This window comes from Aricia agestis, chromosome 2 (genome assembly GCF_905147365.1).
Source record: "Aricia agestis chromosome 2, ilAriAges1.1, whole genome shotgun sequence".
NCBI classification, from domain to species: domain Eukaryota; kingdom Metazoa; phylum Arthropoda; class Insecta; order Lepidoptera; family Lycaenidae; genus Aricia; species Aricia agestis.
The window spans coordinates 6856943-6929031 of NC_056407.1; the positions used below are offsets into that span (position 1 = coordinate 6856943).

The 72089-nt window shown below is 35.4% G+C and overlaps 1 long non-coding RNA gene across 1 annotated transcript; it reads right to left on the minus strand.

The window, feature by feature from the left end:
• Positions 1-23514: 23514 nt before the first annotated feature.
• LOC121739193 lies at positions 23515-44263 on the minus strand. The gene is made up of 3 exons (XR_006037408.1): positions 44168-44263; positions 39716-39723; positions 23515-23525 (listed from the first exon to the last, which is right to left on the minus strand). It is a non-coding gene; the product is annotated as an uncharacterized LOC121739193 (long non-coding RNA).
• Positions 44264-72089: the final 27826 nt, after the last annotated feature.

Below are 72089 nucleotides of genomic sequence, written 5' to 3' on the forward strand. Positions count from 1 at the left end.
CGTTAGTTTGATATTTTATGAGAATTCCATATTGTACTTGTACCTTTTACTCCTAGAAAGCATTGAAACCATCTTGGAGCTGTATTAATGTGAAATTGAAGTAACAGAATTAGGACACTCTGTTTGGACTAGCTCAATCATTAAATTAAAACACACATCCCTCTCCGTGCAGTAACGAAGGCAAAATTAAGTTCATACAATCAAGATAAGCTATGAGATGGATTTTGAAAGCATTGTTATTACCGACAATATCGAAAATATCTCTGGTAGGTACTGTAATTAGAAGAAATCTAAATATAATAGGGTTTTATAGAATTTGACAACAGGCAGGTACAAGTTTTATAATAAGCTCATGGTAAACATATTTGTATACCTCGTACATAATAGATATTATGTTATCGTCGTAAGCGCAAAAAAAATCGCAGAAGCAGTTAACACGCCTTTTCAGGAAATTCAGTTTTCCAAATATTTTATTTCGGAATAGAATTTTATTCAATAACAATTTAAGTTACAATAGTCCGATGACCTCCGTGGCTATGGTTGGGCGTGCTGGCAACTGGCGGAACAAAAAGTTTTCAATGTTCCTGGGTCATGGATGTGTATTAAATAAGTGTATCATATAAAGTATTACATATATTTCCGTTGTCTGGTACCATAGATATTATTATTATTATTACTGTTTTGACTTAGGGATCGACGGTATTCTGTGGGTTCGAGAACTAACCCAACAAAAAAATTGCGTAAAAAAATCGCATGAAAATGTGGAAAATTTGTCTTTATCAAATAATTGGTTACGAAGGAATTTTCACAGCAATAATTGAGGCATTTTCACTTTTTTTTACTTCCTGGAAAACACATTTTCAATAATATTATGGTCAGTTACAGTTTAAATACTATTAAGATTGTATCAGAGACAACGTGCGTGCGCCTATTTCACTCTGAAGTCGGGAGCTCAGACGCTAGATATGTATGTAGGCAAATTCCCTTGCCCGTTATAATATTATGCAATTAATCCGCCATAGCATAGTTTCACGTCCCTGTAGTTAGACTGCTACGCGGACTATTTTAATCGAATATCCATTATGCTACGGTTTTTACCCATTTAAGATGGCAGACGCACCTGATAGTTACGAAATTGCTTATGGAATTTAAAATTAACGTAGAAGTTAGACTATAGTCTAATATCAATAAGCAGCAACTTTTTACGTTATTTGTAAGTAATTAGAATTTTTTAAAAATTCTAATAACAAAATCTTTTAATGATCATGTGTAGTAAATAATAATTATTTTTAACAAAAAATTAAAACCGACTTCCAAGGTAAAAACAATAATAACATCCATATTATATTATGAACTAAAAAGTATTAAAGTGATTTTTAGCCAAATTCGGAAAAAGGCACTATTAGATAGGAAAAATTATTTAATACTTTTTAGTTCATAATATAATATGGATGTTATTATTGTTTTTACCTTGGAAGTCGGTTTTAATTTTTTGTTAAGAATAATAATTTCACTCTTTTTATGTTACTTACCTAGTAAACCATCGCGTAGGTACTATACTTACGTAGAATAACACACCTGCATATTATTTTACGTATCTTATTAGTTATTACAATTTGTTAACAGTCACACATACAAAATATAATATCAGCTGCAGATAATTTTAAACAATACTTACATTTTAAAAAAATCGAAGTAAACACGTGGTAAAAGAAACAAAAGTAAGCTGTTTCAGTATGCTTTAGGTACGTAGGCTCACTATTATATTTCATAATAATTTAGATTTAGGAGACTTTATATTATATTTTATAATAATTCTGATACAATAAGTACATATTTTTGTTCCTCTAACTAGATATTACATTCCTTATATTATTTTAGCGTTATCTCCATCAGATTGTAACCATATTAATTAGTTACAAAACGACTTCTTGGAATATTCAAAAGAAAGTCTTGGTATTTTCAGCTCCCGCGGTATTCCGTCGTGGGGCCAGCGCGGTGGTGGGCCGTGCTTCCCGGACTTGCCCGGTGGTCACCGTTTTTACCACTACCACCTACCATGACTGTCACTTACACTTTTACATTGCCTGGTTTATTGTTGGCTCATAAGTCGTGTCTCATAAAGCTTTTGAGGACTGTTATAATGTGAGATGGGAGTTTTAAATTTAAAAAAAAAAAAAACTGTTTTAAATTTAGATTAATGTCGAAACAATAGAATAAATAATGATTATTAGCTACATAATGCATAGTAAATACAATAGGCTACAGGCTACAATTTTGTAGTCTATTTACTATTTACGGTTTACCGTGAATCGGAAAATCCGCTCAAAAAGTGCGGATTAGCAGTTTGGTGGGTTTTTTTGCAAATAATCACAATATTTGAATAAATTACGAAAAAAAAGTAATAATATTATAAGTATTATAAGATTGACATTTATTTTCACGATTTTTTTCAATAGAATTTTATGCATCAAACATTGTTTGATGTATCTGTCTATAATTTTTAAGTAGTAAACTTTCACATACCTACGTATCTACTATCTATCAAATAAAAAATGAAAGAAACAGCCAGTCTTCTCTTTTAATGCGCTTTTATAATTTTGGACGTGGCGGTAATATCGTGGAAGTCCGCGGTAAAACGATAATATAGGGAAGTAAAATGTATGGAAATATATTATGGAGACGCTTTTAAATTTCCGACGACGATAACTTTTTAACGTGCACGTTAGAGAACATTACAACGTTTACACTTCTGAACCGTATAAAACGTCCGCGGTGCGTAAGATCAAAAGGGCATTTAACGTACACCCAACGTTTTACCGTGGAAGCCGGCGTCCACGATAACGTGACATTCTTTTATAACTAAAAAAACAACGAGAAGTCAAAATTCAGGACCTAGTTGAGAATCACGGTGCACAGTTGCTTAGGCCAGCTCCTCTTTGTTTTGACTCCGTGATCACAACTCTGTCCGTGTCAGTCCGCGCTTCAAATAAGACGTTTTTATGCTCAACTGAAATCTCGTCAAACTCGCGAGATCTGGCTTTTTTTTCGTCCGAGATCAATCTCGCTAAAAAAGGCCGAGATCTCGCGAGAACGAGATTGCACTCCCTACCTGCAACTCTTCTGATGTTGCGAGTGTCTTTAGGCGACGAAAGTAAGTGGATTTGCCCCCTTATTTTATAAAAAAAAGTTACGTCTGCCTGAACATTATTATTATTCACCAATAATAATAATGTTTTGCTAATTGCCATAAAAAATTCTCCAGTACTTCGTAATTTCTAATATTCCCCCCGTTTTTTCTACATTTTCCGGAGGTTCTTCGGTCGTATTAGTCTTAGTGTGATAATATATTATTATAGCCTATAGTCTTACTCGATAAATGAGCTATCTAAAACTGAAATAAGTTTTTAAATCGGACCTGTAGTTCCTGAGATTAACGCGTTCAAGCAAACATACTCTTCAGGTTTATAATATTAGGTAGGCATAGATTTATTTTAATTATCGCTTGGCAAACTCTAGTCTCGATCTAAAAGACTATCTGCTGACAGGCAGACGGACAGACGGACGGACAGACAGACAAAGAAGTCTTAATAATAGGGTCCCGTTTTTACCCTTCGGGTACGGAACCCTAAAAATGGGCCAAGTGAGAGTCGAACTCGCGCACGAAGGATTTCGTACCGAAGAGCAGAAATAGACTAAAAATTGTGTTTTTATATAAGAACCCCCCTTAATTTTTATTTTATTTTAACAATATGAATAATTATTGAAGTCAACATAATAATTGTTATTAAGGCCTTTGTGAAAATATCAAGTGCCTACCTGTTGCCATTATTGATATCGAGCAAAAAAGGCCAAAAAAAATCACGTTTGCCGTATAGGATATAGTGCCCTTAAATATTTATTTTATTTTGTTTTTTCGTATTTGTGGTTATAGCGGCAACAGATATACACAATCTGTAAAAAATTTAGAAGTATATATATATACTTCTAAAATTCTATAGCGCCCAACCAGCAAAAAGTGGTTTTTATACTATCTCCAGGAGTAAATTCCATAGGACTATAAGAAACTTTTATCCACATAATATAAGTCCGGAAAAGGGTACTTTATAAGTAAAATTTTACTTATATCGTGTTTATAATGGACCGTTTCAACGCCCTTTACGCCTATATTTCTCCTATAATAGAATTACGTGAGTGCAATTAATGCTGCAAAAGCCAATATAAGTAAATTATAGGAAAAAGTGAGATGAATACAAACCTCGCAATGCTTGTACAAGCTCACATTTTGAGAACAGTCGAATTGTGTTCTGTGAGTCTAGGAATTGTCAAAATTTAACTTTTAATTTTATATTATTAAATGTCAACCATTGTAATCAGAAATATAGTAGAAAATCAATAGCTTTTTGTTGTCAATATTATGTTGTATTTTCGAAGGGAAATGTTAATCTTCTGAAAATTATATCATGGTTTTAATTAAAATTTTTAAGCGCCTCGTGTAACTTACTTCTTTACATTTTAATATTTAATATTTTGTTATGAAAATATCATGGACAGTCGCCATTTTCTCGGTGAGCATTGCCAAGTGCGACTTAGGGCCATTATAAGTAATATTGGTTCTATATTGTCCAGTGTTAAAACCGAAGATTCGCCATATTGTTACCAATTAGGGTTCCACATTTCAAAGATAAAAACAAACTCTGTTGATATTTATATATTTGCAAGTTAAGGAATATTCCTTAACTTGCAAATATGTAACCTGGGACGCATAACAAAACCTTATAATATTATAAGGTTTTGTTATGCGTTAAAAATATAATAAAAGCTATAATAATTCCTATAATAGAATTTACAAAACCATATGAAGCGTTTTTTCGCCTATAAGAGTTTTGACCAGGATTGTTTGAGATTACTTAGTCTATAATACTACTATGGAATGCCATTATAAGTGTATCTAAGCTTATAACGGCATGCGATAAATCTATATAGAGAAAACTTTATCCTACTGCGTGCTGGTATAATCTAAGTGATGTTATTATAATGAAGTAAATATATAATATTATAATAAAATAATATAAAATCACTTCTAAAGTAATGTAAAATCATACAAGAAATATAAATGTTTTTCAGTACTTTAACTTTAATTTACTTATAATGGCCATAAAATATTAGCTTATATGAGGCTATAAGTATAAATAGGTACCAAGAGTGATTGCGCCTCAGTGTATATGCTCCTCGAGGAGTCTTAGGATTTAAATGTTCCTAAGATATTATCCTATAGGCGGATATAAGTATGAGTTACTAGATTAATTATGTGTATTTAGGTTTGTTCCTACCTATTATAGGAGTCTTAATCCAGTAGTGGCCACGAAATATGATCCTATATACCGATATAAGCTCAAATTATAGGATGAAACGCACCGAAGTAAAAACGGCATTCATTTATGCTGATAAAAGTGCAGTAGCAAATACCAAAACCATCATCGGAGCTATATAAGTCCAAGTAGCATTATAAAATCGCATTCCAGGATTACTTTGCTGGTTGGGTGGTTTTCGAGAAACGGCCTGGAGACAGACGGACAGACATCGAAGTCTCAGTAATAGGATCCGGTTTTTACTCTTTGGGTACGGAACCTTAAAAAAGCTAAAAGGAGCTGTGTATTGTGTACTAGATCATGGCCGCAATTCCGTTGCGCCTAAGTTCGAATCGTACATTTTCCCGAAACTCATACGTTACCCAGCAGAATCAATTCAGCGTTTTAGGCGTGAAGAAGATACTTATGTACTCATAATATTAGTATATTGTATAATATGTCCACAATGACGACCTATGTGGCTCAGTGGTGAGCGCGTTGGTAGCTCAAGCCGGGGGTCGCGGGTTCGAATCCCGCCGAAGGAACAAAAAAATTTTCAATGTTCCCGGGTCTGGATGTGTATTAAATATGTGTATGATATAATAAAAATCTTAAATATATGTATAGTATAAAAGTATTAAATATATTTCCGTTGTCTGGTACCTGTAACACAAGTCCTTTAGGTACTTAGCACGGGGCCAGACTGACGTGGTGTGAAGCGTCCATAGATATTATTATTATTATTTATGTATGTACCTACTAATAAGGTCTATATCTTATTTAAAGAAATAAGAATTTTAACCGTAATCTCTCAATACATTTTGGACAATGTGCTATACGTGAAAAAAATGTAAATAATTTTAAAATGAAAAGTGACATTCACTGCAGGAACACTAGGAATAAGCACAAGCTAGTTATACCAATAACCAGGCTGAGCAAAGTAAACAAATCTTTCAAAGGTCAATGTATACGCCTATACAATAAAATCCCAGAAAACGTCCAAAATCTTTCAATTAATAAATTTTATAAAGTAGTTAAAGAACGTTTGTGTGCTAAGGCTTATTATAAGGTAACTGATTTTCTCAATGACAGCACACCTTGGGAAAAATAAGCTGACAAACCATAGGCCGCTTCTATAATATAATTAATGGCACTACATTTTTAAAATACTTAGTGTAATTTAGCTTAAGCTATTATTGTTATTTTCCACCTTTTTGGTAAAAGGTGGCCCCGTGCAAGTATCTTAAGCCGCCGGTTCTTCTCGGCGGGGTAGTTCCCGAACCGTTGGTAGGCCTCATGTAGACACGACGTTCTATAAGTGTTAACTTTGTTAACCTACTCAGAAATAAATATTTTTCATTTCATTTCATTTCATATACAGATACTGCTGCATGTAGATTCATCTATCAGGATGTGAGCGAGCACGTATGCAGTTAGCAGTATAACAATTAATCTGGTGGTCTGGCGGGGGCAGCTGGTCCGGGAACCGCCCGCAAAAACCGAACAATGCCGCAAGAACCCGACTCCAACCCGCATATTTGAATTGCGAACTGACCACTCGCCCACTCTCTAACTGCTCAATTTATTCCTATGGTTGACTTGTGAAATAAAAGCTTATTTTATTGAATATAAGTTTTGCTTATAATAAAATCTTAATTGGTATTTACTGGTCTGAAGTTTAAAATAAAAATATTATTTTTTGTCACAGAAGTAGGGCGGTGTTCACAAATTACGTGAGGTGTTTTTTTATTTTTTATTTTAATGAATACATAATACATATACACTCAAAAAATTATTAAAAATATGCTCTATCTGTTGACGCCCAGGAATAATATCATGCATGTATTAATAAAAAAGTGTCGAGGTCAAATATCGTTCTGTCTAGCCTTTACGCCAAACGCGCGATAAGGAACTTCGTTCCAAAAAATTACGTGAGATTTGCCGAGACCCCCTCCTCTCTCCAACGTAAGATTAGATGATATTTTGACCCCCTCCCCGCTTAAACAGCTCACGTAATTTGTGGACTAAGGTACTAAGGTAAGAAAAAAAAATACATTTTCTATGAACAAGTAGAAAAATTTGAAAAAGTTCAGGGTCTACGACCAAACTACATAATATTATTGTTACAGAAGAGACACTAAGTTTTAATTAATATAATAATATAATTTACTTCATAGCTTTTCATTTGTAATATTTTTAATTTAAAACACATTTACTCGCTTTATTAAAGAGTATAATATTTCTCTCTGGTAAACAGCAATTTGTTTTAAGACTACCGCAAAAATTCTTCACAAGTTTGGAGATTAATAAATGCGATTTTTTCGTGGCAGGAAAACTCGTCGGGACGGTAATGACGGCGAACTGGTCAGGAGGTGAATGAGCCATTCATAAATCTGTTCATTGTGAAGTTTTCACCTGGTATACCCAGTGTGGTCAAAATATAGTCTGAACCATAATACATATTATGGTCTGAACTGCGAGGCTTGTCAAAAATAATAATATAATATTATACAAAGCATTATATTTTTAATTTGGAATAAGTTAGGTTAAGTCAAGCCACTAGGTTCACTAATCACTTGTAATAATATAACCTAACTAATGGTGCCTAATTTATTATTACGTCGTACCAATTACTATAAAATATAGATCATTAACTCGAATTCTACACTGAAGGCATAAACATACATATTATATTTACTTCGTCTTTGAAATGCATGCAATAGTTAACAATCCAATTGTCTTAACAATAAAACAATTGAATTTATTACCTTACCTTAGTTAACAATGTTAACTAAGGTAAAGTAAGTATAAAGTAATGTGCCTGTATACAAATCTCAGCATCCCGCGAACGAGGCTGGTTTATTATCATCCACAATATAAGCAAGATACAGTAGACCATCTTATAATATTAAAAATTATGCACACATTAGCTGATTTCAGATAGCCTAAAGTAGAAAATAATGCAATATCGCGGGCAAGTAAAACTTGTCTCTTTTGAGCGAGTTCGATTTTGATGACAGGGTTAAGGTACTCTAAAACTAGGCCTTTACATCCGTTGTTGATGATTTATACAGTATTTTTCAGAGCGAAGTAACCACTCCTCAAATACTGTAGTGCCTGGGACAAGATTTTTAACTAGAGTTAGGTTGGGTAGACCTTCGGTTCGCACTCCTAGTCTACCCAGGACCGAAGGTCTATTAGGCCACGGACGCTCAATTACTCTACTGTACGATTTTAATACTATAACATGGGTTTAATTAGTTATTGCAATCCGGATACTTCGAAATCGGAAAAATCCGGATACTCCGGATTTTTTGGGCCTACGAAAAATCCCGATTTTTAGTTTTGAAAATCCGGATTTTCAGTTTTTTCGAATAGTTGGTGAAATTATGAAAAATAAGCTTTTACGTAGTGTAAAATTAATTTAGATGTATTGTGTAGCATCTGACATACAAATTCACATTTGTTCAAAGGCGCTATCACAAATTTGCGCGCTCAATAGGTACTTATCTCAGTACTTCGTATGTCCAACATTGCATTGTTTAGTTATTTGGTGTGTATTAACATTTTAAATGTTATTTTTAAAAAGAACGTCATTTTTTAATATCTTGTGAGTTATGACCTACCGTTTATTTTACTATACATTTTACTATTTAATAATATGACTGCAATCATGAGAAATATACAATAATTATTCTTTTAGGATGTTGTCAGTATTGAATAAAATGGTTTTCTATAAAATCTTCTGATTTTTAAGTTTGTCTAATGAAATAAAGGAAAAGCGTTTATAAAATATTAAAATGTTTATTTAAAGTTTAAAGAATTATTTGAAGTTATTTTTATTCTGTACAATTAGCCTATTGGGGCAAATTTATGCTGGGCAAAGGTTCCCCTAGGTTATTCCACTTATCTCGCTCCAGCGTCACTGCTGATATGCCTCAAAGGGAAAGTTTGCAACCGTGTGCTAGTCTGAGGTATTTGCAATTATCGGTTGCTCACAAGAAAGCCAGGAGATGATAGTTAAAAATATTATTTTATTATCTTCTCTGACAGTCAAGCTGCACTTAACACTGCAGCAGAAATTTCGTCCAAATTGGTTCTAGATTATGGTGATACGATTTCGATTCGACTAGTATGGGCCCCGGGTTACATTAACGTCTTTGGTAATGAAACCGCTGACGAGCTGGTTAGGCTTAGAGCTGAGAATCTCATATACGGTCCAGAAGCGGTCTGTGAAACATCTCCCATTACTACAAAGCAAGTGCTCGAGGCATGGGGTCGCAAACTAAGAAAAGACCAATGAAATTAGACTCCTGGCCTTGAACATTCTAAAGCACTAATTCCTGGCTTTTACAAAACTGACCATTAAAACTTACTCTGTAACGATAAGAATAAAAATCTTTACGTTTACTAAATAACTAGTATCTAGTAATACTATATATTACGACTTGCAGATTCTAGAAAAAGGGCCGAGACACCTTGCAACTTGTTTTGTATTTACCTCGTTGACTATACTACTTTACTCAGCAGCTGTAGCTGTTTAGAAGAAATTCTAACCACCAATTCCAACCACATCGTTAAATTTATGAGGATAAGGTAGTCACAATAGATCCTCAGGAGTCGTGGTGACTTCAGGGCTACAGTAACCTGCCTTCAGAGGGAAAAAATGCTTCCAGGGCATCGAGCTATATTTTCCTAGGCCTAGGCTAGATACCCACTCTCTCGATATCCAGCCGAGATGCATGTGGATAACACGACGTTATCCACATGCGCCGTCTTGACTCCCACGTCTGAGATTCTGGTTTGGATGGATTTTTGTGTTGTCGAAAAGACTTACTTCCAACTTACTGCGATCCATTGCTCCTTGGCAGGCCCCGAATTGGATTTTTGTAAATTAGTCAATGACCGAGTTTGCGCTCTGTTGGTTAGGACCAGTGACGGATTAAGACTACTTGATGTCCTAAGCAATCCATGCCTGTGGGCCCCCCTATCTGTACGTCAACTAGAATCGGTCTTTAAACCTTTGCCGCCCAAAAACATTAGTTTTTACCTAGAAACTTTTTTTGGTGTGGTTTTTGGTGACGTGAGAGTTGAGATGTGAACGCGCTCTAAGGACGGATTTTTTTGTGCTTCTTCTGGTGCCCCCTCAGACGCGATGCCCTAGGCAATTGCTTAAATTGATTAAGGGTTAATCCGCCACTGGTGGACGAGTGAAATACACCATGTCGACGAATCTGCGGTTCCCTGAGAGGGGTATGTCTTCCTTCATCAGCTTCTTCATGGACTAGTTTCTCTGTATTTCCTTGTCTGTTATCAAAATAAACTAACTGGCCCAAGTACGTCTACCTTGACCTTACATCTCGTGCTGTTGGTCATTGATTGTGCTTAAGGTAATTTTTATTATCTGTATTCGTAGGAGCAAAAAGGGCTTAGTCGTCCATAAAGCGGAAATCGTTTAGAATTTTATTGTTAACTTAAATTCCACTTATTCTCTCTTTAAAAAATCAAGATATTTTTAAGTTGTTAATAATGTCTTAATTATCAGATACTGTTATTTTAATTTCTTACTTCATCACGCCCATGTGAAAATCACTAACTTAAGAAAAAATTTAATTGTTTTAAGACGTCTGATATTGCGCTTATAAAATTAATGTTTAATAAAGAAATAACAAGAAAATAACTCGCATTTAAAGATTTTAATCAAAAATATTAGAAAAATTTCATAAAATCCGGATTATCCGGATAATCCCGATTTGAACTTGTCAAGATCCGAAAATCCTGATTTTTTTTAAATCCGTTTTTTGCAATCCCTAGGTGTAATTATACGCGGGGAGCGGCGAGGGAGCGCGTTCCTGGTGGTCCACTGTATGTTTATGCAGAGATCTCTGATGCACCGTTTCTTACTTATGAGTTATGTTTATTAATTTGAAAAAAAAGAAGTTAGAAAATTGTATGTTAGAAAAATTATTTTTAGGTTTTAACGTTTTAATACTTTTAATAATAAAACGTTAAAATATAAAAATATTAAATATTACATATATATATATATTAAATATTATACGTGGGAGAGCCATGCTTCGGCACGAATGGGCCAGCTCGACCAGAGAAATACCACGTTCTCACAGAAAACCGGCGTGAAACAGCGCTTGCGCTGTGTTTCGCCGAGTGAGTGAGTTTACCGGAGGCCCAATCACCTACCCTATTCCCTTCTCTTCCCTTACCTACCTTCCCCTATTCCCTTCCCTTCCCTACCCTCCCCTATTACCCTATTCCCTCTTAAAAGGCCGGCAACGCACTTGCAGCTCTTCTAATTTCCCCACAGTCCCAAAAGCTTGAGATATTCTGACATTGACTGAACTCACGATAAAATTACTTAGCTGGTACCGACTTCAAAGTAATGAAGACTGTAGTATGTACAGAAATAGTTGAGATTTAGACGAATTCTGAAAAAGGCACTATTATAGAGTAAGAGTTATTTAATACTTTTTAGTTCATATTATTATTGTTTTTACCTTGTCGTTGAAGTCGGTTTTAATTTTTTGTTAAAAATAATCATTTCACTCTTTTTAGTCGTCTACAAGATAAGGCTTTATGCGTAAATAACCACTACAATTAATGTTAACTATTCACATTATGTTACTGTAAAGAAATTGTGGTAAATGCTTGCAGTTATCTAAGCGATGCTGCAATTTAAAAACTTTTATCTTTAAAGGTTCAGGAATTCTGTTCAGTGCCTTTGGACCAAGAGACACCTTCGTATGAACTTTCTCTTATTCGTAACATATGTTTAAGTTACTAGAAACAACATTTTAACCACTATGAGTCTTTTGATAAATTTCAAGGATTTCCCTCGATTGCTCATAGACCCCATCATCAGCTCACCACTTTCGTAATTATTATACAAATTCAAGATTATACCCTATACAACAACACAAGAATTTTGAAAATCGGTCCACAAACAGCGAAATAATCATCAAAAACATCTGCTTCGATGCAAAATATCACGAAAAGCATCAATAATTGGCTTATAATGTGATGACCCATAGCATAATTATAACTTTGATGATGATGATCAAATAAATTGATGTGTTGGCTTATGCTTTCAGTTGTTTAAACAACGTCGAAATCCCCGAACCTGTATCTATAAGGATTCAAAAGTTCTATTGGGTACCTTCGGATCCAGGGTATCACCTGATGCGAAATCCTACTTTTTGGTAGCGTTTACCTCGAATGCTTCAGAAAAAATTGAAATCACTATATGTTTCCATACAAATTTCAAGGAGTCCCCGCGATTCCTCCAGGATCCCATTATCAAATCACCACTTTTGTGAACATGGTACCGAATTCGAGTTAAACCCTATACAACACAAAAATAATTTTGAAAATCGGATCACAAACAGCTGAGTTATCGTTGAACATACAAAAAAAAAAAAGAGAGACACAGCCGAACGTATAACGAGAATTTTTCAAATTGGACCAGTAGTTCCTGAGATTAGTGCGTTCAAGTTATAATTTTCCCTATAAAATAATTAAAGTTATAATTAAAAACATGTATCGTAATTCGTAATATACAGAAATATATTGAGATGTATTTAGATGTATCAAAATGTAAATATATATTTTCATATAGCTCGGTATCTTAAGATACGAAGATGTAAAAATATACATTAGAGCTGCTGTGTGTGGTCTCCTGGCGATTTCTATACAGGCTGTAACAAAAATAAGTGATAATACTTTAGGGTGTGTACGTGTTCCTTGTAGAGAGTTCACTGTGAAAGTAGCAGCGCTGAATGACCAAAATTTTTTTTCACTTTTGTATGGGGAAACTCGTGACGCTCGGGCCCTTGCCCATACAAAAGTGAAAAATATTTTTCGTCTTTCAGCGCTGCTACTTTCACAATGAACTCTCTACAAGGAACACGTACCCACCCTAAAGTATTATCACTTATTTTTGTTACACCCTGTAGAAAGATGTATTGAGATGTATCGAGATGTATCGTGCTATAATATACATCTTTACATTACCTGCTCTGTGTGTGACAAGCTTTACTCTATGTTTGTAGAGACATAACTAATACATTAACAATCTAGATAGGATAGGTACCTAGCAAAAATATATCTTTGCAGACAATGTATGTGAAATGAGGAATTTGAACGATTAACTAAACGTTTTTGCAGTATACAATGAGTTTAGTAGAAAAAATGTAGAGCAAAAATCGTTAGATCCCAACAACTAACTTCCACAGACAAAACGCTAAACGACGTTTGATTTCCCGGTAAGTACAATTAGAATGCTTAACCATTATCCAATAAATAAAACAGCAGGACTATTCGAATTAATTTCAATTCGTTTGATCACTTAATTGTATGTTAAGTGACCAATTCCTATTGTCACCCCTATCCTATTGTTTATTGATGTTTAATTCAACCAATAAACATGATTAGGCTATTGTAAATGATCAATTAGTCGATAGAGGTCGTCACGGTCGGGTGAACCTCGGTATCAGGTATACGGGACCCATTCGTTTCAATTGAAGACACATCTGGTGGACAGGATCATTGGTGATCGTTGAATAGGCTTGATGACTATTTTTTTTTCTTATTGGTAATTGAACGACCCTTAAAAAATAGAAACATCACTGAAAGAATGACTCTGATAGCTTAAAAGTTCACCAAGATATGACAATTCAAACATCTCATAAATAGACCTGCCCGAAACGCTCCATACAAAGTGCTACGAAAGACTGACGTCACTCTTTCGTAGTTTGTACGCATCGGGAGAGAACTTTGTTCGACAGGTATATTAAATATTGCGTTTATGAAAGTGGTTTCATAACAAAAGTTGCTTTTAATTGCATAAGTTATCGAATGGTATACAAATATTAAGAAATATAATTGAAAAAAAAATCGACTTGATTATCCAACTTTGAAGGCGCATAACAAAAAAAATACAAATGCTATCGAGCTGAAATTTTGGGAACACTTATGTTTTACCGTGATTTCTTTATTTTATTAACAAAATTTGCTAATCTTTGACCTTGTCATCATCCCTATTGATGGTGACAACTGACAAGATATGTTTTATGTCCTAAGCTTTGCCTACGAATAAATGTATCTGTCGATAGTGATTATTATCATAATAAGGGCCTGCTTCACCACTTCCTGATAAGTGCCGAATAAGCTATTCACCACTTAACTTGACAGATCAAGTATGGAGATTTTGTCAAAAAAGTTGTGAATAGCCTATTCGGCACTTTATCAGAAAGTGGTGAAAAAGGCCCTAAGACTAGAACATTAGGTAGGAAGTATAATAATCTAAAGGCATATTATTATCATATCACACAATTTAGATCCACATAATAAATGAATAATGTAGCAGGGAGCTAGCTTCACAAAGTTATACTAAACAACTCATTTTAGTATAACTTTGTGAAGCTAGCTGTCAATTAATCAGTTGTAATAATAATAGAACAGCTCAACTTTGTTTCGCAATATCAGACTGTAATTGCTAAACCGACTAGTAATTAATAACGCAAATGCGATATTATAATTACAGTTGAATAATAAACAGTGAAAATTGCGCAGAAGTGACCTATACACGAAGGTAACGTTAAGTAACCTCCGATTTGCATTCAATGATTGCGAATGTTGGAAACGCTGCGCGCGCGCCGCCTAGACGAGACGCTCGGCCAATGGGAGCTCGCCGTTTGAAATAGGAAAATCGTTCGGCAAATGCGCGAGTGTACAGGCCACGCCCACCGGCCCGCGCCCGCACCCCGCACCCCTTGCATATCTAATCAGACTAGTTTTGAAACCTTATGACAAGAACGATCCCAGCGGCTCCGACCAGTCCCATATCTTAATCTCGAGTAAGTAACGTCAGCCTGTCCATTAGCTATTCGTGCCTGTATTTAGCGCAAAATGAGAAAGCTCCGTCTAGCCACGACTCGCTAGTTCCATATAAGAAAACTTAAAATATACGAACATTCGATATCATGTTCGGAAAACTTTTAACACGGCGACGCTATAAGAACTTTACTAAAGTGCATTTAGTGGTGTGCGCTCCTTTAATTTATAACCTACTTTTTGATATTTATTTAAACGAATCTAATCGAAAGTCTAATCAATTATGTAAGTAGTTAATGTTTTTAGTCGAAATCAAGGATGAAGCAATCATCTTATTAACAGGAGTTCGACAGATGGAAAATTTTGATGAAGATGGGAATGATAAAGATTATAATTAATAAGTTGGCAGGGTGTCAGTAAATACGAAATGAGCTAATCGACCATTTGTGCGATAAGACCGTCAATCAACCCGCCGGCGCCCGTGCAGGTCATTTGCACACCTGCCCAGCGTTAGTGTAGGGCTGCCAACTAAGTTGTAGGTAAATGCGAAAACTTTGACCTACATAGTTATAATTTTTTTTAATAAATACTGGGTAGTCTACACCGTCACTAAGACAAAAACTATGTGGTTATTGTAAGTTAAGTAATAGCTTTAATTGTAAGCTGAAAGTTAGCAGTCGCCAGTCAGAAACAATTAACAGACTTAAAAATTACGTAAACTAGCCTTAAAATTGAACTTAAATAATATTATTAAAGAAAAAACTTTAAATAGTACCCACTCAATATTACTTTTTTTTGAGTAAGTATAATTAAATAAAAGTCTAGTACGTTTATTTAATTAAAAATATAGTAAAATGTTAATTGGTACAATATACCAATAACAAACCTTTTGATTATAAGTAGTAAATGCAGTGGACAAAAGAAAAATCAAAACTATTTGCGGACATTCGGTTCTATGTAAATTCTTCGGTTCCATGTAAAAATTTTTCAAAAATCTATCTACATATTTTAACGTGTAACATAATTTATATCTATCTAGTGACAGCCCTAGGTACAAATGTATTATGCAAATGCGGTCGATTTGATCGGAGCATTTAGCGCGCGCCGCCGTACGCGTGATACAAGATATCGCTAACTTATGGCACGTTTATTAACGAGGGTAGGTAATATTATAATCGTTAAGGTCAATTCATATTGTAATTTTAAATTTAAACTGCGATTTATTTATATATAGCGGCGGCATTTTTAAATGAGCTGGGTATTCAAATTTGGAACCATACGCCAGCAAGCAACAGCTGCAAAAATTGCAACCTAAATTGACCCAATGTTTTAGATTAGTATTTTAAAGTTTGCTAGAACGTTGTCATAATAGAGCTGATGATTGTCCTTAGTACTTTGCTCTACGTTCTAAGACTTATGGCTGGTTTTAAATGAAATAAAAATTAAGAGAACTTTATTAATTCGAGATAAAAATGTGCAAAGTGACAATATTTAAAAATTTAATAAGCGTTCTCTGTGAAAATACAAAGAAAAAAATACACCTTTTAAGCGTGATTACGTTTCGAAAATTTTCCCGCCTGTCACCTGCACTATATTTCTTTAATCATTTTAAAAAATTATGACCTAAAAAATATACTTAAGTACATGAAACATATTTTTTTCCTTAAAGATGTTTTCAATAAATTTTCTTAAGCAAATATACTTATGATAGCCTACTTGTAGTCATGAATACATCTATATAGGTCGCGATATCATCAGCAAACAAAACTCTTTCGCACATCGTGACAAATTCTATGGAAATGTAGCGACACATTGATAACGCATATTTTTAAAATCTAGACACTGACAATGTGTTTAGAAACTTTGGAAACATAAGGCAGGTAAAATGAGAAAACTCTACATATAACATATTAGTCATTTAAAAATATTATGAAGTGATATTAATGCTGTTTACTTTTTAATCTACTTCCAAAAAGGAGGAGGTTATATTATGATTCTGCTGCGGATATTTTATTTTAAACTTATATTATAGATTATATTTTGTAAACTACCCTATGAGGCTGAAAATATTGGTTATTAAATCAACAACATTTGAACTTTATTTCAGGTTTTCATACTCTCATAATTTTACTTACGATTTACAAAGAAAATTATTAGACAATACCGATAACGGTACCGTTTAATTTCCATTCCAATGATATGTAGAGTCAAACTGCTAGATATCCCAAATTTGTTAATCTAGGTTGTTTGTATACAAATAAATCCAAAATAGAATTTAACGTTTTCAGAAACATCTAAAATTAGGCATTTTTAGAAGAAAGTGACAACTATTTGTGCATTATAGGTATATCGATGGTGATGTAAATATATTATCGCTTATATAAACACGATAACATCAGGTGTCCGCTATGTGGGTCAGAACCGCACCTGTGTCCCACGACTACAAGGGTCGTAGTTTTTGTACCATACTTACATACTGATATCGAAGAAAAAGTGCACTTTCATGACTTATCAATTTATTACAGGGAAAAGGTGGTAATATGGCCCCTGCACAGTGCACATATTATATTGCCCCCCTTCAATATTTTAATGTTCTAACAACGCTATCTAATATAATTTTGGTGGAACGGGATGCTCGCGGCATGCTACTAATTTAGCACCGTACAAATCCAACAGAGGCAGTCAAGTTCGATTGTCATTCGATCGAGTTTAACTTGCGACCGGCGAAACTTTTAAGATGTGTGCTTTTATTTCGATAGTTGTTAAGAAACAGAAATATTTGGCTTTTGTGTTCAAACATCGGATACATCAAACTGTTCTCCTACGGAATTTAAAAGGTGACTATTACATTTGTGATTTTTGCCGTTAAGTTTCACTTGTGCAATACATTTAATGTGACATCCCCGGGAGGTCACATTACCATCACTTGATCTCAAAATACCAAATGTGATTGATTAAGAATAATTAAAACTTTCGATTGTCCTGCACGAGTTTTATCTATTTCCTAATAAGGCATGTTTAAACAAATGAATAAGAAGTTCCATAAAGTAGTTTTTAGGTTTCTGACTCCTATATTTTTTTAATAATGCTTGATAAACAAAGTGGGGGGCCACATTACCATATTCTCCTATATTAATTTCATCTATTGTATAATTTACCATACTTAGTCAAAAGAAGGTTTTACTCAATGTTTCCAATTAAAATGATCTTATTACTTTACTAAATGACGCCCGTAACTCCGTTACGCTAAAAATTAGCATGGATTGCTAAAAGATTTTCCAACTTGGAGAAATAGTAATATAATATGGTGTTCCTCAAACCCCTGTTTAGTTGAGGAACACCGAGGACTAACGTCGAGAACTCCTCGAAAGCTCGACCATCGGCTCTATTTAAATAAAGCTTTGCATTTCCTCAATTTTAAGCTCGTCATTTTATTATTAAGTCAAAATTATTAACATATAGCTTCATAGATATGGCTTCAAAGACCTATTATATATTTTGTGGGTCATAAAAAGGATACTATGACCTTTTTCGTAACTCTTATTATTCGCGTACACGTCACAATATAATATATTATGAACAAACTTTAAGCTTGCAGAAGTAACAAATAAGACAAACTTGAACATTGGTATTAGAATAAAACAAGAAGAATAAAGGCCTGTTTCACTACTTCCTGATAAGTGTCGGATAGGCTATCCACAACTTATCTGACAGATAGAGTATGGTCTACGGAGTATCTGTAAGATAAGTTATGGATAGCCTATCCAGCACTTACTAAGAAGTGGTGAAACGGCGTCTTAAAGTAGTTACTCTGACTTAAACAGGGAATGGAGCACCATGGTCCATGGGGTTTTTACTAGAGAGTCACTGCACATACCCCGATGTACCCAATCTGCCGGGAATACGTAAAGTATTTCCCCAAGTAAAAGATATTTGGGTGTTATCATTTCACCATGCTAATAATAAGTATATCTGAGTTATGCACTGATAACGTCATATCCGCCAATAGTGAAGACACGTTCCCTAGGACTTGAATAGGTAATTTGAATGAATTTATTTCAAAAATATATTATGTATGCACTATACAGATTGTAAAAAAAAAGTGATAATATTTTAGGGTATGTATAAGTCCCCTGTATAGAGTTCATTGTGAAAGTCAGTGCTGAGAAAGTAACTTAAATTATGGGCAAATTCATGACGCTGCTGCGCTGGGACGCTTGCCCATGCAAATTTTCAGTGCTGCTACTTTTACAGGAAACTGAATATGGGATACACATGTATCACACCCTAAAGTATTATTACTTTGTTTTGTTACAGCCTGTATAATAATATTATGAATAACGTTTTTTAGTAAGTATAATATCTCTGTTGAAAGTGTGACTGGCTTGGAATTGTAATCAGAGAGTTACATTTCGTGCAAAGAATTAATATAACATTAATTCTACGTGATGACTTATATCCGGACCTATACGACCTGCAAACCTTCAAAAAAAGAGCGTATTCCCTCTTAAAAGACCGGCAACGCACCTGCAGCTCTTCTGATGTTCCGAGTGTCCATGGGCGACGGTAGTTGCTTTCCATCAGGCGACCCGTTTGCTTGTTTGCCCCCTTATTTCATAAAAATATATAAAATAAAACTGTGTTTAAAGCAGTCTGGAAAGTCAGCGTCAGAGAATTTATACTGCTAACATTCATTTTTCTCTAAAAATATTATACACTCAAGAATTTCTTACTTTTAAAAACTTTCAGATACTATCAACGCTATCTTATCCGGGAAATTTGAATAATGAATAATGACACTATGATTCAACATCGATTACTCGACAAAATTGTAATCATATTGTGTTCACGAAAAAATGATAACGGATTGCAATTATTATAATATATTGCATAAAAATCATCACAAAATATGAAAAGTTTAAGTTAGGTACAAGTAGAAATTCCTTTATGAAAATAAATAATAAGTTCTAAAAAAGTAACTTTCGTATTTAAGTTAGGTACCTACTTTCGCATAAGTAATACAACAATATAAATTAATTATAATCACAGAAAGCCGCTTAAGATAATTGTAACAATTACAAATAATTTAAAACAACCTTAGGGTAACGGTTCAAATCTATACTATGGGTCTATATTATATGAATAGAATATTCTTTAACTAAACTTAAAAAAACACAATATAGGAAAGGTATGTACAAATAGGCGGTCTTAGGTACTGTTAACAGCAGTTTCTGCCAGACAACCTGCGTAGCTATAACAAAGAGAAGACGCGTCTTATTTTTGTTTGGAACTGAAAAGTGAAAACCACCTAAACTTGGAGCTCTACCTAAGTAGAGCTAGCTAACTACGACTTTCTAAATTTAAAATACAACTAAATTTTAAAAGGTTTTGTTCGGACGGCAGTCAAAAAATCAAATTTCATGTTTTTTTTTCTGTGTAGACTGAGAATTTGATTTAATATGATAGAGAATACAAACCTGACTAAGATCCATGATGGATATAAACAGCAAGCTCCGGGCTCCAACCGAACCACTACACTATTCGAGTTTTAAATCAAAAACAACACAAAAATTCAAGACAGTAAAAAGTCACACCACCAGTTTAAGAATCGTGACTCTATAAATTAATCAATTTGAAGCTACCACTATTTTATTATTGAATTTTATCGAGTACTATTTAACAACACTATTCTAATTTATAATTATCGTCTAAAACTTTTTCGATATTAAAATCGATATTCGAGCACATCAATAATCGATATCGTCGACACGGACTGGACGTCCGTCGGCGCGACACGGTGTAAGTATGCCCATCGTAATCAAATAACGTAGTTATTTGTATGATTTACGATATCTGAAATAAAGGTGGGTCACCGATAACCCGGGACTTTCACAGCTAAGCTATTCTAAGAGAACTACTTTACTTTTGAGTAAACATCCTTACTTAATATTATAAGTGTGCCTGTCTGTCTGTCTGTTACCTCTTTACGCTTAAACCATTGGACCGATTTTGATGAATTTCGGTATGCAGGTCCTGGGAAAGAACATAGAGCCACTTGTGTTGAAGAAAAATGTACGGTTCGTGACAAACAAATTTTGGCGCAACGGAGTTCTGGGCGTCATCTAGTAAATTGTATATTTTTAATGTATTATTTTTATAATGTACAGAAAAAAACCGTCAAAATATTTTTGTATTTTCTTCTCTACAGTAATAGATCATCTAAGATAGTATGTAAAAATTAAAGTTCCTTGCTAAGTAATGTAATTCGCTTATATTTAATCCAGTATCTATGTCTACATTTCAAGCCACGATGAATATTACAAAACTTTTCAGATATGGCAGAATTTGTATTAAATTTTGTTACAAGCCATATCGTCTTAAAGCTAGATAACATATTGATAGAATAACCAGCTGGTGATTATGACTAAGCAAACACTAAGCTATCACGCCTAGGTTATATGTTGTGGTAGGTCGTGTATATTACTATGTTCTGTATGTTTGTCTTCAAGTGGAGGCAACAACCGCCGACCGATAGCTGTATTTACTTTCGAAATAATTACTCACTTCTCAGATTACTTAGCAATTATAAGTATCAAGGGCTCTTATTATACATATCGATATGCCCTCGCCTTAAGGTCTTATTGCAGGTGGCCATGAGTATATTTTATTTTATCTTATTGCTGATTTGAAATTGATTATTTTATTGTGGAATTATAGCGTAAAGACATTGAATAATCAGTGATAGGCTGCGTTTCCAACAGAGATGTGTTGCGAGGGATGTGTTTTTGAGAACCAATAGAATCGCTTCATTGAAGTGACCTCGCTCAGCGCTGCGATAAAGCGTAAATTTACTTAAAAAAAAGAAAAAAAACTGCATGTTTAAATATTGTATTAAAAATTACCTCCAGTTTTTAGGGTTCCGTAGTCAAATAGCAAAAAACGGAACCCTTATAGATATTCTTCATGTCTGTCGGTCTGTTTGTCCGTCGGTATGTCACAGCTAGGGAATGCAATCTCGCGAGATCTCGGCCTTTTTTAGCGAGATTGATCACGGACGAAAAAAAGGCGAGATCTCGCGAGTTTGACGAGATTGCACTTGAGCATAAAAACGTCTTATTTGAAGCGCGGACGGAGTCGGAGTCAAAACAAAGAGGAGCTGGCCTAAGCAACTGTGCACTGTGATTCTCAACTAGGTCCTGAATTTTGATTTTTAGTTATAAAAGAACTATTTATTACAAAAAGATTTGTGCTTGATAGTCCGCCTTTAAATTCTGGACGTCACGTTATCGTGGCTTCCACGATAGAACGTTGGGTGTACGTTAAATGCCCTTTTGATTTTACGCACCGTGGAAGTTTTGTGCGGTTCAAAAGTGTCAACGTTGTGATGTCCAATCGTGCACGTTAAAAAGTTATCGTCGACGAAAATTTAAAAGCGCTACCATATATTTCTATACATTTTACTTCCCTATGTTATCGTTTTACCGTGGACGTCCACGATATTACTGCCACGTCCAAAATTATAAAAGCGCATTAGAAGAGAAGACTGGCTGTTTCTTTCATTTGTTATTTGGTGGTTATTTGATAGATAGTAGATACGTATGTCAAAGTTTACTACTTAAAAATTATAGACAGATACATCAAATAATGTTTGATGCATAAAATTCTATTTAAAAAAATCGTGAAAATGATTGTTAATCTTTAAATATTCATTACCTTTTTTCGTAATTTATTCAAATATTGTGATTATTTGTAAAAAAACACACCAAACTGCTAATCTCGCGAGATCTCGAAATTGGCGAGATCTCGCGGTATTGTATTCATAAACTCGCGGGATCTCGCTTGAGCCCCAATCTCGCGAGATTTGCATTCCCTAGTCACAGCCATTTTTCTCCGAAACTATAAGAGCTATAGGTACTATTGAAACTTGGTAAGTAGTTTTTTAACCTGAACAGTTTGCGAGAAAGACTCTTCTAAAGTGGTAAAATGTGTGCCCCTCGCCCCCCCCCCCCCCCCCTCTAACTTCTAAAGTCGATGATAAGTCTAAAAAAATATATGATGTTACATTACTATAAAAACTACCCTAATTTAACTTTCATTCAATCAACTGAAATGTAAAAATAAATCAAAAACCTTTTAATTTCATAAAAATATACCTTATTGCTGCTGCGGAACCCTTCATGGGCGAGTCCAACTCGCACTTGGCCGATTTTTATTTAATATACTTCTGTCACATAATAATCTACTTAGATAATATTATATTGTATGCAAAGCAATAAAAATCCCCGCTCACTTCTTCTGTTTTCTATCTGGAACCTCGTAAAAGATCTTCTTGTGAATTTGGCGACGTATCTCCATATCCAACAGGGCTGTAACACGGGAAGAGTCACGATTACTGTGTGAACTGCCTCGTCATCGACCCTCCAACACATTCTATATGGTGGGAACTCCGCCAGAGCTAATGGCCCCCAAAAATTTTAAAAATAATTTGTCAAATTGCCCGCGCTAATCATGTTTTTGTTACAAAACATCTAACGACGGCCTTAAATCGATTGCTGGTGATTAAATAAATAAAGTTGTTGACGATTAAATGTTGATTTCAATGACTATGTAAGCAAATAAAGCATTTAATTATATGAAGATTAAATATTCTTTACAATTACTAGAAAAATTGACGCCCTAAAATAATTGTGTTGGCATTTTTGAAGTCGTTATTTTCATGTACAAGGTAATAATAAAGTTATTAATTATTATCTCTCACATTTTTTTACAATTTAGATATCTGTATTTAATACAGAAAGTGTACCAGCCATTGTTATTTCAACATATTATTGCAACAATTTCTCTCTTATTATACGTTGCAAACTATAATTACAACAATAAACGATAAACAATGAAAATTAATTCTTAAAAAAATGAAAGCAATAAATTTCATATCAAATGAAAATATAACATGACGCACAATCGCATTTTCATTTAATTTTAAAAACATTTTCAAGTAAAGACTTGAAAATGTTTGCGTTTAAAGAAACGACCTTTCAAGTTATGGTGCTCCCACACCGCCGTTAGAAAATGTTTAGTAATATTAGTAAACATTTGTTAGCAAACATTTAATCACAAATGTTAAAAAATGTTAAAAACATTTTCATGTTAGAAAATGTTTAGTAAAAATAAGTTAACAAATTATAACAAAACAAATTATAACACAATAAAACATGTGTTACCTTTTGTTTGTTAACCTTTTATAAACGGCGTGATGGCGGGGTATGAGGTGAGTCGGGGAAAGCCTCGTAGACTATCGCTAAAAGATCGTAAGTCCTTTTAGCGATAGTCTACGCAGAGTAATACGGGAGCAGATACCCGAATTTACACATCGTATGTATCTTCTTTTAGCGTTTGGCGCATCCAATAAGAGCGCTTTTTTCTAAACAAAAAATGAAAGCTATTCCAATGAGCAAACCCTCTTCCATTTTCATATAGACAGAACGCAAACCAAACTGCGAGCCAATACCAGATTTAAATGTTATAAAATGTTAGTAAATATTTTCTATGTGGCAACGGCAATGTGGGAGCACTTATAACATGTAATAGTTCCTAACAAAATGTAAAAATTGATAACATTTGTTAGTAAATGTTTTTTTAATAGAAAATGTTTACAAACGTTTTCTAACGGGCGGTGTGGGAGCACCATTTTGGTCACATAATATCGCCTTATTCAAATAATGTAATAATACATTACACAACCTACATTTTGCGATTTGTTAATGTATTTTTTCGCATTTAAAATAAATTATTTATTAAAGTTAACATCGGAAATGAACCTGCGTGTGTTTAATCTTCTCTCTCTGTGAGTGCGGCAAATAGTGATTTCTTATGACGTGTATGTACCCTTTTGTACAAATACTTTAGTAGAACACAGAAAATAACTACAGATAAAATGATCATTCAAAATCGGATAAAGAATAATCGGTTTTCTACACCCTGTGTGCAACTATACGCCCACTTTACACACGGAATAATCTGCTGTGAAAAAATTTTAAAGAAAACAACAAAGTTGTAATTACTATCTGCTATTTACACTAATGAGCACTTATAACGATTTTAACACGTTACACTGTACAAGTGTGTCGGTAACTGTAAAGAAAAGGTGCAAAAATACATTTATTAATATTTATAAAATGTAATATTTTTAACAATAAAATTAATTATTGTTCAGGACTTATCTAGGTACCTACATCGAAAGAGCTTAGCTCTTGTCACGGAGGTAGTGGATTGGATACGCAATGAATAAATGTTATTATCGTTTTGCAATCTGTGTGTACAATTTTGTTTATCATGTAACTTTTATATAATGTGTTGAGAAAAGTTTTTTAAAGTAAGTTTTTATTTCATTTTCAAGTTCATCATCATACATTTTTGTTTTCACTTAAACAATTTAATGTCCAAAGATAAAAATTACTTACATAAGAATAAAGGAACCTAGTACCGATATAATATTCTGTAAATAACATTTTACTAAATTGCAAGTTTTAATTCGGCCGTGCTCGTAGGGCGATGATAAATTTATAGCGCGGACAATAAAACGACTCATAAAAATATTACCGCCTCATCCTCCTTCACCCCCCCCCCCTTCCCTCCCCTCCCCCCTGCCGGACCCACCACACCCCCCCGCGAAAAATAACACACTTTGTCTTCGGTGGGACCCCCTCCCGTGCAATAAAGTTTTCTCTACACGGCGATGTAGATATCAAAATCCATGATAGTTCTATAATATTATGTAATATTGTAATGGCTATGTCCACACTGTGCACTTTCATCTTCAATTTTCGTCATCAACTTTCATATTGGCGCATTCAATAATTGAATGCGTAAAGGAACGCAACGCCAATATTGTCATTTTCGAAGTTTTGGATACGGTCAGAGGGCATGCCTCAAGTTCGCTGTTGATGTTGATATAGCGCATATAACGCATGCCTTTGACGAACAGAAAAAGGCACAGTGTGGACAAAGCTAATGAGTTATTAATATCCATGACTTACAGGATAGGTACCTACTCGTAGATGCCAAGCAAAATTCGGGAAGTAGCAAAACCTGGATAGGTTTTGCTACTTCCCGAATGCAAGCCTAGGTCTTGCGATGGCTAAGTATCTCAAGCCCATATTTTTTAACTACACTGAATCTGACGCAACTTTTTTTTTATGAAATAAGGCGGCAAACGAGCAAACGGGTCACCTGATGGAAAGCAACTTCCGTCGCCCATGGACACTCGCAGCATCAAAAGAGCTGCATGTGCGTTGCCGGCCTTTTAAGAGGGAATAGGGTAATAGAGGAGGGTAGGAATGGGAGGGGAAGGGAATAGGGGAGGGTAGGGAAGGGAATAGGGTAGGGGATTGGGCCTCCGGTAAACTCACTCACTCGGCGAAACACAGCGCAAGCGCTGTTTCATGCCGGTTTTCTGTGAGGACGTGGTATTTCTCCGGTCAAGCCGGCCCATTCGTGCCGAAGCATGGTTCTCCCACGTATGTAATACACGTGCCGAAGCATGGCTCTCCCACGTATGAAATAAGTTCGCTGTTGACAGCGCTATAACGCATGCCTTTGACGAACAGAAAAAGGCACAGCGTGGACAAAGCTAATGAGATATTGATATCCATGACTTACAGGATAGGAAGCTGCCATCCAGGTTTTGCTACTTCCCCAATGCAAGCCTAGGTCTTGCGATGGCTAAGTATCTCAACCCCATATTTACCTACACTGAATCTGACCTAACATAGGCAATTTATAACAACATACTTGACCTTAGCTTAAAATGCTGTTTGACGGTAAGTCCATCCATCCATTCTTGGCATTTCAGCTCTCATAAGCGTTAGTTTAGGACGCTATCACAAAAATTATTACAAAAATTAGCAGGTCAGTACGAATATCGACGTTAAGAACATTAAAACAACATTCAATATCAGCGCGGCTTGTACAGTGGCGGTTACGACGCTCGCCGCGTTCTTGATAGGGCGAAAATGTATGAAGAAATTTGAGAGCGTTTCTTATTTTTCTTATAAATGGAACTGTTATTTATTTTTATATAAAATATTTAGCTATTCGTACAGGGGACTAAATAAGCAACAATTTTTTTGTATATTAATTTTCCTTAGTTCAGTGTATTTAGCTATAATGGTACCTAATCAAACTCCATTTTTTAATCTTTTGCGATTATTGTGATGGTTAAAACGTATTGTTACGTGCTAGGGTTCGAAGGATTTGGAGAGTAAGACCTGCTGACTCTCTTGAAGACTTTTTACTCACTAAGTCCAGGTCCGTATACCGTGTACCGTAACAGTATTAATGTGAAAATTTTGTATGCCGCTATAACATTTTTATGGTATAGACGTGGAGATGAATATATTATCTTTCATTTGAAACCAAAATATCCTCGCAGTGTGACTCCTAATTCTTTAAAATGGTACCTGAATAGCGCTGATATTTGTTAAAAAATGTGGTAGCGTCCCTAAGGTATTATTAAACTCGTAATACTAATGGATACATTGTCAAATTAATATTTCAGCAACATTGCGAACGACAATAACATTTGAAACGTCAAAAATAGATGTAATGCATAGTCGTACCATGAACGCACCCCATTAGGTGAATACAGGCCACGCATTATGATTTTATTGATATTATCATTAGCATAAGTAGTATGGAAACTAAGTAGTGATCGATAAAAAATATGCAAACTGCATAAGTGTATAATTGTTACGACACTGTTGTGACCTTTACGACAATAATAACACAGCAGTAACATGTAGGGAAATAATTACGAGTGATATTAAAATCATTGATATGTCACTAACTGCACCTATTAACTGCAAGTACCTTTAGTATTATTCTTTTTTTTTGTGATAGTGAAATGTAGTCTGCAAATTTATTAAAAAGTAGATGATCCGGTGAATTTCGTATCACTTCCCCACTAATACAAACCTTCCCTGGACTTCCAAAAATATTTCAAGACTAAAATTAGCCAAACTTAGCCAAATCTCTTCTCGAGATTTAGCGAGACTAACAAAATTTAAATATTTTTTTTCATATTAGATAAGATAAGATATGGACCTTAGCTATGACACAGAATACATAATTATAGTTGGCTATGGTAAGAAAAAAAGGTTTTTAATAGGCAATAATGTACATGAAACATCATAGGAATTGAATTATTGGCTGATTAGGGAACTTAGTTATTTGGTCAATGGTCAGGTTATGTCGACACTCGACTGGTGACGACTACTAAGGGACCACCTTCTGTCTATAAAAATATTTTCTGATAGTAAGTACGCTATAATAGTCCGCTATAATAATAGCACCCACACCGTTTTCGGTGACGGTGGCCCGTTTCATTGAAACCAGGCCAGCTACGCAGGAGTAATTTTATAGTGCCCAAGTGTTTGCGCAGTAAACAAGAGCACTCTCTATTCCTTTACTCTCATAACCCAGTGGGACGGAAGACCGACACGACTGGCGAGAGATCAGGCGCAGGACCGACTTTTTACATGCCCATCCGACACATGGATCATTTTACTTGTCCGACAATCAGGTGATCAGCCTGCATTGTCTTAACCAAACTTGGAAATAACATGTTTCCAACGCGGGAATCGAACCCACGAACTCCGAGTCAAGAGCCGCGCTCTATACCACTAGACCACGGAGGCGTTAAGTCCGCTATAATATGCATATGAATCAATTTCTCTTAAAGTACACACTACGATATTATTATAATTAGGTATTATTATTGTCACCTCCAATTTTTGCCAAAATAAAAAAAAAGTTTTTGCAAGAAATTCATGTCTGTAAACTTTATTTTTTTAATACCGAATTTCATGACGACCTCCGTGGCTCAATGGTTGAGTGTGTGGCAGCTCAAGCCCTAGCCGGGGATCGCGCGTTCGAATCCCGCCGACGGAACAAAAAGTTTTCATTGTTCCCGGGTCTGGATGTGTATTAAATATGTGTTTGATATAATAAAAATCAAAAATATATGTATAGTATACAAGTATTAAATATATTTCCGTTGTCTGGTAAATGTAACACAAGTTCTTCAGGTACTTAGCACGGGGCCAGACTGACGCGGACGTGGTGTGAAGCGTCCATAGATATTATTATATTATTAGATATTATTATTATGTGAAAAATGCAGTTTCCGATAGGTTGGCACTTGGATATTCCATTTTTGATATTGTATCTAAGTGGAGGATCTAGCGGCAATCGCGCGGCGCCATAACGTTGACGATCACGAAGGCCTTACAGCCGTTGAGCCGTGACTCAATCTCACTTATCGAGCTCCAATCACAAAAAATACACTACAAATATATTTCGAAACACAACAAATTATATTTGGCTCCAGATTTGATACGAACGAAACGAATCTTATTAAAATAAAATAAATAAAATAAAAAATGTTTTATTTCTGAGTAGATTCTAAGAAAATACTTTCAGAATGTTAATAATAGCTACGGTGCCTACCACCGGTTCGGGAACTATCCCGGCGAGAAGAACCGGCGTAAGAAACTCGCACGGGGCCCACTTTTTTTACCAAAAAAAAGTGAGGTAAAAAAATTAATCTTTTAAAATAAAATTTACAATGCTGTAACTTAAAATTATACAATGTCAACATACATACATAGTAAATCATGTACAATAATGTAGAAGTAGCCTTGTAAGCAGCCATCCTACTCCCAAGATGTGCCATCACTTATGAAATCATTGACCTTATAATAGGCTTTGGCACACAAACGCTCTTTGACTACTTTCTTAAATTTATTAATTGAAAGATTTTGAACGTTTTCTGGGATTTTATTGAAAAGGCGTATACATTGACCTTTAAAAGATTTACTGACTTTACTAAGTCTGATCACTGGCAAATCTAGCTTGTACTTATTTCTGGTGTTTCTACAATGAATGTCACCTTTGGCTTTAAATTTACATATATTTTTTCTAACATGTATTACATTATCCAAAATGTATTGAGAAGCTACTGTCAGAATACCAATTTCTTTAAACTTTTCTCTCAAAGATTCAAATGTAGACATTTTGTAAATCGAACGTATAGCTCGCTTCTGCAGCACAAAGATAGTATTAATATCGGCAGCGTTTCCCCATAAAAGGATACCATATGACATTCTACTGTGAAAATAGCTAAAGTATACTAATCGTGCAGTGTCTTCGTCAGAAATTTCCCTAATCTTTCTGACTGCATATGCTGCAGAACTGAGTCTATCTGCGAGTTTAGCAATATGAGGACCCCACTGTAATTTACTATCTAGTGTAATACCTAAAAATACAGTGGTGTCCACCAAATTCATTTTCTCATCATTCAATAGTACATTGGTTTGAACTTGCCGTACATTGGGCAAAGTAAACTTTAAACATTTAGTTTTCGTAGAATTCAAAAGTAAATTATTAACATTAAACCAATGTACTATTTTTGAAAGAGTACAGTTTACCTCGTCGTAATTAGACTGTTGTCTCTTCACTTTAAAAATAAGTGAAGTGTCATCAGCAAAAAGTACTATTTCATTATCATTATCCTTAACTAGATAAGGTAGGTCATTTATGTAGACGAGAAAAAGAAATGGGCCCAAAATAGATCCCTGTGGGACACCTAATTCTATTTTGGTTCCATTTGATCTCTTATTATTGATTTCAACCCTTTGAGTCCTATTTTTGAGGTAAGATGTCAAAAGGTTGAGTGCTGAGTCCCTTATGCCATAGTGGTGTAATTTCCTAATCAATGTAGCATGCTCGACACAGTCGAAGGCCTTAGAGAGGTCACAGAAGACATCTAAGGCATCCTGCGATCCCTCCCAAGCTTCAAATATACTACATAGAAGACCTATACCAGCATCCGTTGTGGAACGACCTTTAGTAAAACCATATTGATTTTCGTGTAATAAATTATTTGAATTAAAGTGTACCAATAGCTGTTTTAAAATTATTTTTTCAAATATTTTGCTAAGAGTCGGTAAAATCGATATAGGTCTGTAATTTGTCGGATCAGACTTAATTCCCGCTTTAAATAAAGGTATAACCTTGCTGTGCTTCATTAAGTCAGGAAAAACACCATTCTCTATACAGTTATTAAAAATCATTGCTAGATGAGGAGCTATGATGTCAATTACTGATTTAATAATTTTTGTAGACAAGCCCCAAAGATCGGTGGTATTCTTAATGTTTAATAATTTAAAAGTATCAATAATGTCTTTGGGGTCAATCTCTCTAAACTTAAAATTGACATTACATTCCTTTACATTATCTCTGAGTAGTTTTTCGGCAGCTGCAGGTGAGGAGTTTGAGTTTTTCGTAGTTGAGACCGGAATGTCAGCAAAGAATTTTTCAAAGGCCGTCGCAACTTCTAGATCATTGGTAATTTCTTTATTTTCAAAATACAGTTGAAAATCCGAGCTACGACAGGTGACGTTTCCAGTCTCACCAGCTATTACCTTCCAAGTAGTTTTAATTTTATTTTTGGAATTTTTAATCTTTTTCTTTATGTACATAGCCTTAGCAGATTTGCAAACTTTTCTAAAAGTTTTAGAATAGTTTTTAACGTATTCTTTAAATGCTACACTATTATTAAAACATTTTTCTTCATACAGACTATACAATCTTTGCCTGCTTATTTTAATTCCTGCAGTCGCCCATTTAGTAAAATTATTTTTCATTTTTTTATTGTTTCTAACCGTTACTGAAGTAAACACACTGTTAAATTGGGTTCTTATTATCTTAAATAAGTTATTAAAAGCTTCATCTGAGCTATTCGACCCATTCAATAATTGAATACTTGAACTTAGATTATTTCTAAACTTCTCAATGCGTTTAGTATTCACAGGAATAAATACAAGCTTTTCCTCTAAGTTATTATCACAATTTATATTAAAAGAAGCTAACTGTCCACAGCTAAACTTATTTATTATTTCTTTTTTTTGTGGAGTCGTACCGACTTCAAAGTAATGAAGCCTGTAGTATATGTACAGAAATAGTTGAGATTTAGACGAATTCTGAAAAAGGCACTATTATAGAGTAAGAGTTATTTAATACTTTTTAGTTCATATTATTATTGTTTTTACCTTGGAAGTCGGTTTAAATTTTTTGTTAAAAATAATAATTTCACTCTTTTTAGTTATCTACAAGATAAGGCTTTATGCGTAAATAACCACTACGAATGTTAACTATTTACATTATGTTACTGTAAGCGAAATTTTGGCAAATGCTTGCAGTTATCTAAGCGATGCTGCAATTTAAAAACTTTTATCTTTAAAGGTTCAGGAGTTCTGTTCAGTGCCTTTGGACCAAGAGACACCTTCATATGAACTTTCTCTTATTCGTACCATATGTTTAAGTTACTAGAAACAACATTTTAACCACAATGAGTCCTTTGATAAATTTCAAGGATTTCCCTCGATTGCTCATAGATCCCATCATCAGCTCACCACTTTCGTAATTATTATACAAAATCAAGATTATACCCTATACAACAACAAAAGAATTTTGAAAAACGGTCCACACGCTGTTTGTATCATCAAAAACATCTGCTTCGATGCAAAATATCACGAAAAGCATCAATAATTGGGTCATAATGTTATGACCCATGGCATAATTATGATTTTGATGATGATGATCAAATAAATTGATGTGTTGGCTTATGCTTTCAGTTGTTTAAACAACGCCGAAATCCCCGAACCTGTATCTATAAGGATTCAAAAGTTCTGTTGGGTACCTTCGAATCCAGGGTATAACCTGGTGCGAAATCTTACTTTTTGGTAGCATTTACCTCGAATGCTTCAGAAAAAATTGAAATCACTATATGTTTCCATACAAATTTCAAGGAGTCCCCTCGATTCCTCCAGGATTCCATCATCAGATCAGTACTTTTGTGAACATGGTACCAAATTCGAATTAAACCCTATACAACACAAAAGGAAGTTTGAAAATCGGATCACAAAAGGCTGAGTTATCGTTGAACATACAAAAAAAAAACATACAGCCGAGCGTATAACCTCCTCCTTTTTGGAAGTCGGTAAAAAAACATGAAACCGACTTCATAATTCGAACTCTCTCTCAAAAACTACTGAACCGATTTTAATAAAACTTGCAGTATTCCCTAAGTTAAATAATATCTGGTTTAAAAAAATCACTTAAATCGGACTTGTAGTTCCGGAGATATAGATTATAGAGAGACACAACATATAGAGATAGATGTAGAGATAAGAGAGACACAAACATAAAAACATAAACACTTTTGAAATTTGGCACATTTGTTGCACAAAACTGGTCAGTTCCGAAAATATCACATACACACGGGTCGAATTGATAACCTCCTTTTCTTGCAGTCAATTAAATAAAATAAATTATTTAATTCCTGTAATTTTTATTTCAATAAACTTGAGAGGAAGGAAACGTAAATTAAGTAGGTATAATTGAAGTTTTAATTCTTGATAAGATGCTGTAGAAGTGGGATTGACGTCAGCTCCATTATTTGTTTCTGATTGTTTACTTAATAACTTGATTAGCTAATAATAACGATACTTGTACATAATTTGCCATAATGTGGTTATTTTTAGTTAAGATTTATAGCTGAAACTGTTGATAAATACAAGTTACACTAAGATTTGATAAAGTTAAAAAACCTACAACCTACAGCCAGATCACAAGGATCACAATAATTTATTCACAAGAAACAATCATTTGACTGACAAAACAATTATTTATGTGTTAGTCACTCTACCTACACTAAAATACTTAATTTGACCTTTAATCAAAAAGATTTTTTTTAAATTCATATATTTTATTAAGATTTCATGAGCCTTCAATTATAATTTATAATGTTCAGTTAATTAAAAAAAAATACCTTTGAATTCGAAAGGGTTCATTCAGGAATCGTTATTATATTTTCTTTATCTCAGCGACCTTGTGGACTATAGCAGCTGCAGCAGCATCTGAAAAGCATAAACGTTAATATTATATATTATAATGGTAATAATAATACTATTAGCGTAATCGAAATATAGTTATAATACTAGATGACGCCCGCAACTCCGTTGCGCCAAAATTAGTTTATCGCGTGGGAACCGTACATTTTTCCGGGATAAAAAGTATCTTTTGTCCTTTCCCGGGACTCAAGGTATCCTCATACCAAATATCAGCAAAATCGGTTCAGCGGTTTTGGCGTGAAGAGGTACAGACAGACATACTTTCGCATTTATAATATTTAGAGCCTGTTTCACCACTTCCTGATAAGTGCCGAATAGGCTATCCACCACTTAACTTGGCAGATGAAGTGTGGAGAATCTGTCGAAAAAGCTGTGAATAGCCTATTCGGCACTTTATCAGAAAGTTGTGAAACAGTCCCTAAGTAAGGAAGTATGGATAATTGGATATATTATCTTAATTAGAGATGTGCCGACAGACTCGGATTTTGAATTAACAAATTAGGTAAAAAAAATTAAAGCAAGATTGCATGTTACACATATTATGTATGGTAAAAATATAACCGGGAAATCATCAATAGGCATGATGACTATTTTTTTTCTTATCGGTAATTGAAAGACACTTAAAAAATAGAAACATTGTTGAAAGAATTACTCTGATAGCTTAAAAATTCACCAAGATATGACAATTCAAATATCTCATAAAAAAGACCTGCCCGAAACGCTCCATACAAAGTGCTACGAAAGTATAACGTCAGTCTTTCGTAGTTTGTACGCATCGGGAGACAACTTTGTACGACAGGTATATTAAATATTGCGTTTATGAAAGTGGTTTCATAACAAAAGTTGCTTTTAATTGCATAAGTTATTTATCGATTAATAATATTTGTATCGATAGATACAAATATTAAGAAATTTAATTGAAAAAAAAATCGACTTGAATATCGAACTTTGAAGGCGCATAACAAAAAAAATACAAATGCTATCAAGCTGAAATTTTGGGAACACTTATTTTTTACCGTGATTTCTTTATTTTATTAACAAAATTCGTTAATCTTTGACCTTGTCATCATCCCTATTGTATCATGACGTGAACATAATCAAAACACGATCCGACACGTTCGCAGGCTGCGTATGCGACATTACTCCCGAATCAGCAGTAAACGAAGCGTTACGGAATCATCCGAAACCATGATCGGTTTGGCCGACTAGTCGGCCGATTAGTTGGCTTCTTTGCAACCGACTAATCAGCTAGTCTGCTAGTATGCCAAAATCATGATCGGCACTTCTCTAATCTAAAATACGTGGGAGAGCCATGCTTCGGCACGAATGGGCCGGCTCGACCGGAGAAATACCACGTTCTCACAGAAAACCGGCGTGAAACAGCGCTTGCGCTGTGTTTCGCCGAGTGAGTGAGTTTACCGGAGGCCCAATCCCCTACCCTATTCTCTTCCCTACCCTCCCTCTACCCTTAAAAGGCTGGCAATGCACCTGCAGCTCTTCTGATACTGCGAGTGTCCATGGGCGACGGAAGTTGCTTTCCATCATGTGACCCGTTTGCTCGTTTGCCCTCATTTCATTAAAAAAAAAATCTTAATGTAACGGTTTATAAGACGTGCTACGACAATATTTGACTGTCTACGCTCCGCTACGAACTTTTTTACGAAATTGTTTTCATTACTTTAATATTCAACAGTAAAATTTATTACTTTGCCAATAATCTAAATGTATATTAGAACAACAGAAATGGACCCTCGCGTAAACAGCGTCCCCCAAAACAATAAAGAGATACTAAGTAAAGCTGATCATGCAAAACGGACACATAAAAACACCCACGCCACATAAAACAAGGGAGATACATAAAAATATGGACACGACGAGAATTAACAACAAACAGATTCAGCTGCTTTCAAACAATAAAATATTTTACTGGCTATGTTACTTTAGTGTACCTGGCAATGCTTGAATTATATTGTTTAGAAAACTTGTATACTTATATGGAAAAACTTATAGGCACTCTAATAGTTCATATTGCGGAAAATCCTGTTATTTGCTTTTACAGTATTTTTAAACAAAAATCGGTGCTAATAATAATGGGACATGATGGGACTGTCAATGACTTAAAAATAACAAGCACTATTTTTAAGTCATTGACAGTCCCATCATTTACTAACTTCAGTATTAGTTACCATGATTGTTGTACTTTATTGTTGCCGAATAGAAATATTGTGTGTAGTTTATTTCTTATAATATTATGACTGAGAGAAAATGCATTTTTTATGGAGAACACCATCAAGCTTTACAGTATTTTTTTATAAAATAAGGGGCAAACTAACAAACGGCCACCTGATGGAAAGCAACTGCCGTCGCCCATGGACACTCACAATTCAGAAGAGCTGCAGGTGCGTTGCTGGCCTTTTAAGAGGGAATAGGGTAATAGGGTAAGGAGGGCAGGAAAGGGTAGGGAAGGGAATAGGGTAGGGGATTGAGCCTCCGCGCCGGTAAACTCACTTACTCTGCGAAACACAGCGCAAGCGCTCCTTCACACCGGTTTTCTGTCAGCCCGTGGTATTTCTCTGGTCGAGCCGACACATTCCTGCCGAAGCATGGCTCTCCCACGGTAGATAAAAATATAACGTGTAATGTTTCACAAAAACTTCTAAGGTTGATTTTTTAGTTACACTCAGTGCAGTTGTTTGTTGTACAAAAGGTTTTATATAGTAGGTAATAGGTATATTGTTTTATGAATTTGAAAGTTTAATACGGAGTACGGACGTAGTAAAATGTAATTTACATGTTTTGTGTTACGCGACTAACATTGATGACAATCATTAATTGCACCAATTAAACAATGTGTGTGCGTTTTTAAGGTTTTATAACGGAAAATTTTCAGATTTGAAATGAGTCCTAAAAGTGATATTCGGGAGCGTGTCCCGGGCGCGCCGGCAGCGTGGCCACCGAGTTTACGATTCATATTTATGACTCACTCGGCGGACACTTCGTTTTTTACGATATACGTAAAAGCCGCCGTGAAAGATTTACGCGAGATATATTCCTAATGCTGATTGTCCTCCCCCCATTTCATTGTACTAATGCTAGCATGCAACTTACACTTTTATTGCCACTAAAATAAATATATGTAATATAATAAATATTTAAGTAGCGCGTTTTTACTTTGGATTTTCTTTTTCGTGAACTGTTTACCCGGTATGTAAGGCGATATATTCTATTGATGCTACTAATAGGGCTCGTAGAATAATCTAACCTGAATGTGCCTAATAAATTACCTATGTGAACAAAATAAACAAATTTTAAATCTTAATATATAATAAAAAATATCTTCTGCATCATAACTATGCAGCAATTTTCAATTCTATTTACAACGCAATGTCATAATATACTTCGTCATATTAAAAAGTTTGATGGGTCCAGAATCCAGATCAATTTTTTGATATGTCAATCGGGAAAACCGAGTCATTTCTTGGGACAACATTTGATTGTGGTCCGCAAATTGAATTTGAGGCCGAGCGCCCGCTCCCGTGCCCCGCCTCGCCCCTCCTCGCGCCGCGGAGATGAGCCGCCCCGAAATGGAAAGCAAACTCGAACCCAAATAAATATTCGCTCTAGCAACAATCGAGCTCGCAACTCACACAATTACGGCGAAATGGAAAACCTTAGATAAATAAAATCGGAAGCGCCCGGGGCGGGGCGGGCGGCTTTTCCCTTAAAAAAGCGAAGGCAGCGAACGCAAACACGGGGTGGAAGCGAATTTCCAAAGTCCATTCCGTTTATTGACACGGGAGGCCCGGGGAGGTCGGATTCAAATCCCCCCGCCGCGATTTACAATAAATTTCAACCGGAGAATATGTTTGCAATATGTCGCGGGTAGGGCTTCGCCCCGCTCTCGAGACCGATTACTTTGCCCTTTCGCCCTCCGACGCCCCGCGGCGCACCCGCGCTTTAAGGACCCAATTTTAAACAGTTGCTGAGTAATGTCGAGAGTTGTTTACAAGGTAATCGAAAAAACTGCAAGGGGCCGCCACCGGCTGTGCCTAAAGGGATTTGAATGTAGCGCGGTGCGGAGGTTGTGCCGGCACTTTACGAACATCGCGGGTTAGGGAGCCAACGGGACGTGTCATGTGATATTGCACTTTATACAATTTTACAGTACATTTTACATTTATCTCCGTTAAAAATATGTAACTGTAATGCTCGATTTTGGTTCGGTAGGTAGGTGGGCTACAGGCCCACCTACCTACCTTTATTTTAAACTGTTTAGTTGTTTTTAGCGGGAATATTAATTGGCTACTTCTAGTCAGTAACTAGCACTAACTACAACTAATTAATAATAATTATTAATTACTTTGTAAATAAAAGAAAGCCGCCGCCTACGTAGCACATTCCAAAAGCTCTACATCCGACAATATTCCTGATATCGCTAAATTGTGAAGATAATTTTACGCTCAAAATATTCTTTTATGGAAACTTATAAAGGAATATTATGAGCGCAAAAAACCCATGATAATGTATTCATTGTGACATATCTGACCCTCTACACCGCGACAATAAAACCCACCCCGAGCTACAACCCACGCACTTCATAGAATAAAATTGGAATTTCGACTTTTCTTTAGCGTTTTACTATAAATTATGATAAGTTTATTACATTTTAGTGAAAATAATAGTAATTTGGATAAAAAATCATTGAAACTTTTGTTAATCCTAAACATTTTTTAGTAATTAAATGGTTATAAAAATATTGAGAAAATATATGAACTAAGGCTATTTTTAACACGGTGTGTGTTAAAAATTGCTTTAGTTTTTTAGGTTTTTTAACTTTCTCATTAATATATTAAAGTATTGTATTAACTTTAAAAAAAAACTTACATAACTTTAAAACTTATCAAAGAGGCAAATAGAAGTTCATTATATCATTTCATATATTAATAGCCTTTCGAAGTATTCCACCCACAGAATATCTTTGTTCCTTGAAATTTACACTATTAATGACAATGTTTCTTTTTAATACTAGATGACGCTCACAAATAAACATAGGATACTTTTTGTTCCGTAAAATTTACGGTACATTTTACGGAACAAAAAGTATCCTATGTCCTTTTTCGGGACTCAAAATATCTTCATACCTAATTTCATCAAAATTTGTTCAGCGCTTTGCGCGTGAAGATATAACAGACAGACAGACAGACACACTTCTCATTCAAAATATAACTATTTTATGGATTACATTAAAAATTCTAAATGTATGCGTGGTGAAAATAATGACTTCTTGCATTAAAAATGGCATATTTTCGGCCAAAACCAAATGAAGATTTCAAAAGTGGCCGCAGTACAAATGATTATATGAGATCTTTAACAATAGCCGCAACAACAAATAACATCATAACAAAACGCTCGAACATTTTCATATCAAGTAAAATGCCCTCATTACGCTCCAGAGATTCCTCTTTATTTATGAAATAAAAATGAAAACATTTGCGGTGCGCTGACGAATGACTACCCGGAACCCCCGACCCCCCTTCCACCCCCGACCCTCGTCACTGAGAGGAGGGAGGTTGCGACATTATATAATTCACCGTAGTAGGCGTATTATTTTAAATTATTCCACTGATTTATTGCGAGTTTCTGGGTAAAACGAGGATTCGATACTACCTCTGCTTTTCTTTTTTAGGATGAGATAAATAAAATTTTAATAAAGGAGATAAAAGGATTTAACAACTCTTCAACATAGTGTTATAAAATCTTATCGCAAAGTAAATACTCTTAGTACTTTAAGTTTCAGATATAAACTTAGTACACTCTATCATAGCCTTATCAAGGAGCTGCAAATGTTCCTAGAATGCTATATTCTCCTGTCAGTATACCAGTGTTACATAATTAAAGATCCAATGCAGGGAACCTAATGATTTAACTAGCCTAAAGCTACTTGTAGTAAAATTTGAAAGCCCTGCCGTAATATATTCTAAATGTTGGGTGACGATGGATAGTCATGATTGCCACCATTGAGAAGCTGTCTTATGTCTATACCAGGGGTTCCCAAACTGAGCGCCGTGGAAAGGCAAAGCATCGTTACCAGAAACCACAAACATTATAAAATAAAATAATAATATGAATTATACAAAGCAGGCAGATGATTAAATATTAATTTATTAGTTTATTATTTACCTGTTTAACCAAACTCCAATAATAATCAAAGGTGTTTATTTATGTATCTTTTTGTAATAGCTAGGTAAAGAAGGGCGCCGCGCCTTGACAAAATATTGAACGTTTAAGTGCGCCGCAGGCTAAAAAAGATTGGGAACCCCTGGTCTATACCATACACAATCGTCAATTATAGAATACGACGTGATCACCTGTTTGGTTTCATCATAATATTTTTGTGCCAACATGGAGAGAAGGCGCATACAAAAACAAGTAATGAAAATCTCAACGAAGAATTCTGTAGAACCTAGGTAAAGTAGGTATACGCGACTATTGTAATGTGCGATCGTAGTGCAGTTTAATTTGGCGTAGGGGGGTGGGGGGGAGGCTGGCGACTGCTAGGATTTTTCAATTACCAACTTTGTACCGCTCGCTCCAATCTCGAGAACAGAGCAGTGCAGCACAGAGGCTGGTAAGTTTATAGTGGTTATAAGAGTGTGAGTAATAAGTATTCTCTTATAAGGATGATTTATACGTTGAGTAAATTTTATGCCTACATATTATTATTATTATTATTGTCTTTTTTTTGACTCAATACAGCACCTCATCCAGCATCGACACTGCCCACACTGCATTACACTACTATGCATTATTCTAATGTAGCTACAATGTTATTACTTACAATTTAAGATTTTATTCCTTGAATCATCACAAAGACAAAACAAATGAAGATAATATTATAAAGCACATAAATAAACATGTCAACTTTGTAGCTAAATGCGGCTGGCTATAACACCATTTTATCTCTGTCGTCAACAACTAATAATAACAAAAAGTAATAAAACTAACTGTTAAAGTACTCTACAGAGAAAGGAATTCTTAATATCAGTGCGCGCTAACTAGGGCCGTATAATATTGGCTGGGCGGAATGCAGCCCCCGCCCGCCCACCGCCCGCCTAAGGCTGAATCTACATTCTTGTTCCGCGTAACACCATACTAGACAATGTTGTTTATGGCACTTTTATGGTTGAAAGTTTAGCTATAAGCCGACACATAAAAACGCTCTCAACCGATATATTAAAATAGGTTGGTGAAAATTGAAGTAAGGTAGGACATGCTATACAGTGTGTAACAAAAATAAGTGATAGTACTTTAGGGTGTGTACGTGTTGCTTGTTGAGAGTTCACTGTGAAATTAGCAGCGCTGAAAGACGATTTTTTTCCACTTTTGCATGGGTAAGGGCCCGAGCGTCACGAGTTTCCCCATACACAAGTGAAAAAAAATGTAGTCTTTTAGCGCTGCTACTTTCACAGTGAACTCTCTACAAGGAACACTATACGTGTACTGTAGTTCACCCTAAGGTATTATCACTTATTTTTGTTACAGCCTGTAGAATCTTGAACGTGTTTATAGTACCGTTTATTTTATAAGGTACCGTTTTCTGTTTAATATTTATTTTTGATAAGATATTATTACATTGCTGTGGCTAAAATAATTAAACATAATATTGAATATAGTACCAATTCTTCTATCTGAAAGCATATTTCGCGAGTCAGCTTCTCGTTCAAAATCTCGCCTCTACGAAGACAATAAAGGACATCGAAAGTATTTAATATATTAGGAGGCAATATGTGTACGGGCGATCGCGCAGTAAACGCCACTTTTAAATTGGATTCCGTCGTCTTTGTTTCGCGTCTCCCCTTCACGAATTATTGACGAGTTCCACATGATACCGATAGGGTAAGGAAAATATTTCAATGGTTACTTCCCTATCTATGGACATAATGATTGTTTTACATCATCATGTCCATAATATGTTTTTATATTTTGAGTGAGATAAAATATATTAATGGCCGCACTCAGAGTGGGACATGGCTTAGGCCAAACCTACGCGACCAAAGCGACTGCGAAGCGGGCGTCTACCGCGCGGTGGACGCTGCCCGTGTAATCTTATGGCGCTGTGCACACTTGCGCGATCGCATGGGATGTTCGCGTCGGCAAAGCTCCCGCTGCGCGTCAAGTGTCAGACGTGTGTTTTGATGTGTACATTTAACTAGACTTGTTTTCATGCTTCTCACATGAAAAGACGTAAGACTGACTTACCTACCACACGGGGACAAGACAACAATTATGCATGCGTAAGCCACATTCTTGCCGAGATCGTCGGCGTATAAACAATATTTCTCAATGAAGAGCTATTTCTTCTGCTTTTATCTTTCTAGTGTTTGCTAGTGACGAAATTGATAATGCAGAAATGAAATATTTTTTTTCATATGCGTATTTTTTTTTTATTCCCGTCAGAATAATCTTTCGATTTGATCTTCCACAGAGCAAGCAGAGATTTTTATGATTCAATGAATTCAGTTGCGAACTGACTATTATATTATGTACGTAAATTCGCCATTTTAAAGCAGCGTGCGCACATTTTAACGGGAACTATATTTTCTATCACCAAAATTTATATTTGTCATCAAGTTGTATCACCTAATAAATAGATCTATCGCCACGAAATATTTTCGTTCTCAGATAAACAAAAATTGTTCCCAGGTATGAATTATCAAATTAATGTTAATATATGTGTAAAATAAGAGATCGATAACCAATAAAATTATATTGCATTACATAAATATAAACTTCGTTCTTATAATAACAGTTTTGTTACTTAAATAATAGCTCTGTGCTCAGAATGGTAGATCTGTCACCAAATAAATCGATTATCGATCCCTGACTGCGACTCCTTTTTATTTGATATTTTGTCACCAATACAGTAGTAACATTTTATTTCGTTCAGATATTAAATTAATAGTATTCGTTACCAATTTAATACATCAATATTTATAATTTTAATGAAAAAATGATCAAAGGGGCGGAGACAAATTGGCGCGCTTTAAAAATTGACCAATCCGGCCTCAACGATGGGTAGTAGGTAACTAGGTTCGATTTTTTTTTTATTATTTTAACTTTAATTAAGTGTTTTATCTACTATTCTGCTAGCCATAAGCCAGCTATTTTAAACCAGCGCTGATTGTTCAGTGGTAATTATTTTAAACAATAAATATTGATTATTTTGACTTTAATTGTTTTATTTACTACTCTGCTAAAAATTTTATTTAAATATAATTTATACTACCAGTGGAAATTTAGAACCTTGGGAGTCTAGTTAAGTAGCAGAATCTTTTGGTTGAAACGATGATGACAACACTAATTTTTTATTTGAACTTAATGCAATTTTCTAGTAACATAATATGATTTATTGGTGATCTCTTTAAATTGGTTTGCTTAAATACTTATTAGGACACACCTATTATAATACATACAAAAACATTTATTTGGTACTAGACCTTATATCTCAGGATTTTAGGTGATTTATTGTGGAACTGATTTTGCATTGTTTGGTGACTACATTTTGGTGACAGATCTACTATTTTGAGGACAAACCCTATTATTTAAGAAACACAAAACTAATTAAATTGGTGATAGCTTAAATGATACCCCATTTTAACACCAGTTGTTCAAGCCGCTCTTTGTCAGACAAATGGTGAACACTGAACGTACGTACACGCACAGACAAGTTTGTACACGAAGGCTTGCGCATGTCAGAATTTCAAGCAAGTTTAAAAACCGTTAAGCCAAACTTCGGGGTTGCGCATACTACTGTTTTATCAACTACACGCACAATGTTCAGTGTACAAGCCGGTGCGCAAGTAAAACTGTGGTCAAGCATGCAGGTGTGGTTAGGCGCCTAAATTAATTCGACTTGACCATTGTGGACGTGTTTTATTCCTCTGCACCTTCCAAATCAAAAGCAAGCTTAGCACCTCGCAACCCTCTTCTCCACCCGACCCGTCCGACTCTGATGTTAAGTATGAGGATGTCATTACCACAACAATTTAGCATTTACACCAGATAAAGTCGCGCGTCTTCAGTGACTGTTCAAATGAAGTTTGAAGGTTCGCACAGTAGTCGTACTAATTCTCGTTGCAGACGCTCCCGTGTCGTTTGTGGGAATGTAATTAATTGAAAATTTTGACATAAGCCTCATATATTATCTGTTAAACTCTTCACTAAATTGAAGGTTAATCATCATTAATAATTAATGTCTCTGAGTAAGGCGGTCAATTCTTAAAAATAAAAACGAAAGTATAAAATATCTGAGAAATTGATTGCAGATGGCGGACTCACATTTGGTTGAATTATGTCAATATTGTTAGTCACGATCTGGATTCTACGTAACTTGACCAGATTACATGGGCACGTCAAATGCAATATAAATATTTTTCTTCAGTTATAGTACCTACTTTAGCAATAAGTGTTTTTATATTGATAAGGACAATCCTTAGTATTTAAAATACAGCAGCGATCCTTGAAGATTTTATTTTATGATTTTGCTCAGCAATTTTAAACTTCGAATAAAGTTCATAGTAAAGTTTAATTATTTCTGTAATGATACTAAAGCTAATCTAATGTGTTATAAAAGGTTAATAAAGTAAAGCGTCGTTTAATATAGAGCTTGCGACTGCGGCTAGACTCGTTACTGCACTTTATGAAACTGTTTACGACCAGAGATTGTATCGTCAAAGAGAGTAATTCTCGGGCTTCGAATCTCGATTCTATTCGATCTACCTGTACGCGCAATATGTTGAGCCATATGAGTAGTTACGAGGGACAGCTTAAGAATCAAGATCAGAGGTACAAGAATCGATCCCCAAGTATAATTACCGCTTTCTTAATCTTTTACATAGCAACCAAGTCTATAAAATATCATTAAGTTCATAAAAATATAATGTTAAACTGCCTTTATTCCCGAGGTAAGTATAATATAAAATTGAATTAATATTATTGTTAAAATCAAAAAATCAACAATTGCAACCCATTTTAGTCCTATGACCAGACTTGAATTTATTAAAATTTGAAATGTAACAACACTAACACTTTGTTTTAGGCTTCAAGCGAACTAAAACTATGTAACATACATAAAAAATTTAGAACAACATACTGATTAGAAAGTATAAAACTAACCTATCTTCCCTCAGTCGGGTAAGAATAAAACGAAACATCAATAGTTTCGATACAAAGTCGACCCGTGATCGGAATACTGGGATGCGATGCGAGGGTGGCAACATTATGCATGCGATCAATACTGCACCCTCGCGCCGAATACATTAACCGTATTTGCATAGCATGGGGATGGACGTACATAACATTAGTATTCTGATTAAGATAAACTGTTTTATGTGTAGTCCATAATAGGATGAGACACTTTGTTCGTAAACTTATTAAAATATTTTTCATCTTATATTGTGATTTTCCATGTTGGGTCTTCATGGAATCTTATGACAAGTTATTATGAAAGTGTAAAAGACCTATTCGTCTATGATTTCCCAAGTATCGATATCTAGGCTACTTGGTACAAACAGCATCGCAATCAGGGTGACAGTTGAAGTTGATTATATCATAGGCCAACGTTGTTGAATTTGCTACGAAGAGATCGCCAATAATAATACACAGAATAGACAATAGAGATGACGACAAGATCAAAAATTTACTGATATTTCAAATAAAATAAAGACATAGCGCCGATAAAAAATAAGAATTCCCAAATGACTTAGGTATGTATTTTATTTTTATTTTTTTTGTTATGAGCCTTCAAAGTTGGACATTCAAGTAATTTTTTTTTATAAAATTCCTTAATAATTGTTGTATACCATTTGTTAAGTTATGTAATTTACAAAAATTTTTCTTATGAGACCACTTTCATAAACGCAATATTTAACATAGCTATCGAACAAAATCTTCCCGCGATGCGTATAAACTAGCTAGGCGTGACGTCACAGTTAGCTGAGTATTTGTATGGAGCGTTTTGGGAAGATCTATTTTATGTAAGTTTTGAATTGTGATATCTTGGATAATCTTTTTTTCACCGATATTTCTATTTTTGAATGGTCCTTTACCAACGAGAAAAAAATCGTCATTCGTCATCGTCGTTATAATAATTGTACTATCACGTTTACTTATACATTCTATGATGGCATAAGGCGATTTCAAGACAACCAGCTCGAGATAACCAACCTTACTTGACACATGGCCGCCCCGCCCCGCGCCCGCACCCCTTACTCGCAGTCCGAGCAATAATTAAGCCGCGACACTCGTCTCCTTGTTACGGTAGGTCCGTATTGATTATGTACATACTATTATAAATATTATAATAGTATGTACATACATACATAAAACCAAAAAGGTAACCGAAACTGTAATCACTCTTGTGCGCTTTCTGTGGCTCTTGGCTGGAGTTTGTATTATATACTAGATGACGCCCGCAACTCCGTTGCGCCAAAACTCGTTTATCGCGGCGGAACCGTACATTTTTCCGGGATAAAAAGTATCCTATGTCCTTTCCTGGGACTCAAAATATCTCCATGCCAAATTTCAGTAAAATAGGTTTAGCGGTTTGGGCGTGAAGAGGTAACAGACAGACAGACAGACAGACCGACACACTTTCGCATTTATAATATTAGTATGGATTCACTAACATTCACGCGTCGTAACTGGGCGGTAGCGGTCATTGACTCCCTATCAAAAACTTGTCATTTTCTATACAAAGCCGCGATTGACAACATCTGACATCTTATTGTCAATCGCGGTTTATAAAGAAAATGACAAGTTTTTGACAGGGAGTCAATGACCGCTACCGCCCAGTTACGCCGAGTGAATCTTAGATCTCTTGATTGGCTAACGTCAAAACATTAACCAGCCAGCAACACTGATAAATATATAAACTTCACAAACCAAGCATCAGTAACTGATGTTCTAAATTCTAATTAACTGAATTTAGAACAACAAATGTTGTTTTAAATTCAGTTAATAGCATAATTTGAAGGTATTTATAATTCTAATAAGAAATCATTATACTTTAATCGCTCGAAATACCTAAATCGCGTGTCAATTTATAAGTTGTTTCTGATATCAATTAAACAAAGCCTCAAATTGTATAATTATCTGTGAATGTATCGGAATCAATTTCTTTTAGGCATTTTTAAAAGCAAATTAATTTGTTCACTTCACAAGATAATCTAATATATAAAAATAAGTCGGGTTTTCCTTCCTGACGTTATAACTCCAGACCGATTTCCACGGTTTTGCATTCATTGGAAAGGTCTCGGGCTCCGTAAGGTCTATAGAAAAAAATAAGAAAAAACTTCAAGAGAAAAGCAGGAAAACAGGAAAAATCATTTTATGGCAAAACAACGTTTTCCGGGACATCTAGTTATATCTAAATAAGAATAGTCTATATGTATACGGATTAAGTGCGTCTCAGGCAGCAGGCGGCAGGCGGCAGGGGTGGCAACTGGCAATAATTAGGAGCGCGGATTAGAGAGCGATATTAGCTGGAGAGTCTCGGGCTTCGGCGTTTTACAGGAGAATTGCGCCAGTAATTAACCCAGCCAATTCCGATAAGAGCAGGTATTTGTGTCGCGAACCCTCCCAACGACTTATTGGACTCCCGCTAAACATTTCCTCCGAGCACAAAATTAAAAGAAGCCGTTCCCCAGTAGAAACGTACTTAATTATTGTACCGTACTATCAGAAAATTGATTTGTAGACAGAATATGTTGAGTCTACGTAATTTAGTCGGATTTCGTCGAACGCAATCAAAAGAACACGACTATCATTGACTTGACATAATGCGATCTTACGAAATTACGTAGACATTCTGATTTTTGAATGTCAATGTATTTTCCAAACAGTACGTAAAAAACAAATATTCTAAATAAAATGCGAATACTCGTATTCAAGTTATAGTGTAATCGCTTTGCAAATATGTTCATCGAAGTTAGGAAAAGTTAATTAAAATGTTAGCAAAAAACAAACTTAAACTTAAGCAAAAACTAAGCTACTAATGAAATACGATGAACAATATCAGTGTAACAAAACTAACAAATCATATCACTCCGACGGCCAGGCAAAAACTTCCTATTGTCCGTCTCTGTCATAAATAGTAGCAGGAAACTCGATCCGGTAATAAAATACACGTATATGAATACAACTCTTGAGTTTAATTATATAGACAATAATGTCTTGAAGGGGCTTGCAGTGAGACTCGGATGGTGTACGACGACTCGGCGGGTGCCCTGGGACGGGGAGGGGGGAGTGCAGCCCGTCACCATGGCAACCGCCCCCGCCTAATCAATTGCAGAAATATGTACGATCCATCACCAGTGTGACTTGAGCCCCGCCAGTTACCGACGCTGTGCCGTACACTTTAACAATATATTCTTACAACGTCTTGATTGCACCTATTGTGTGTCTTATTGGAATTTTCTTTATTGTCCGCAAACTCTAAAGGTGTTATTTACTGACTGCTTTATGTTTTTGTACAACAGCATCAGCTCGTTAAAAAAAAAAACTTGATTTTTAAACTTAAGTGTTCATTGGATTGGAGTTCCAATGAATACTTAAACGCTTTGAAAAAATCCAAATTAATTAATTGCGCTATCAATCTGGGTTTTTATCTATACTAATATTATAAAGTGGAAGAGATCTATTTTTGCTATTAAATACTGATGCAGACGAAGTCGCGGGCAACAGCTAGTTACTAATAATAATCTGTACAATAAAAAAGGGGTTAGGCCTTAGAAACTAACTAACTTATTCTTAGTACTCGGAACCTATAAATACTAAATATTTAGTATTGCTACGAAAATCGTAGAGCTGCTACGAAACTGCTACGAAAAAATTAAACCAAAAAATGGCATGTCTTTAAGAAATTGAGGAAGTATGAGTGTTTTGTTACTCTTAAATTATTAACATAATTTGTATCCTCGTAATAAACAACTTAAATTGTATCCACATCTGTAGCAGCCCGTTTCGCGTCTAAGCAAAGTTGAAAAGGAATACATGAGAAGGGCTCAACACACTCTGGTCGCTTTACGTTAGAATGCCCGGCGACATTACGCACACTTTCGAAGCGAAGAAAAGACGTATAACCTTACTATGGACATTTATATTTTATACTGCTTTGTGATAACAATATAATATTTTTAATCATAATTCATAACGATCCGTATCTATATTTTAGTTTAATTGCTGAGAAGAATTCGATCACACAAACATATAATTATACCTATTATAAAAGTGTAGACCTATCATTTAACGGCCGTTCCCAATATTTGATCTATCTCTGGTTTTGCCCTACTAGAGATAGGAATAGCTCACATTAGACATTAGAGACATATATTTTGTGTAAATTGTGAGCTATTCCTATCTCTAGTAGGGCAAAACCAGAGATAGATCAAATATTGGGAATGGCCGTAAGTCACATATGTCCTATCCCCGGGTCGGAACTCAAAGTATATCCTTTTACATCAAAATCGGTTCAGTGGCTTGAGCATTAAGAGTTACCTAACGACAAATACGGTTATTATCGCATAATAGTATTATGTATTTTTAAGTCGTCAAACTACAAGTATTTGTAATAACTTTGTTCAGCGCCATATTTTGTGAGCTTCTTGCTGGATGTTGTAAAATTCACAAAAAATAAATCACAACTTAAAAAATAATCACATCCGAACAAAGAACCTCTTCCTTTTAGAATGTCGGTGAAATATTGGTAGACTTACACTGAATGTGGCATGACTTCATTCCCCCATTGACTCAGCCTTTACACCAGCACTCCTTTGCAAGGTGTAAGGCTCGCAGTATCATCTTACACTCATATTCACAGTTTTGTTCATTCATGTGTCCTGAAAATTTAAAGTAAATAATAAATACTCTTAAACATTAAAAATAGTAATTTACAAGATTATGCGCGTGGTGCCTGCGTTAAAATTGTGTTCCAACTTGGACCAACTCCTATGTAACACTGTACGTTTTCAACATAAAAAGTAGCAAAAATATGTGTTAAAATAGAGTCTAGACTATCACCACACTAAACATACATTCAGTAGTTTTATCTTATACAAACGTACTCCCAAACTATCGCCTTTACAAGTGTGATTAAAAATATTAGTTATATTAATATCGTGCGGGCACCTGCGGCTGATGGGCGACAAATGGCGCAGTACATCATCCAGCTAATAGCTTATTTAATGCGCCCAATGCTCCGTAAACATTAATTACTCGTAGAACCAGATTTAGGGCCTGTTTCACTACTTACTGATAAGGCTATCCACCGATTAACTTGACAGATTAAGTATGTAGAATCTGTCAAAAAAGTTGTGAATATCCTATTAAGCACTTTATCAGGAAGTGGTGAAACAGACCCTTAGCCTCCAAATATTATGTCTGTATTGTTCTTATACCGCGAAAAATATTTTTTAAAGTAAATATTGAATAAAGCTACTTTGGCGAGTTAGTTTATCAAAGTAAAATGAGCCGTATTAACCAATATCATGCGGACTTATCCCTGGTGAGCTACTAGTTAAACAGATTGACAAACTTTTGTTTTAATGTGGATGCAGATAACGGTTTAAACGCTTCGTGATTCGTCATTATATCGGTTCGGTTCGAAAAGATTGTATCACACTTACCATACATCGGAAAACATACACAGGGACTCTTTTATTTTAAAAATTATAAGTTACATAAATATATTGACCACATATCTTGAATTTTATTATGTTTACCTTTTTAAGATCATGTTTTGTTGAATAGAAGAGGGTGTTCAGAGTGAGACATGACTCGTAGTTCTCCTCTAGATACTTCAAGAATACATAGATCTTCCTTTTGAGATTTGCATTGGTTCGTTTCGGTCCGAATATAATTCAGTGGAAAAAGCTTTAGATCCCTCATCTTCCTCCAAAAACCTGAAATAATATAAAAATTGACCTTATAAAATTTTGCATACGAACTTATAAATATTACGTTCGTTTAAAAACATTGGAACTTTGTTGTGTGATTGTTTTGTGGGGCATAAGTATAATATCTAGGTCTCTAATAAACAAAGTTTTAGTATCTAGGCATATATTTATCCCTTCTGTGTAAAATAAACTTCGTGGAATGTATTCATAGATCCCACACGTGCACCCCTTAAAGTAACTTAAAATGCTCTCACTCCATTATGTAAGTTCAAAATCATATTCAAAATCACCATCGGAGCAAACGACCGTGTCCGCTATTCTATTACCGACCCTTGCCAGAATAAATTCCATCGAAGCGCAATAATAATAAAAAAATGTCGAGAGCTTGTCGCGTGCAAAAGACGTGCGGTCACGCGGACCTCGCTCCTCACCCCACTCCTACCTCCTTCCTCCACGATCACCCCCCAGAATATAATATGCATTATGCGAAATCCGTAACTCTTATGTTGAGTCTGGAGAATAACTTCAATATTTTTGCTCAAAGCTAATGTCAACTTTATGCTGATGAGGTAAGGTTGGATTTTGCGGGAGCGCAATTCGTGAGTTACGTTATTTCTCCATTTGCACTCGTTATGGTTTCCTTAGGGCGGACGAGGCCTGCACTCTAAAGATAACGCCGGGTATTAATCATAGTATTATCGGCCGGTGGCAGCGTCTTTGTTATGACACCACGTTATTGCAGTTTTTTCTCTATTTACCCTCGAGTGAGCGATAAACGTTAGAGAGTGATTTTCCGGGCAGATGTTTTTGTAATCCTCTCCTATTATCGCCACGGCAATAAAATATTCAATAAAATGCAATAAAATTGAAAAAATGTAGGCATAAATATTGTTTAAGTATAGCCAGCGTTGCCACTTGCCAGCTATATTCACTAAAATATCTGGGAGGAATAAAATTAGATAATTTTTATTATAATTAATATAGAAAGTTTGATAGGTAAAAACTGTAAACAAAAAGACGATATTGAGTCTTAAAATGTTTACTTTTTAGAAGCCTATATTTTTAGTTTTCTTCGTTAACGTTCTCTTTACTATTTTTTATCACACATTTACTATCATTTTTGCGTGATTAAAGCAGCACATCACGGTTCATCACTCATCATCTGAAAGTCGATGTTGTTGAATGGAGTTTTTTCCGGTAAATTTTTCCAAAAGGGCTAAGAGATGACTGGCTCAACTGAAGCTTACATATCTTGTGGGGGAAGCAACAATTTGTATGATTAATGAGCGAGGCAGCGCGAATAGGAAATCTGAATCTCCAGAGGGCGCTTACGTCGTCAACTTCATGTCGTCAATAACTTACATTCGACGGTTAATTTCGAAGAAAAACATGTGGAAAGCCTCAAGTCTAAAGAAATTTGACTTGAGCCTTCGCAAGCGCCATGTAACTAACACGTAGTGTCAAATCTCATACATTTTGGTTTCTAATATTAACCTAACTTTAATGTAGAAATTATCTGCAAGTTAATTAGGGAGTAATGTTTGGTCTCAGTCACTGTTATTATAAAACAGCGACAATACTTTCGAACAAGCATTTCGTCACTTTTGCAGGCTACAGCTAAATGTCCAGCTGCCACTAGATATAAAATTAAGAGATTGAACATAATGTTTAACAAACATGCTAACAAAAAGTATCACCTATTGCTGTATCTTAAAAAAATATCCAATTCCTTTATGAAAAATACACTTCTTTATTCACTAACGGCAAGCGCGTTCATACGTGTGCGCCCAGCGGGATCATTTTTCAAGTTTCATGAAGAGCTCCGGCGCGGGGCAGTGGATTAAAATACATTTCGCTAGTCGCCGGTGATGGATGACGCTATCCCCTCGGAGGGAAAGGGTTGCCTCCCTCCTTCCCTCCCCCCCTGTTGCCCCCCCTAGCCGCTCGACGCGAGGGGTCGCAATAAACGAGAAAGCGATGGAGGTACACTATCAATGAATGTAAAATAACGATATCGAATTTGGTTGTTTAAGGATGTATTGGTATTACTTTGTATTCTAAAATCCACGAATAATAAAAACTAAGGAAGAGTAGCTAGCTCCGTCAAACAAATTGCACCAAGAGGCTACAAAATGTGACCCGAATACATGCATACTTTATGCATGTATTCGGTACACAATTTTGTGTCAATTATTGTCAACAATTGTCATATTTTAGTGTGCGAAAAGGAACCGTTGAGGTATGGGACTTACGTTTCCTTATATTAGTTTTTATTATTCTTAGTCTAAAATATATTATCTATATTTTTATTTTATGGATGCAGCGACAATATTATGGTCTATGGTTGTTGCACGAATCGTTAAATTTTTTGAAACTTCATAAATTCCGTATAATATAAAAATATGGTAGAGACTAGAGACAGAACAATTATTAATATGTGACACAGTAAAAAAAATATCTAATAATATTATGTAAGAGCACCGTAACTCGATATACAAGAAAAACATACAGTCCAAACACCGTAAGTAAAAGTCAATATGACAAAAAACTTTCAGCCGCTTATTTGCTATGCCATTTATTACAGCAAACACGACCAATATAGAAATACATTTATTATAACTAGAGATCTCCCAATGGTTGAAATTCGACCTTAAATGTAATTATCTTCTTCTTTTGGCTCCCCGTTTAAAGTATTGACTACATATTTCAGATTTAAGAGGAGTCCACACCGCCCTTTTTTCCATACAAACGTTGTCCCCTGTTTCCTCTCTGGATAATGCTAGTAGAGTTATAATTTTTTTCCTGAATATCTACGGCTACTAATACAATGTCCCTATGTTTTCTTTTTTTTCATAATTTAATTATTAAATGAGATATGAACGTTCAAAAACCCAAAAAAATGACCAGATTTTCCGCTGTGTTCAAACGTCCAGAAAACAGATTTGGCTAGATTATACAAAAAAAAGCAAAACATAGGAACACAGCTCAAGCCTTTTTTTAATCTTTAATGAAAAAAGTACTTAAATCGGTTAAGTTTTGGAGAAGGAATCAGGGGACAACGAATCGTTGATTTTCTGGATTTTCTGCAGTTGTCTCTATCGCGTTCTGCGGTATAGGCTTGAGGTAAGGGAGACAGCTATAGATATTATACGTACTTTTTTTTCATTTCTCTAGCCCCTGGTGTATCCTCTTAATGACAAAAAACAACCCATTTTTAACCGACTTCCAAAAAACGAGGAGGTTATTAATTAGACAATGGACTTCAACCATAAACAAAACATGGTACTTAGTGTGCGCGTTGTAACTTGTAGTGTGTGTAATGTTTTATTTATTAAAATAATGTATGATAAAAGCATAATTTTAAAACAAATATTAGCTCGATGCACTCCTTCTCCACATAAACTACAACTGTGCGAAATTTCATGCTCCTACGTTTCCGCATTTTTCCTCAAAAGATGATGATGATATTATGATGATGATAATAGAGCGAGTCCGACTCGCACTTGGCCGATTATTATATCAGAAAAGTTTACAATACAGGCGCGATAAACAAATTTAGACGTAACAAAGTTCTGGGCAACAGCTAGTAAGTATATATTGTGTTGTGGATAGCCTATCCGGAACTTAATCAGGACGTGGTGAAACAGGCCTAGGCTCCTCAAAACTGACTTAACAATGTAATTTAATACTTAAAACTGAAAACATATTTAAATAAAAACAATTAATATTATTTATCATCTGTTAATTTTATCATATATTCAGAAACAGGTGACGTTCTAGGCAATAGCTATATATTCATAACATTTCATACTTTATCTGTCAAGTTAAGTGGTACTTATCTGGAAGTAGTGAAACAGGCCGTTACTGTAATATACCGTAAGTATACTGTATGTAGTATTGTTTAATATATTATCAGACATTGTATGAGACAGGGAATGTATAGACGGGAGCGGATATTTCATTTCCTACATTAGCGACGTTTAATTTGTCGGCGATCAGACGACAGTATACACGTATTTCCGTTTGTACACATTCACAACATAATATTATCTTTATTCACTACAAGTTAACAGACAGACAGATCAGGAAGGTAACTTACCTAATTTATTTTACTTATTTTTTTTGTTGCTTGATTTTTTAGGTAAGTATGTAAATAATTATATTGGTTACTTAAGTTGTTAGCAGAGATTTATTTTCTGACTTAATCTTTATTTAGTACCTACCTAGGAAGATAATTTATTAATATGACTTTAAAAAATGAAATTGTCGATAGAATTTTAAACTGTCCTATAATAAAGAGTTAAACGCGCGATATTATTTCAAACAACAGATTGTTTTACGCATGCAGGCTTGTCCTTTATTATCTTAGTTATTCTACAAGGTGTGTGAAACCCACCCCATTAAATAATAGCTTGTATTAGCTTGATTGCCATCACATAATATCAGGTATATGTTTGCTCACCACACCTCGACTGCTCAGGCACACATGACACAGCTGACAGGAAAAATCCATTTCCATATAAGTTTCTCTTTAAATAATGTACGATCTCTTTAAATAAAGACGACGTATTATCACTTAAATCAAAACTTCTCACCTTTAAGAAAATAAAAACATGAGGGATCAAAGTTTACAATCATTACAATAGCGCACTAGCCACGTGTTTTGAACTTATCAAACGTTACTTAGGTTACTAGCGCACAAAATATCAAAATCAAAATCCAATTTCAAAAGAGAGCACACGACCCAACTTTGTCACGCGCCGCACAGAACCAGCTGCGAGTAAAAAACCCAAAAGGGTTACCAAAGGGTTGGAACCCCTAGTTTTTTATCAAAATAACCCCAAGGATGGGCGGGCCAATAAAAAAGCGCGGCACGTGCATGCGCCGTGTGATTTTAAACTCATTTGAATATAGAACATTTACATAGAGCATAGAGGCCGGTGATTGGCGGGTGATTTGCGTACGCGACCTGCGCACGCCGACTCTACTTTTTAAGTCCCCACCAACCTTTTTTACTCGCTGTCGCGTGCTATGATTTACATACACTTTGCATATAAGACGCAGCAACCCTTCCCCGAAGTTTTGAATGTAAAATTATATTAGGTATTTGCATCTTTGATTTTTTTATGAACAGAGGGTGATGAAACGTAATAGAAAAGAAGATGTAAGCACGCTACTTTTATGTGATTAAGTACATAACTCTGTTTAAATTATTCCACTATTTTAGTGTGCCTAACGAATACCGTTAGTGTTTAATTTTTTAGGGGGATAGAAAAAGTTTTCTATCCCCCTAACATAATTAGGGCTTGTTGTTATTCTATTATTTACAGTTCTCTAGTATTTCCACTTTTAATTTAGTTACTATGACCAATAGTTCAACAGTTAGCAGCGTTTGTACTGCAAAACTGAAAAGTCACGTAGCGTGCGGGGAAATCATTAAAAAAAAATAAAAAGGTAAGCGAATCGTAAGCGGCAAACAATTCTCCTTTATTCCGGAATCCGGATTGTAAAGGAAAACCTCATTAGGGGAGTTGTCCCTTTGTAGTACAATCAGCGCAGCCGGGCACTGCTCATTATCGAATTGTTTAAAATAACGAGGGGATTATCCTCCTAGTTAGACGTCTAGCGACTCTTTGTCCGATCACGTTATGTACGCACTCACTTAATAAGACGATTATAATATTATGTATGTGCCGTTGTGACTAAACCGATTTCATATTAAATTCAACATTATAATATTTCGGGATAAAACCTACAAAAGTTTTTATATGTGCATTTCTCACACGAATAAAGATTTTTACGCAGGTAAGTATACGAATTTTCGGGAAATATCTAAATTTTTAATGAGTATTGAGCACGCACAATTAATGCATAGGTAAGTAAATAAATAAGTAACACAGATTTTAAGCGTCTCTACGGTCTACGACAAAATTCTGAAATAAGTCTACATCAAAAACACATATTACCTTCTTAATTAAGTGCAAAAAATTGCTCCATAAGATTCACATGGTTGATTTTTGTGCAATTCGTTAATTTTAATTGACAACATAAAAACTTTTCAGAAAATATCCAACTGTTTTAGTGAATATTGATACAGTCCATAATGACTTAATCCAACTCATGCGCACCAGTTCTCGAATAATTGAATATCAAACACACGAGATTATTTACGTCGAAAGTAATTATTATTACTCAAAGATAAAAAGTAAAGTTTAAAATTATAATTAAACATTGTAAAGTCTACTAGACTAGGTTATATACTGCAATATATAATTTGAGAACAGTTCCTAATTCGTCTTTAAGTTTGTAATACTTGTGCGACTATTCGATTTTCACATTGTATTTTCTTTTTTAGTAGCAATATTTTCCTTTAGATTTTATCTATCCACTAATGCGTATTTTGTAAGTAATAAGGTGGAGAGCCCGTCCAAAGTACACATACGTCATTACCAAGCGTGTTTACATGCTCGAAAGGTCGCGAAAAAAACGCTCCATTTGGTAATTAAATTGTGCCCTAAGGGGGACATGAACTAACTTGTCTGGCAAACAAGGGGCCACCCGCCACTGTAACGAACAATATTTGATTAACTGTAAAATCAAGAAGGACCGAAGTAACTTATATTATGTACTAGCTAAAATATAGAGGAACAGAAGACATTTAAAGGTTTATGAGATTTTTTGACAGAAGTTTATCTCTTCTTTAACTTGACAGGGTAAGCGGTATTTAGCTAATCAATGATCGCTCCCAAATGTACTCAAATGTTATACATCACTAGTGAACAAATCAACTCGTATTAAAAATCTAAACTATTTAGCAATTAACAACAAAAACATATTCATAAATGATTTTAATTATATTAAAATATGTTTTTGTTAGAGCAAACACTACGAGAACTGTATCAGATATTTTATCAAATCAATTTATTTAGCATCAAGTACTAACAATTGGCTTTTCAAAAGTATGGAGTCAGACGGTTTGGATGGAATATATCGACAATTGGACAGGCAGAAAGTTTCCAAGTCCAGGTACGTCGGGGTAAGACGAGGGGTCCGCACAATGAACGGGGGAGTCACCCCCGTGCTTTTGTCACTCCGGCATACGCTGCGTCCACTATTGATTCACTGCCCCCAGAGCACACTGCAAGCCAATAAACAAATATACGCTAATATTTTTATTGGTACTAGAGCTTCACTATAAACACAAGTAAATTACTTTTAAATCTATATTTTCTCAAGTCGCGACGCCCGGACTTCTACTTTCAAGTAGATAAAAATTTAACCGAAATCTATCATTCTATTAATATTGTTTTATAAAGATCTAATATTCTATTTCTGTTTCCAGTACATAACATTGTACCTATATTTTCATATAACAATTTATACTTAACTACATTTTGTTTAAAATTGGAAAGTGACGACAAACAAAAGTGTTCAATTTGTATACTCTTTACCTGAGCTGAAATTGAATACAAATGAAACTTTGAGCTAAAGTGTGCGCGGCGCTTAGCCGTAATTTGCTACATTTTTAAAGAAAAACCTGCCGAGACTATAAATAGACCTGAATCAATAATAACCGACTTTCACTGTAAAATAGAGAAATTATTGAAATAGCAGAAGCCTTATTACGTTCATCATAAATGCTATTTTAGTGCAATTAAAATTACAACATAATAAAGAGAAAGTGCAGGATAAGGGTTGGACAAAAAGTCCTAACGTAGACTGACTCGTTCACACGTAAAGGGCAAATGCGTTAAAATACGGGAAACCATTATAACGAAAGTAATTTGTATAAATAACGAATAGGAGAAAGTTCATTTGGGGTTCCGCTTCATAAAATATCATGCTCTATGAAAACATTTTTTTGTGTGAGTGTGTCAGTGAAAATTCAAATATTAATTTGATTCTTTGTTTACGCCTATTTATTGTTAAGAATCTCATAATTTAAATTTTAAATGAATCTAGAAACTAGTAATAAATTGCTGAGTTAACAAAGCTTGTGATGACAAAGCCTGTGCCATTAATAATTAATGCCTATTAAGCCGAAGTCAAGTGTAAGCAAAAGCCATCTCTATTACGACTACAGACAGTATGAATAATTTCAATATCAATTATCACGAAAGTTGTTCTTAACTGCGCTAATTTTAAGGGTCAGTTTGGTTTGATGGCGGCACATTCTTTGATTGCGAAGCTACAAGGCGAATTTGGCGGCGCCTGGGCTAAGTATGCTAATTCAGGCAATTGAAAGCGGCGGCATACTGATGGGATTAAACGACGCGCTCTGCCCTCTGATCTATCGCTGGCATTCCACTGACGGTTCGAATATTCAAGGCTAAAATTCCCCAAATGGCAAATTCCTTAGAACTCCTTAAATAGGTATCGGAGGAAGGTCGTCGAGTGATTAAATTGTTTAATAAGTTGACTCATAGTTTGCATAAAGATTGTTCTCAAATTCTCAAGACAGCTACGGTAGCTACGGTACGGTACGGTAGGTTAAGGTCTAATTACAAGTATATACGGTAGCTACGGTACGGTACGGTAGGTTAAGGTCTAATTACAAGTATATTTTACTAGTTTTGCATTAGACGCATATCTATGTCGATCCAGTAGTTGATGAAAGCTGCGAATTCACCGTGTTGCCGTCAGGTCACTTAAAAAACCTTTGAAGCCGATTACCGTTCAATTGAGAGCCATTATTTACATACAGAATCTGTAGATACGTAGGCAAATGGATAGAATTTCAGAAAGGGTTATTTTAACGAAGCAATTATCCCCCAATAATATATTCAGCATACCATTCAAATGTCCCCTCCGTTTTGTTGTGCGTCCGTCAGCAGAGGCAGCAGCAGTTTTGTTGCATTCCGCGCGGGTCCCGTTACGTTTGAATTTGCTTACTGTGTGTGTGTGCGCGGCGTGCGCATGCGCGTCTCGCAGACTGATGGATGACAGGTGACGTCGGCGCCGCAAACGCACAGGGCTGACCATTTTATACGATTACTTTGGAGTCCGTTTCATTTGTACAAGGTGTAACAAAACTAAGTGATAATACTTTAGGGTGTGTATGAATTCCTTTTAGAGAGTTCACTGAAAGTAGCAGCGTTGAAAGACCAAATTTTTTTTCACTATTGTATGAAGAAATTCGTGACGCTTGCCCATAAAAAAGTGAAAAAAATTGGTCTTTCAGCTACTTTTAGAGTAAACTCTCCACAAGGAACACGTACACACCCTAAAGTATTATCACTTAGTTTTGTTACATCCTGTATATCCCAATTATTTAATAATAGCGGTTTTACATTGTTCCATCATATAATTTTTCATCATGACTGAGATGCTATGCTGTGGCAATGCGCTTGTAACCATTAGTTTCCGGGTTCTTGCGATAGGGAATTTTTAGAGTTAGCTATTGGATAGAATTCTGAGCAAATCCTAAAATGAATTAAAGTAAGAGTCACCAATAACTCGGTGACTACAAACAAAAGCAGCACAGATTTGACAAGAAATGCCGCAAAAGTAGTATCAATCTTAAACATGGCATGTCGATGCTTAAGACGTGGTCACCTGAAAAGCCCCTCTTAGGCCCATTTTGACACTGAAGAATATAGGGTAAAATTTTGTTGTTGGTTTACTGTTGTCAAATGCAAGGCGTGGCCTACCCCGCCTTTTTAAATATGGTTTCAGAAATTCCATCCCTTTCTTGTGAAAAAACAGCTATCGTAGAAACTACCACTAGTTATCAACCCTAAGCTTGCCTCTCATTAAAGATTCGTAGGCGGCATGCGACGCGGCTCTCTCTCGGCGACACAGTGCCGCTACTGCTTGAATACATTTAGCTGTTACTCTTCATTACCATGCAATACTTGATAAATTGATTTGGAATGGCAACATTATTTATCCCCGCTCAAAGTTTCAGTGCCTGTCACATAATAAAGAATTCAATTACCGCAATGTCGGTAATTAGATTTGGTAGTTTGGCGGCGATTTCGTGGAAATTATCTTCTGATTTTAGGGTTCCGTACCCAAAGGGTGAAAACGGGACCCTATTCATGAGTCTGTCTGTCCGTCTGTCTGTCTTCAGGCTGTATCTCAAAAACCGCTTTAGCTAGAGTTCTGAAATTTTCACAGATTGTGTACTTATATCTGTTGCCGCTATAACAACAAATACTAAAAACAAAATAAGATTAATATTTAAAGGGGGCTCCCATACAACAAACGTGGTGCCTTTTTTGCTTGATATCAATCATGGCAACAGGTAGGCACTTGATCTTTTCACAAAGGCCTTAATTATATGTCTACTTCAACATTTATGAATAATATTAAAATAAAATAAAAAATTAAGGGGGGCTCCCATACAAAAACACAATTTTTCGCCTATTTTTCCTCGAAGGTTATACTTCGAGCGCGAGTCCCACTCGCACTTGGCCGATTATTTTCACTGATTTGTGGCTTTTGCCATTTTAAAAATGCTCTACATTTGAAGTTGTTTTTGTTATTATATCAAATTTACTTGTATTTTCAAGTACGTTAACAAAATACCATTAACAATGAAACAAAACTCAGTCCTTGTATTGACCTACCTCATACCTACGTTGTACGTATAAAGTACCTAAAGCGGGCATCCATAATACATTTCATACGCTTATCCCGGATAAAAAATACCGCGGCGGGAGATAAGTTGCATCAATTTTTTCGGACACTTTGGAATCCCCTGGCGACGGCTGACCCACGCCTAAAATATTCCCCACAATACGCCGGGAATAACTAAACCGGGATAAGAAAGTGCCAAAGTTAAGCTTTTGGTGAAAACAAAATACGTACCAGGGAAATATAAAATGTTAGGTTATTCGAAATACAAATTAGTATAGAATAGAAAATACAAAACTGTGTTGGTGGATCTACAGAATATTTAAATAACAATAATAATAAAGTAAGTATTAATGATCAGCTATACTTACCTACTGAATAATCAAAGTAGGTAGGTACTTATTATTGAGCTGTTTATTCAAGATTATACGGTAAGTAAGTAAAACACGTCATAAGTATGCAATTTACATTACATTTAGTTATGGAAATCATGACGTCCGCGTCTTAGTCAAATTAAAAACTGCTCCCTGCAAGGAATTTTGATGGGTACATTAAAATTTTAAAAATACCTAAGTAACCATGTAGTCAGATCCAATACAACATTCTATAAACGACTTTTTAGCGAAAAAGGACGAAGAAGTTAGTGAAAGTTGATAAAAAATCGTTCTCAGTGTCGCCACAAAAAGCGAGTTGACGCCATGTTTATTGTATGAGTGAATCTCGAATACTTCTGTATTAATGTGTCTTTTAAACTGCTTATGCTTAATGAATAATGTCGGCAAAAACCTTTCAATTTACTCGAATGTGTTTATAGCTTTTTGTTGCGTTTTAAATGCGTGGAACTATTTTTTAAGCAGACCTTTTACAACTGTACTGTACCAAAACAATTGGAGTAATGAACTGAAAATTAGTATAACTTTCATTTCAGTTGTTGACAATGTTTGACCAAATATAATAACGATTTAATTATATTTTTCCTAGCTCCTTCCACTGAAGTTTAGATATTCAGACAAAATTTCTGTCGCAGGAAACAAGATGGCAATACACAGTCTGTTGCTCCCGCGTCCCGATCGCAAGTCACTCCTACAATATTAATCATGGCTCTTTCAGGAAATTTCATAAAGCAACTATGTTAATGGAATTGATTGATTGTCAGTTGCGTAGTCATTCAGTCACTGAGGTCGGCTAAAATGGTTCAGTTTAACCTCTATCCATCTTGTTGTTATGATATTCATTGTGACGGGCACTTTTTTGACTGCTCTTTTTGAATTCTGTATGCAACAATTTCCTGAAATAACTTTAAAAGCTAGAAAACAGGCGCACTGCCAAACTGCCAAAGACAAAACCCTACCAATTTTTTTTTATGAAATAAGGAGGCAAACGAGCAAACGGGTCACCTGATGGAAAGCAACTTCCGTCGCCCATGGACACTGCAAAGAAGAGCTGTAGGTGCGTTGCCGGCCTTTTAAGAGGGAATAGGGTAATAGGGGATGGTAGGAATGGGAAGGGAATAGGGGAGGGTAGGGAAGGGAATAGGGTAGGGGATTGGGCCTCCGGTAAACTCACTCACTCGGCGAAACACAGCGCAAGCGCCGTTTCACGCCGGTTTTCTGTGAGAACGTGGTATTTCTCCGGTCGAGACGGCACATTCGTGCCGAAGCATGGCTCTCCCACGTATTTACACGTAAATAAATATAATAAAGAAAATACACGTAAATATTGGACATTTTATATATTTTGTAGCAATATTTGTAATGGTATTTCCATGAAAAGTTATTTAAACATTTTTATGTTCTTACTTTTCAATCTCATTCTTCATCTACTAGTGTAGAACTACAAAATGAAGAAACTTTGACTTCTTAAGTATTTAGTATCTAGTAGTTATACCGTTAATGTAATGATAAAAGTTGGTGGAACATTAGCGGCTAATGCACCATCCATCACTTACTGCCGTCACCTCAACCCTTTGTTTATACACTATCTATCATTTAACGATCGCAATTATCATCAATAATGATAATATTCTGCCTAATAATTATTGCGCTCGGAAGGTTTTCGCGGCGTCTAACGCTAGCGTTCAAAAGTTAGCTCTACTTCACACGGCAACGATAATATTATATTATCTGCACGTTTCGTTTACAATACATATTTAAATATAATAAAATATATTATTTACTATCAGAGAAGTTGACTCCTAGGCAGATGGGTGACCTACGTAGTTAGGTCGCGTAATGTCAAACCCAGCTGACAGATCAAAATTAATTTTGCAATTAATATTGAATTGACATGATCCGACTAAATGACGTTGGCCTTTCAACTGCCTAGGAATCAATTTCCTCGATGGTAGAAAAATAAAATTATGTAGGTGAAGTAGGTAGGTACTACACGTTTTCATACGCCCGAATCAGCTGCGGTCTTGTATGAAGAATGAAGATGATCTGTGTACGAATATAGTCATATCGTTGCTGTATTTTTTTGCTTCCAAACTAAAAAAAAAACTTCGTATCACAATAAAAAGAATATAAACCATCCAGATAGTAATATGTAATAATAACCGCGTCCGAGTAATAACTCTCGTGAGTTTAATGCGTACTTAACAATGTTATTACACAGCAATGTAGATGTGAATGCACAATAAAAGGTTTACACGTCAGTCGTCACACTGCCCAGTTATTGCTGACAATATTATCTCCCTTACGAATTACGATACATCTCTTTTATTACCATAGGGCGAGATTCACTAATGCTGTACTCAAACATTTTAATTTCTCTTTTGTTGCTATCTCCATGTTTTTGAAGGGCTTATCAAATCGAACTTATTAGACATTAAAAAATTTCTTTTGCTGACTACACTATCCTCAAATTTTTGAATGGCTAACCGTATCGGCGGTTAACTAACATAACGTTCAAGAGTTAAGCTCTGCCAAATAAAATGATTGAACAGGCTTTTTGTAACTCCACTTTCACATAAAAAGTGGAAGAGAAATCCCAAAACGTATATAAGTTATTTTTTTCTAACGTTAACCTCAAGAACAGTGGGTGTTACAACCTTTTGCCATAGGCTTGTTCAAAACCTAAACTCTAAAGCCTACATGGGCTACCTGTCTCATCTAGGCATTAATTAGCGTTTAAACTTTGAACTAACTTTCAGTTTTTAGCCCTATAATATCATATCAGCTTTGGAAAATTAAGAAAAGTGGAAAATCTCTGACAGCAAAATTTTATATAAGTACCTACAGGTAAGCTGAATCATTCCAAACCAAAAAATAGTTGAAATGTATTACGATGATATGTGTGGGCCTTTTCGTAATAATTTAACATTTGGATGAAAACTCAGCTAGTAGGTACTTATAGAGAAGTGCTCTATACTAGCTGAGTTTTCCAAAGTTCATCTGCTTGTTGATTGGAAAGATAGGTATTTCTTTTATTGTTCCAACAACAATTTCCTTTTTTTTTTCATTTTGAATCGCTAGACGCACCGATAAAATGTGTGATTCGCCATGCGAGCATGCACGGGCCTCTCAAAGCTATGGAGTAATAAAGTATTTATTGCAGTTGGCCGTCGCGTTTTATTTGAGATTAATTACCATGCAAATTGGCAACCAGAATAATCTGAATCTTATCTAACTTTAAATAAATTTTAGTAAAAACTGACCAAATTAAGGGTCAATTCGGACCGCAACGCGACCCGTAGATGCATTAATTCTAAATTTGTATCTACTGATTTGACAGATCTCAATTGCGTGAGACGTCCTGCAAATCTGTCAAATCCATACAAATTTAGAAATGCATCTACGCGTGGCGTTGTGAACTGATTTAACCAAGATGCAATACGATTATCATTCTCATATTAAGTACGATCAGCATCATCTCGTGATAATAATGGAAAACTTTGTTTTTCCTGTGGAAATGGTAAATGTCTTATGAAAACAAATGGCCGCGCTATAGGCCTCTTGGATATCGTTGCTAAGCTACGGCAACGCCGCGGGTCGGTTGACGGCGGAAACTCACGGGCGCTTTTCTCATATGATTTTCATACAAGTCACTGCACTTTTTTGGTAATCTATAATATAAAAATGAGTCGCTGAATGTGTTGCTAAGCGCAAAACTCGAGAACGGTTGGACCGATTTCGCTAATTCTTTTTTTTAAATATTCCTTGAAGTACGAGGATGGTTCTTACGGAGAGAAAAATTCTAAAAAAAAATTTTCTATACTCCCATACAAAAGTTAAGGAATCGACTGTTAGGCGATACGAAGTTCGACGGGTCAGCTAGTTGTTTATATTTTTAGCACAATAAAAAGTAATGAGCCAAATTACTATTAAGTTTGGATTTCGGAATATTTCCACAGACTTTTTCCGCGGAAAATCTGTATCGAAAGCTATATTTACTTAAATATCATGAAATATTCTTTCAAATTCATTGAATATGATTTTACTACTTTTTATTACTTGTATTTATTTATTTGTAAGATCATCTTATTAGTTATTACTTATTACTAATAACAGGTTGTTTACCTAATTAAAAATTATAGGGCACTTACTATTCCAAAGCAATCATGTTCATGAGGTCTTCGAAATTCATGATGATGGAGAACGAATCATCCGTGTAAAAGTAATACCACAGGCCATTTAGCCGAAACTTTTTCGTTTTCGCTTCGTTATAGAATCGCCGATCAAAATGTATGGAATTGACATAAGACGAGTCGAACGTCAACGTCATATTAACGAACGCTTATGTCACGTAACGTCATATTAACAAAGCGAAAACGAAAAGATTTTGGCTCACCCCCCAGAGTAGGTAATCGACTGTGCGACGTGAAAATGGAGCTATGTATTAATTGGAAAATTAATTAATAGTTGAATAATCTAATCAAATATATTTTCAGCAACTGTTCAACCGTACATGCAAAATAATAATGGAAAATGAAGATGTATATCATTATCAAAGAAAATTTTAATATGTAGTATATTATATTTACTAAATGACGCCCGCAATTCCGTTGTGCCATAACTCTTTAATCGCGCGGGATTCGGGAACCGTACATTTTCCCGAGACAAAAAGTATCCTATGTCCAGTGGCGTACCTATAAGGCGGCAGGGCTGGAAAAATGCCACGGGCCCCCGACCCAAAAGGGGCAAATTTTTTTAAGTACATATTGTTTTATTATTAACGTGACGATTTTTACTGATAGGGCCCCATCAATTTGCCACGGGCCCCGGATCTTATAGTTACGCCACTGCCTATTATGTCCTTTATCGGGACTCTTATGGAGTTATCCATGCCAAATTTCAGCAAAATCTGTTCAGCAGTTTAAGCGTAAAGAGGTAACAGTAAACAGACAGTATTAGTATGATAATATTATAAATGCGAAAGTGAATATTGAAGGAATAAGTATTATTCTTAAATATTGAACCGACAATAATTTTACTTAAATATTACGTTATTTTTTATTATATCGTTTTTTTAATTACAATATATTATTATACGTAATGAAACAATGTTAATAAAAGAAACTTGCATGTGATAATTTAGAAATATTAATGCGAAATTTAGATTTAAGCATGATTAATAATCGGCATGTTGATTTCGATACGTTTCCCAATTCCGTCTCAGAAACGAATAAAACATTCATTCATGATTCCGAGATTGGGAATATTTGCACCCTACAACACAACAGTATCTCGTACCGCCCATATTTTCCTTTTTCAGAGCACTTTTTAACGTTTTCAACGTGTTTTCATTCATAACTAGTAAACCGCATTTTACAGCTGATCGCACTCTGACACCCACGTGTTGCCTGAATCTGCCACACGCCGCGCCACTATAGATATCCAAGAGGCCTATAAATACTTCAGTGTGGAACTCTATAGCCTATCTAGGCTAGGCTATACACTTCCATATTACGCTGCATAGTGCATATGGTAGACCCTATCATAAGCAGCGTAATGTGACACTAGTCCTATAGCAAACAACACTTCGTTATCAAAATTATCGCACGTTGATGACAAAGAAGATTAAAGTGGTCATCACAATGGGAGCGTCCATCGTTTATTGTTGGTCAGGATGTAGCACTCGTAGTAAAATAATCTTAATAACGCATTACTTTTACAACCGCCATCCGCGGCAAAATATGTGCTACGCCACCTTCAAACTACCGTAAAGGTTGCTAATGTAACGCCCGATTTACCAATAACATTTCTCATTATATGCCTTACAATATGTTCGCTTGTCTGAAGCCAATAGGTCAAGCTATATGGACGCTGTTAAGCATATACAAGGTGTAACAAAAATAAGTGATAATACTTTAGTGTGTGTACGTGTTCCTTGTAGAGAGTTTACTGTGAAAGTAGCAGCGCTGAAAGACCAAAATTTTTTTTTCACTTTTGTATGGAGAAACTCGTGACGCTGGGGCGCTTGCCCATATAAATGTGAAAAAAAATTTTAGTCTTTCAGCGCTGCTACTTTCATAGTAAACTCTCTACAAGGAACACGTACACACCCTTAATTATTATCACTTATTTTTGTTACACCCTGTATACAAAATATGCTCCCATAAAAATATCATAATGTATCATCCCATAAAAAATTACATACTCGTATTGAGTTATGAATGCAGCAGTCATGTTCTTTAGGTAGCATTAGAATCAAGACGACCGCGACGCGAGACCGCGACTCGAGACCGCGACCGGCGACCGCGACCCACTGCTTTAAATGAATTAATAGGAAGTGCTGTCAGGATGCAAGCGACCGAGTCGCGCGACTTGTGGGCTTGGCCGTGGCTTGGCCTGCCGGCGACTTGCGTCGCGCGACCTAGTTGCTCACAAGGCAGTGCCGTGGCGCGTTTTCTTCGCACGAAGACGAAATTTTTACGAGTTTCGTATGGGTCGCGTAGATTCGTAGGTAGCTGTCGCCCCGCGACCTGCGATCGGTTGCCGGTCGCGGTCGTCTTAATTCGAATGCTGTCTTTAGATCATTTAGATTTTAGAACACGCCTGCATTCGTACCTCAACTATGTTTTGTGGGTTAATACACAAATGATTAACAGTTACCTATTAAAACTGTCCAGATAAGCTTTATTTTACTACACGCGTTAATAATAATAGTAATAAAACTCTTTATTGCACTTATTGCTACTAAGCAATCTCTACCAGTCAACCTTTTGTAGATAAGATTTGAAATATAATTACTAGAACTAGGATAATTTATGTTACTCATATAAAGTATATATATATATATATATATATATATATATATATATATATATATATATATATATATATATATAGTAGTAGTAAAAACAATCGGCAGTTAACTATGTTGATGAAAAGGCATCGTTTTATCAGAAATTAATAAGGCATATTCAGTAATAAAATTTAAGTTTTCGTTTAAAAAATATTTATCAAACCGGCTTGACGAATATCGAGAGGCAAAGCGTTCCAAAGAGTAGCAGCGCGAACAGCAAAAGATTTGGAATATAAGAAAGTAGAGTGCAAAGGGGTCTCAAGAGTGAGATTGCTTGAAGAGCGTAATGTTAATTGGTGAGTGTCATGCAAGAATTTAAAGCGGTTTTTAAGGTAGGAAGGAGAGGACGGAACAAACAGGATGCTGTACAAGAGGGAGAGAACGTGACAATCTCGACGCAAGCGGATAGGAAGCCAGCGAAGTTTCCTGCGAAATTCTGTGACGTGATCATATTTCCGCAGGTCATAGACAAATCTGATGCAAACATTCTGCAGTCTCTCGAGTTTATCTAAAAGTTCTTCCGTAATATCGATGAGGCAGATATCTGCATAATCCAATATTGGCATAAGTAATGTATGAACCAATGCAATTTTAGTTTTTATTGGAAGAAAATTACCGAAGGGACGAAGAGATCCACTTGCTCGAAATAGCTTGCTACTGACTGCATTGATTTGCGGTTTCCAGGAAAGCTGGTTGTCAAAAATTACACCCAGGTTTTTGACTGTGTTAACGAATGGGGGAGCCGTTAAATGTGAGAGATGGAAGTTCTTGAGTCTTTACTTTAGACAGAAGCTTAGCGCTTCCAATAATGATGGCTTGACTTTTGTTGGGGTTAACACAAATGCCGAAGGACTTGCACCACTCTTCTAAAAGGAGCAGATCATCGTTTATGCGCTTTATCGCCTCCTTGAGCCATCTCAAGGAGGCGATAAAGCGCCAATATCAATATCGGAATTAGTATAGATTTGCATATCATCAGCATATAGATAATAAAGAGACGACAAGTGATTGCTTATAGTATTGATGAAAAGAGCAAAGGAGATAGTACACCTCCTTGTGGAACCCCTGCTCTTAGCAGGGGTTCCACAAGGGATAACGATTACTCCATATGGCATGACCTCTTGGTCATGCCATATGGAGTAATCGTTATCACCACGAATACGCTGTCTTCGACCTCTAAGGTAGCTTTCGAACCATCTTAAAACACTTGGAGCGGCGTTAATTGATTTTAATGAAGCAAGCAGTAAGTCAAAGTCAACCGTTCCAAAGGCGTTGGTGAAGTCTAAAAGTGCGAGAATAGTAAAACGACGGTGATCCATATTGAAGCGAATGTCTTCCAAAATATTCAATAGTGCCGTGGTTGTGCTGTGACCTGAGTGAAAGCCCGACTGAAAAGGGTTAAGGATATTATTGCTATAGAGAAAATGATTAAGCTGCAAGTAGATAAGGCGCTCAAATACTTTTGAAAGAAAAGGCAGGATAGATATGGGGCGAAAGTCGGAGAAAAGGGAAGGGTTCGATTTTTTCGGGAAGAGTATGATGTCGGCGTCTTTCCACGCAGCAGGAAAATTACCCGTTCGAATAGAATTGTTGAGGATCCAGGTGATAGGAAGGGATAGGATATCGAAAATTGGGGTAATCATTTTACGGCCAATGTTGTCACAGCCAGCAGCATCAGATTCAATAAAAAATAAAAATTGTTTTATTTCCGAATAGATTTGTAACAAATACTTTCAGAACGTTGATGCTAATGGTGCCTACCACCGGTTCGGGAACTATCCCGGCGAGAAGAACCGGACAAATGAAAAAAATAAACAAAGTGTCAGTGTCATAAGACATATGTCAGTTGTCACTTGTCACTGTCAAGTAAATTTCTAATGTCGGTACTATCTGCGTAAAAGCAATGAAAAATATAAATATTAATAATTATTATTATTTTAATTACTATTAATAGTACATGCGCTTCCTAATCTACTATAAAGCGGTGATTAGGCGTCACTGAAACCTATCTCATAATCGAATTTGCACTTCGCACGGAAAACAGCACCTTTCTGTAATGCATTAAATTACCAGGATAATAAATTGTAAGGCGGGGTTCATGTTACCACAGGTGTGTCGTGATTCGTCGTGTCCGCCAATTGACAATTAAATTGGTCACGCCACATTTCCGTCTTTTTATGCTCGTCAAATTTTGATTCACCCGTCAAAACGGAGCGGGCGACAGTCTTTTGCCCGGGGTGGACACATGTGCACACACCATTATAATGGGCGGTTACATTTTAAATCGAATTCCATCTCCATGTTAATAAACATTTCCCCTGATCCCCTTAACAAAACATTTTTACAGTCGTCAAATATCTCCGTTTCTTATTTCTTGATTACTAAACCTTGCCTATAAAATTTCCTCACACGGTTTCATAATTTATTTTGGGATTATACTTATAATATACATGTAACCGTGTGAAACCCTGTGAAGATTATTTTTCGCGTACTAAAAAATAAATAACATACGCCAATGATATAGTGAAGGTAAGCCGTTAAATAATATTAATACGCTGCGTGACCGTAGAATACTTAAGACTATTAGACTCGGTGGTCATAATTAAAGATGATGAGAAACTCAACAGTCAATGCGATACATAAAAAATCGGCCAAGTGCGAGTCGGACTCGCGCCCTTCGTGCGCGAGTTCCGTACCGTTATAGAGCAAAAGTAAGCCACAAATTGTGTTTTTTGTATGGGAGCTCCCCTCATTATTTTATTTTATTATTATTATTAATTATTAAAGTACACTATAATATAGGATTTTATAAAAAATTCAAGTGCCTAATTGGTACCATTATTGAAATCGAGCAAAAAAGGCCAAAATATTCTTGTATGGAAGCCCCCCTTCATTATTAATTTTATTTTGTTTTTAGTATTTATTATTATAGCGGCAACAGAAATACACAATCTGTAATAAATTCAGAAGTCTAGCTATAGCGGTTTTTGAGATACAGTCTGGAAACAGACAGACAACGAAGTCTTAGTAATAGGGTCCCGTTTTTACCTTTTGGGTACGGAACCCTAAAAATAGTACTTTATTTACTAAAAGGACTTATAAGTGTATTTTTAGAATCATTGTTAGTTATTTTACGCTTGCTATAT